Raw genomic sequence first — 72,089 nt, forward strand, 5'->3', positions numbered from 1 at the left:
TTAGCTCAAAATAATCCTTAGGCTAGTGGCATATTTTGCAGTGGTATATTCTGATCTACACAATCCTCCCACCACGTGGAGAATGAGAATGAAGTAATTATATCTCAAAAAAAGACAGGGGAGGGGAGACATCTTGTCACATTTTATAAATCCTGAATCAGCTATTCCTGAAGTCTGATCTACTCCTCAACTTTTTAGTTTTTTATATGTGTGTGTGTGTGTGTGTGTGTGTGTGTGTGTGTGTATATATATTTATAGTCTAATAAATTTTCCTTTTTTTTGCTTAAACCATGTGAATTTTGGTTTTCACTGTTTGCAGACAAGAATTCTAACCATAATTTATTAATGTAACAGTAAACATAGCAATAAAAGAGAAATAAAAATAATAGCTGGTACTCTTAAGTGAACTTTATATGCCAGACACAGGATCCTCTTAATTATTTTAATATCCAGTACATATTATTATTCCCATTTTATCAGCATAGAAATTAGTATTAAAGAGGTGTACAATTTTCTGTAGGGTAATAGAGATGAAATTAGGACCCAAGATTTCCTTTGGAACCCCATGTTCTCAAAATCCACTGCAATGGCAAAAAAAAAAAAAGAACAGAATGGGTCAAAATCTCAATTAACTTCCTATATTCATCAGTGAATAAGTGGAGAAAAATGTCCTGCCTGTTTTCTTCATTTTTCTTGGGATATCTCTAAACATACCTGATAAATTCCTTTAGCCTTTTTCATCATACCTCTTTCTTCACATATGCTATCACAGATTCGCAGATGTTTTTCTTAAGCACAATTCCACAACAGAAGCACACTGCAGAAACTGAAACACTTGTCAAGATTCAGGTTCTCAACCACCCAAACAGATGTGTACAAGCAGAGGTCACAGTCCCAGAGAGAGAGCCATAGTATTTTAGAGGCTGCTCAATAGAAGGAGAAAAATTGGTCATTACAGTGTATAAAAGTTATCAGAAACTAACCATGCGAAGTCAGAAGAGAGCGCTATATTCTGGGTCAGGTACCATAACCAGTGCTAAAGAGTCATTCTAATTCTATTACTACAGTCTGAAGGTACCAGGGGGTTCCTAAGCTTTCTTTACTGACTTACGGTAACCATCTGTAAATCTGAACTTATACCTAATTCCAAATCTACATCACTATAGCTCACCACCATTTAGGGTTGCTGTGAGGTGGGCTTTACCCAGTTTACTGCCAACAGAAGTACTGATGACACTTGTGTGATCTAGTTCCCTGACCGGGGATCAAACCCAGGCCCCCTGCATTGGGAGTGCAGAGTGTTAACCACTGGACCAGCAGAGAAATCCCTCACAACATTCTAATGGATAATAAACAGTACTTTTTAAAAGAAAATGCCAGATCTGAATATAACATATTCATTCAATGAATATGAACAAAATTAAAATACATATATAAAATAGAAACATTCTATAACATGAAGAAAAGGGAATATGCACTCAAAAGGCAGAGGCAAAGTATGTGTTTGAAAAATATTCATCACAGGAAGCATAAATAAAACTTAGCCTTATTTTATGCTTGTAATAAAATATGTATAAAATATGTATACTCTATGAAACAAAAGATAAAAGATTAATATCATCAACAGAGAAGAAAATGGAGCTGAATGAGAGGCAGGAAGTAATAAAAATGAGAGCCAGATGAGATAAAATAGAATATTGACAAAATGAAAATTATAGTATAATTTGAAATCTATTAGAAATAGTAAGCTGACACTACAGAAAATCAGCAAAATAGAAGACAAATTTGCTTGCCCAAATGAAAAGAGAAAAGCACAAAGAAGTAAAAAGGACAAGAAAGATGATGATAGCTTTGGGCAGAGAACAAAGATGCAACTAAGAATTCACTGGAGAAAAGAACTTTACTGAAAGAAAATAAAAAATCAAAAATATCATGGGACAAAACTTTCCTGAGATGAAAGATCTGAATCTTCAAATTCACCAGATATCAGATAACACTGATGAAAGGAGACCAAAATCTAAATATATCCCATGAAACTCCTAAATTTCAAGCATAAAGAAAAAAAAATCCAATAGCATTCAGCACTGGAGTGAAATGTTGACCATCAAGAAACCAAGATCAAATTGTCCTCAGACCTCTCCTTCACAAGATAAAATGCCATAAACACAGGCAGGTGGGCCATGAAGTTAATAAAGTTTAAGCTTCAAGACCCCACATTTGCATGGTGCCTTTCTAAATAAATCTTAACTTTCATAACTAGCTTTATGTTGCTGGTTTTGTATTCTTTTTCTGAAAGAGTTTCCCTCAACTTGTGTATGCTTCAGACTCCACAAAACCTAGATCTGCCCCTGGTCAAAGTACAAGAGGACAACATCTATAACGTTTTGTTGACAATAGATTGTGACCCAAGAATTAAAACCACACAAAGTTATAATTCTTGTATGAAAAGTAAGGGATAAAGGAAGGTAGGAAAGGAGTGAAGATGTTTTAAAATTTGCAGTGCCTAACAAAGATTAAGACCTATGATCACACTTGTATTTCAAAAGATTTACCAATTTAAGAGATTTACAAAAATAAAGATTTCAAAATTTTTTAACTGTCATTTTAAAAAGCAGGAGGTAAGGTTGCTGATGACTGGCACTGAAACCATTAATGTATGAAATTAAATCTACATAATTGCTACAAATGTGGGATAAAGACAATATAAGACAAATGTCATAAATGCTTAAAAGAACATATAATCAGTATTCTAATATAATTATAAGAAAGTAGAAAGATTTGACACAGGTTGAGATGAAAGCTTTCAGATTCAGCAGGTGGTTTTAAAAATGAATTCCGGCCATTTTTCTTCCCAGCTTCAACCTAAATATAGCCTATCTCTCTTTAGAAAAACAACAGCTAAGGTGTTTGATCATAGAAAGAAGATGATTGATCATAGAAAGAGGATTAGTGGGGGGACCTTCAAGATGACAGAGGAGTAAGACGTGGAGATCACCTTCCTCCCCACAAATACATCAAAAATACATCTACAGGTGGAACAACTCCTACAGAACACCTACTGAACACTGGCAGAAGACCTCAGACTTCCCAAAAGGAAAGAAACTCCCCACATAGCTGGAGTCTTGGTACTCCAGCTGGGTGTCAGGCCTGAGCCTCTGAGGTGGGAGAGCCGAGTTCAGGACATTGGATCACCAGAGACCTCCCAGCCCCAAGAACATCAAATGGCAAAAGCACTCACAGAGATCTCCATCTCAACACTAAGACCCAGCTCCACTCAACGACCGGCAAGCTACAGCGCTGGACACCCTATGCCAAACAACTAGCAAGACATGAACACAAACCAATACATAAGTAGAGAGGCTGCCTAAAATCATAATAAGTTCACAGACACCCAAAAACACACCACTAGACGTGGACCTGCCCACCAGAAAGACAAGACCCAGCATCATCCACCACAACACAGGCATCAGTACCCTCCACCAGGAAGGCTACACAACCCACTGAATCAACCTTATCCACTGAGGGCAGACACCAAAAACAACAGGAACTATGAACCTGCAGCCTGTAAAACAGAGACCCCAAACACAGTAAGTTAAGCAAAATGAGAAGAAAGAGAAATGCACAGCAGATGAAAGAGCAAGGTAAAAACAAATGAAGAGGAAATAGGCAGTCTACCTGAAAAATAATTAAGAGTAATGACAGTAAAGATATCCAAAATCTTGGAAATAGAATGGAGAAAATACAAGAAACGTTTAACATGGACCTAGAAGAACAAAAGAGCAAACAAACAATGATGAACAACATATTAAATGAAATTAAATATTCTCTAGAAAGAATCAATAGCAGAACAATTGAGGCAGAAGAACGGATAAGTGACCTGGAAGAACAAAAGTGTGGAAATAACTACTTCAGAGCAGAAAAAAGAAAAAAGAATGAAAAGATTTGAGAACAGTCTTGGAGACCTCTGGGGCAACATTAAATGAACCACCATTTGAATTATAGGGGTCCCAGAAGAAGAAGAGAAAAAGAAAGGGACTGAGAAAATATTTGAAGAGATTATAGTTGAAAACTTCCCTAATATAGGAAGGGAAACAGTCAATCAAGTCCAGGAAACAGAAAAAGTCCTATACAGGATAAATCCGAGGAGAAACACTCCAAGACACATATTAATCAAACTGTCAAAAATTAAATACAAAGAAAAAATATTAAAAGCAGCAAGGGAAAAACAACAAATAACACATAAGGAAACCCCCTTAAGGTTAACAGCTGACCTTTCAGCAGAAACTCTGCAAGCCAAAAGGGAGTGGCAGGACATATTTGAAGTGATGAAGGACAAAATCCTACAACCAAGATTACTCTACCCAGCAAGGATCCCTTTCACATTCGACAGAGAAATTAAAACCTTTACACACAAGCTAAACCTAAGAGAATTCAGAACCACCAAACCAGCTTTACAACAAATGCTAAAGGAACTTCTCTAGGCAGGAAACACAAGACAAGGAAAAGACCTACAGTAATAAACCCAAAACAATTAAGAAAATGGTAACAGGAACATACATATCGATAACTACATTAAATTTAAATGGATTAAATGCTCCAATCAAAAGACACAGATTGGCTGAATGGATACAAAAATAAGACCCATATATACGCTGTCTACAAGAGACCCACTTCAGACCCAGGGACACATACAGTCTGAAAGTGAGGGAATGGAAAAAGATATTCCATGCAAATGGAAATCAAAAGAAGGCTGGAGTAGCAATTCTCATAGCACACAAAATGGACTTTAAAACAAAGACTATTAAAAGAGACAAAGAAGGACACTACATGATGATCAAGGGATCGAACCAAGAAGAAGATATAACAATTGTAAATATTTATGTAACCAACATAGGAGCACCTCAATACATAAGGCAAATACTAACAGCAATAAAAGGGGAAATCAACAGTAACACAATAATAGTGGGGGACTTTAACACACCACTTTCACCAATGGACAGATCATCCAAAATGAAAATCAATAAGGAAACACAAGCTTTAAATGATATATTAAACAAGATGGATTTAATAGATATTTATAGGACATTCCATCCCAAAACAACAAAATACACATTCTTCTCAAGTGCTCATGGAACATTCTCCAAGATAGATCATATCTTGGGTCACAAATCAAGCCTTGGTAAATTTAAGAAAATTGATATTGTATCAAGTATCTTTTCCGATCACAATGCTATGAGACTAGATATCAATTACAGGAAAAAATCTGTAAGAAATACAAATACATGGAGGCTAAACAATACACTACTTAATAACCAAGAGATCACTGAAGAAATCAAAAAGGAAATCAAAAAATACCTAGAAACAAATGACAATGAAAACATGATGACCCAAAACCTATGGGATGCGGCAAGAGCAGTTCTAAGAGGGAAGTTTATAGCAATACAATCTTACCTCAAGAAATAAGAAACATCTCAAATAAACAACCTAAGCTTACATCTAAAGCAATTAGAGAAAGAAGAACAAAAATACCCCAAAGTTGGCAAAAGGAAAGAACTCATTAAGATCAGGTCAGAAATAAATGAAAAAGAAATGAAGGAAACAATAGCAAAGGTCAATAAAACTATAAGCTTGTTCTTTGAGAAGATAAACAAAATTGATAAACCATTAGCCAGATTTACCAAGAAAAAAAGGGAGAAGACTCAAATCAGTAGAATTAGAAATGAAAAAGGAGAAGCAACAAATGACACTGCAGAAATACAAAGGATGATGAGAGATTACTACAAGCAACTCTATGCCAATCAAAGAGACAACCTGGAAGAAATGGACAAATTCTAGAAATGCACAACCTTCCAAGATGGAACCAGGAAGAAACAGAAAATATGAACAGACCAATCACAAGCACTGAAATTAAGACTGTGATTAAAAATCTTCCAACAAACAAAAGCCCAGGACCAGATGGCTTCACAGCCGAATTCTATCAAACATTTAGAGAAGAGCTAACACCTATCCTTCTTAAACTCTTCCAAAATATAGCAGAGGAAGGAACACTCCCAAACTCATTCTACGAGGACACCATCACTCTGATACCAAAACCAGACAAAAATGTCACAAAGAAAGAAAACTACAGGCTAATATCACTGATGAACATAGATGCAAAAATCCTCAACAAAATACTAGCAAACAGAATCCAACAGCACATTAAAAGGATCATACACCATGATCAAGTGGGGTTTATTCCAGGAATACAAGGATTCTTCAATATATGCAAATCTATCAATGTGATGCACCATATTAACAAATTGAAGGAGAAAAACCATATGTTCATCTCAATAAATGCAGAGAAAGCTTTTAACAAAATTCAACACCCATTTATGATAAAAACCCTCCAGAGAGTAGGCATAGAGGGAACTTTCCTCAATATCATAAAGGCCATATATGACAAACCCACAGCCAACATCATCCTCAATGGTGAAAAACCGAAACCATTTCCACTAAGATCAGGAACAAGACAAGGTTGCCCACTCTCACCACTATTATTCAACATAGTTTTGGAATTTTTAGCCACAGAAATCAGAGAAGAAAATGAAATAAAAGGAATCCAAATCGGAAAAGAAGAAGTAAAGCTGTCACTCTTTGCAGATGACATGATACTATACATAGAGAATCCTAAAGATGCCACCAGAAAACTACTAGAACTAATCAATGAATTTGGTAAAGTAGCAGGATACAAAATTAATGCACAGAAATCTCTGGCATTCCTATACACTAATGATGAAAAATCTGAAAGTGACATCAAGAAAACACTCCCATTTACCACTGCAACAAAAATAAAAAAATATCTAGGAATAAACCTACCTAAGGAGGCAAAAGACCCATATGCAGAAAATTATAAGACACTGATGAAAGAAATTAAAGATGATACAAATAGATGGAGAGATATACCAAGTTCTTGGATTGGAAGAATCAACATTGTGAAAATGACTCTACTACCCAAAGCAATCTATAGATTCAATGCAATCCCTGTCAAACTACCACTGGCATTTTTCACAGAACTAGAACAAAAAATTTCACAATTTGTATGGAAACACAAAAGACCCCGAATAGCCATAGCAATCTTGAGAACGATAAACGGAGCTGGAGGAATCAGGCTCCCTGACTTCAGCCTATATTACAAAGCTACAGTAATCAAGACAGTATGGTACTGGCACAAAAACAGAAATATACGGAACAGGATATAAAGCCCAGAGATAAACCCACACACATATGGTCACCTTATCTTTGATAAAGGAGGCAAGAATATACAGTGGAGAAATGACAGCCTCTTCAATAAGTGGTGCTGAGAAAACTGGACAGCTACATGTAAAAGAATAAAATTAGAACACTCCCTAACACCATACACAAAAATAAACTCAAAATGGATTAAAGACCTAAATGTAAGGCCAGACACCATCAAACTCTTAGAGGAAAACATAGGCAGAACACTATGACATAAATCACAACCAGATCCTTTTTGACCCACCTCCTAGAGAAATGGAAATAAAAACAAAAATAAACAAATGGGACCTAATGGAATTTAAAAGCTTTTGCGCAGCAAAGGAAGCCATAAACAAGACGAAAAGACAACCCTGAGAACGGGAGAAAATATTTGCAAATGAAGCAACTGACAAAGGATTAATCTCCAAAATTTCCAACCAGCTCATGCAGCTCAATATTAAAAAAACAAACAACCCAAACCAGAAATGGGCAGAAGCTCTAAATAGACATTTCTCCAAAGAAAATATACAGATTGCCAAAAGACACATGAAAGAATGCTCCACATCATTAATCATTAGAGAAATGCAAATCAAAACTACACTGAGATATCATCTCACACTGGTCAGAATGGCCATCATCAAAAAATCTACAAACAATAAATGCTGGAGAGGGTGTGGAGAAAAGGGAACCCTCTTGCACTGCTGGTGGGAATGTAAATTGATATAGCCACTATGGAGAACAGTATGGAGGTTCCTTAAAAAACTACAAATAGAACTACCATTTGGGGGAGCCAGCAATCCCACTACTGGGCATATACCCTGAGAAATCCATAATTCAAAAAGAGTCATGTACCAAAATGTTCATTGCAGCTCTATTTACAACAGCCAGGACACGGAAGCAACCTAAGTGTCCATCGACAGAGGAATGGATAAAGAAGATGTGGCACATATATACAATGGAATATTACTCAGCCATAAAAAGAAACGAAACTGAGTTATTTGTAGTGAGGTGGATGGACCTAGAGACTGTCATACAGAGTGAATAAGTCAGAAAGAGAAAAACAAATATCGTATGCTAACAGATATATATGGAATCTAAAAAAGAAAGAAAGAAAAAAAAGTTCAGAAGAACCTAGGGGCAAGACGGGAATAAAGACGCAGACCTACTAGAGAATGTACTTGAGGATACAGGGAGGGGGAAGGGTAAATTGTGACAAAGTGAGAGAGTGGCATGGACATATATACACTACCAAACGTAAAACAGATAGCTAGTAGGAAGCAGCCACATAGCACAGGGAGATCAGCTCGGTGCTTTGTGACCATCTAGAGGGGTGGGATAGGGAGGGTTGGAGGGAGGGAGACGCAAGAGGTAAGAGATATGGGGGCATATGTATATGTATAACTGATTCACTTTGTTATAAAGCAGAAACTAACACACCCTTGTAAAGCAATTATACTCCAATAAAGATGTTAAAAAAAGCAAAAGAAAGAGGATTTGAAGCCTGGGGTTCCGATGAGGTCTCCAAAGAGAGCAGAGGTACAGGACAATTTCCCGCATGATTCCAAGGGAATCCTGCAAACCTGAAGCCAAGAGACCTGGAGCAAGTTTCTGGACCTCATGTTCCTTGCCAGAGCATGAACTGAAGAAATCCATAGAATCCAAAGGAAAAAGGGGGTTCCAACCCCTGTATGTGGTCTTGGGGAAATCTGTGGATTTCCCTGTTCCATGAAGAGCTGTAGAGGCACTACATAGGTGGACTGTGTTCCTTCTTGACTCTGAGACTTGCAATGGTTGTAACCCATGAAATCAGAGAGCAAAGGAGCTTTCTCCTGGTTTTTGCCAGAGGACTAACAGCTTATCACTTGCTACACCCTTGACCCACGGGGAAGGGACAGGTGCTGCCGTGCCAACCATCATCCATGGGCTTGCCACCACTCAAAGTCCTCATTAGAAAGCAAAGCAGAGCATAGTCAAAGGAAGTTAACAATGCACCAAAGGAAACCCAGCAACCCAAAAGCAGAAGAAAACAAGTTCTTAATTATGTACCTTCAAGGGAGATATGATTCCTGGATGACATGACTTTCATATTTATAAAGTGAATATGTTGATCTAAGAAAAGGATTGTCATTATTGAAAACTAGATTAGTGACCTGGAAGGTCAGTTGGAAGAAATATCTCACAACCTAGAGGAAATATACTTAGAGATAGAAATAATAAAGGAAAGGTAAGATTTTTAAAAGATGACCAAGTAATGGGAGTTTCAGAAAGAGAAAAAGGAATAGCTAGAAGACAGGCAAAAACAGCAAAGGAAGTATTCCTGATGGGAACACTTGATACTGCAGATTAAAAGGGCTACGTTCCAGAGTGATGAGGAAAGGAAAGAGGGAAAGAAAGAGGAAGAGATGGAGGCAAAGGCAATGGTTGGGGGGGGGGGGGAGCGGGGAGAGAGAGAACTTTACAAAAGGAAAAGAATAAAATTGTTATGGTCTGAATTTTGTTACCCCGTAATTCATATGGTGGAATTATAACCCCCAGTACCTACAATGTGACTACATGTAAAAAGGTAATTAAGTTAAGTGGCATTATTAGGTAGGCCCTAATCCAATATGACTGGTTGCCTTATATGAAGAAAAGATTAGGACACAGACATATACAGAGAGAAAATCATGTGAAATCATAGGGAGAAGACAGCGATCTATAAGCCAAGGAAAGAGGCCTCAGAGTCAACCCTGCCAACATCTTGGAGTTCTAGCCCCTGAGACCATAAGAAAATACATTTCTATTATGTAAGCCACCCAGTCTGTGGTACTTTGTTGAAGCAGCCCTAGCAAATTAATATAAAAATTAACATCAAATTTTTCATCTGTTACATGCACTCCAATGTTCACTGCAGCACTATTTACAATAGCCAAGACATGGAAACAACTTAAATGTCCATCAACAGATTAATGGATAAAGTAGATGTGGAATATATATACAATATATATAACTCAGCCATAAAAAAGTATGAAATAATGCCATTTGCAGCAACATGGATGGACCTAGAGATTATCATACTGAGTGAAGTTAAGCCAGACAGAGAAAGACAAGTATCATCTGATATCGCTTCTACGAGGAATCCGAAAATTTTTAAAAAGATACAAATGAACCTATTTACAAAACAGAAAGAGACTCACAGACATAGAAAACAAACTTATGGTTACCAAAGGGGAAGCTGGAGGAGGGATAAATGAGGAGGTTGGGATTAACATACACAACACTACTATATATAAAATGGATAACCAACAAGGACCTACTGTATAGCACAGGAAACTATATTCAATATTTTATCAGAACCTATAAAGGAAAAGAAGCTGAAAAAGAATATATATATATATATATATGTTATGTATGTATAACTGAATCACTGTGTTGTACACCTGAAACTAACATGACATTGTAAATCGACTGTACTTCAATTTAAAAAATTTTTTTCATCTGTAATTTTAGATTCTAGGAAACAGGAGAATAATATTTACTGGTTAATGAGAGGAAAGGATTACAACAAAATAATCTTAGAGGAAAGAAGTCTATTTACAGATATATAAAGGATTCTGAGAGCATATCACCCACAGAACCCAACTGAGGAAAATACTTAGGAAATGACTCTAATCAAATAAGTGAACAGAACAGATGGCAAGATAAGGACAATGACAAGGAGAGAAAACAGTGGTAGGCAAGAAACTTTGGATAATAACAGAGTCATTAGGAATTTGTAACATTAAGAATTCTTGAACCAGAGGAGTCACATAGCAAAGCTGAAACTAACAATAGTGTGGAACTAAAAGTTGTAAACTATCTCAGCAGAACCTGTGACTTGAGAGAGAGCAGGGAATCAGAAGCAACATTTTTAGAGTACATTAATAAGAATGGCATAGGCACTGCTCCAGGCATTTCATTTAATTAAATCGTCACAACAACCCTATGAATAAAGTCATGTTATTATCATCTTTTTACAGATGAGGAAACTGAGGCAAAGAGAACAGCTTGCCCAAGATTACAAAGCTAGTAAGTCACTCCAGAGTCTGTTCTTAACTACTGCACTAGGCGGCCAAAAGAAGAGAATTCAAGGCATTCTAGTGGATGCGTACATAAAAGGGTCATGTGGAGGACAAAATAATCTAACATGTTTAATTGACTGCACACATTTGATTATACATGTGTAATTTACTGAACAAACTGGGGCAGTTTTAGATTAAAGGGGCACAATTACTAATTATGCCAGGAAAATAGAAATAAACCAGGACTTGCATGAGCAAATCAGGACATATAATCATCCTGTATTTTTAGGTCTCAACTTAATGATTGGAAGCAGTAAATAACCTTGATTGAGAGATATGGTTAATTTCTTTATTTCATATAATAATAGAGAAATATAGGGCTTCCCTGGTGGCGCAGTGGTTGAGAGTCCGCCTGCTGATGCAGGGGACACGGGTTTGTGCCCCGGTCCGGAAAGATCCCACATGCTGCGGAGCGGCTAGGCCCGTGAGCCATGGCCGCTGAGTCTGTGCGTCCGGAGCCTGTGCTCCACAACGGGAGAGGCCACAACAGTGAGAGGCCCGCGTACTGCAAAAAAAAAAAAAAAAATAGTAGAGAAATATATATTCAATTATGCATGTCAGGTACAGCAAGATTGCAAAGATTGTAGAAGAGAAAAGTACCAAGAAACTACTAAACTAACATGGAAAGAAAAGGAAATGATTAGTAACTTGATCAAACACACAAAAACAAAGAATAAGAGAAAAAAGGGAAGAACAAAGTAAGATGGAGGGAATAAAACTAAGAGTTTTCAATTCTTAAATGTAAACCACTTAAATTTTCTTACTACAAGAGACTGTGAAATTAAGTTAAAGAACAATAAATGAAAATATGCTAGATATTTTTATAAGAAGAAAACACATAAAACAAAGCAAAAAAGAAATTTTAAAATAAAGGCATAGCACTGACCAAGAAAGAAAAAATTTATAGAATAGAATCTGCCAAAATTAAAGACTTCTGCTCATCAAAAGACACCATTGAGAAATTAACAGGCAAGCCACCAACTGGGAGAAAATATTACCAATACATATATCTGACAAACGACTAACATACAGAATAAACACTTCCTACAACAATATTAAAAGACAAAAGTACAATTTTAATAAGGGGCCAAAGAATTGGCATTCCACAAAAGAGGATATACAACTTAGTAATAAGCACATGAAAAAGTGCTCGTTATTATCAGTCATCAGAAAAATCTAAATTAAGCCCATAGGAGATAATGCAACACACCTACTAGAATGCCTAAAATCAAGAAGATTTTTTTTTTGCGGTACGTGGGCCCCCCACCGTTGTGGCCTCTCCCGTTGCGGAGCACAGGCTCTGGACCCACAGGCTCAGTGGCCATGGCTCACGGGCCCAGCCGCTCCGCGGCACGTGGGATCCTCCCGGACCGCGGACCGGGGCACGAACCCGCGTCCCCTGCATCGGCAGGCGGACTCTCAACCACTGCGCCACCAGGGAAGCCCCAATCAAGAAGATTTTAATGTTAGGATGTGGAGCAATCAGACTCTCATACATTGGGGGGACAGCTGGTATAACCACTTTGGGAATCATTCTAGAATTTCCCATAAAGTTAAACATACAGATACCCTATGATGCAGCATTTCCACCCTTGGGTGTTTACCCAAGAAAAAAATGAAACCATATGTCTACAAAAAGACTTGAACATGAATGTTCATAGCAGCTTTATTTATAATTGCCAAAAACTAGTAATATACCAAATGTCCCTCAAATGAAGAATTGACAAATTGTGGCTTAGTCACACATGGAATACTACTCAGCAAAGGAAAGCAATGATTTACTGATACATACAACATGGATGAACTTTCTTTTGGAGAGAAAGAAGCCAGACACATATTCTAATTAAGTCTACAGACAAAACTAATCTATGATTAAAGAAATCAGAACACTGGTTGTCTTTGGAAGAAGGGGTAGGGATTGATGGGAAAGAAGCACAAAATATCTTTATGAGATGATGTTCTGTAGCTTGTTAAGAACATATGCACTTAACTGTTCTAGCTCTAATGTTTCATGAGTCCATGGAGCATGGTGTAGATGAGGAAGAAGTTATAAGACCAGACTACCAGCCTGGCTACCACTACATGCAACATCCAGGCCATAATGAATCCATTTCATATTTTAGGAAGAGGGATTCTGTGAGCCCTCCAGGAGCTTGCTCGGTAAGGAGAAAGGACAAATCACTCACATCCAACAGCAAGTAGCCCTCAAGATACCTTGATAGCCAATGGCAAGTAGCTGTAGGGAAGAAAGACTGTTTACTGAGGTCTGGTGCCCAATGAAAGTCATGACTCAGCTATGGAGTTTTTGATGTGGGGGGAATCAGAAGAGGGGGAAGGTGGACAAGATAGGCAAGCTCTAGGCTTGTCTAAGCAATGAAAAATGAAACAAAGGATAAATACAAATTAGAACAAAGAAATGATTTATAAAAGAGAATACTTTTTTCATAGAGTTTTATGTCAGCACCCACCTCCTTCATCTTGTGTCAGATAGCCAAAGCCCAGAGACGGATGTGGGAGAAGAAAAGACTGGCTAGAGAGCCAGGTTAACAAGCCCTCTCCCCTACCATGTCATTATGGCTTTTAGTCCAAAGAGGAACTTCTCTATCCCTGGCTAAAGGAAATGAGAGCCACGGGGGAAGAGACAGAAAAAGAAAAGCAGTGGATTCCATAAAGAGGATCCCAGGCCCCCCTTCCCCGGCACAGCTGTTTACATTCAACAGGAGTCCCCTGGGGTGCAGGGGGGTGGTCAAATGAGTATGGGGATACTGTCTTAGATCACCTCATGCACCAGCTGGTCTCAGAGGTAGCAGAATAATTACAGACACCAAGCATGGCACAGAGCAGAAAGCTGGTAACAGTGAGGGGCCCTGCCTACCAGATCAAGAGCATCTCCACAGCTTCTTATGTTGACCAACAATCAAGGGTCAAACCTGGCAATGTATGTCTAAGCAGATTCCTGTGTACAGGAATCTATAAGCCACCCTCTCCTCAAGACAAACAAACAAAGCCACAGCAACACATAATCCTCCTAAACTTGCACCTGATGGAGAACCCAGCTGAAGGAGGGTTTGAAAAAACATTAAGTCATATTATAGAAGAATAAAGAAGTAATATTCCTTACAGACCTGTTCTTATGTTACTCAGGTTTTTCTCTCAGCTTCTTGTCAATGCATTCTGCTTACATAAGTTTGTTTTAGACAATATTATTTCTGTTTAATCTAACTCTGTTGCCAACATGAGCTTAAAGGTCCATGAAATCAAAACATTTAATACTGCTTCTCCACTCCTCCACACCCCATCCACCAAGAATTGTTTGTGTAGAACTGGAGAGAGACAGAGGGAGGGAGACAGGGGAAGGAGAGGAGGGGGGAGTGCTTGGTCTGAGGACTCAGGTCTGCCTAAGGGACAGAAATATGCATATTTTAAAATTAATAAGTCTGTACTGTTGCTCCAGTTGGCTTCTACTCCTTAAAGCCACAAGTAGGCCACCAGTCCTTGTTATTTTAAGTCCAAGTGTCAAATTAATACCAAGCCAAAAGTTGACTCATTACTTAATTAATATAATTAATACAGAATGGAATGTAAATATCCAGTTGATCAAATCTACAAAAAGTCCAGCAAAATGTTCATACTTCATGTATAGATATAATTGTGCTTTGTATTAAAGGTATATATTTTAGAAGTGAAAACACAGACTTTAATGATGTAAAATATTTTTCACCATTCACCATCTGTGGATCTAGCTCCTAGACACAGCTGACAGCGATGCAGATTGCCGCTTGGTTTTCTGTTTCAAATTCACCTTAAGGGTTTTTTTTTAACATCTTTATTGGAGAATAATTATTTTACAATGTTTTGTTAGTTTCTGCTGTATAACAAAGTGAATCAGCTATATGTATACATATATCCCCATATCCCCTCCATCTTGCATCTCCCTCCCAACCGCCCTATCCCACCCCTCCAGGTGGTGACAAAGCACCGAGCTGATCTCCCTGTGCTAGGTGGATGCTTCCCACTAGCCATCTATTTTACATTTGGTAGTGTATATATGTCCATGCCACTCTCTCACTTCGTCCCAGCTTACCCTTCCCGCTCCCCGTGTCCTCAAGTCCATTCTCTACATCTGCGTCTTTATTCCTGCTCAGCCATTAGGTTCATCAGTACCATTTTATTTTATTTTTTTTTTAGATTCCATATATATGTGTTAGCATACGGTATTTGTTTTTCACTTTCTGACTTACTTCACTCTGTATGACAGACTCTAGGTCCATCCACCTCACTACAAATAACTCAATTTCGTTTCTTCCTATGGCTGCGTAATATTCCAGTGTATATATGTGCCACATCTTCTTTATCCATTCACCTGTCAGTGGACACTTAGGTTGCTTCCATGGCCTGGCTATTGTAAATAGTGCTGCAATGAACATTGGGGTACATGACGCTTTCTGAATTATGGTTTTCTCAGGGTACCTTAAGGGTTTTTATAACTACACTGTGGTAAACAATTCATCACAGGACTAATCTATTTTCTGCCCCACTACCTCTAAGTGATACATTTTTTTAATGAAGCAAATTTCTTTGAAACACAGGACCGCAAGTAAATAAAAATGTTTCCCTGGGAAAGTTGAAAAAATAATAATAATACAGGCTGACTTACATGCCTCCAACCATTGTGCTAGGCCAAGATCCAGAATATAACTTGATTCTTAAAGTAAGTACTGGGTCAAGGTTATGGTTACCAATTCCAGGCACCACCTTTGAAAAGCAGATTAGAAAACCTGGCAGTGATGGAAGAAGGAGACTAAGAGGCTTAATTTAGACACTTAAAGGGGGTTGGGGGACAGGTTAGGACAATCACTATTCTGGGTTGGCATCAGAAAGGCAGAGAACTGGCCTAGAAAATAAAGCTTTATTTAATAAGGAAATTTTGCTAAAGGGGATTCTGAAGATAACCTTCATTAGAATTTCAACCAAAGAACAATAAAAGGAGACTATGTGGAAAAGCAAAGGAGGAATCAAAGAAAACACTATCAACTTACTTTCCATAAATATACCTATAAGGGAGTATATTTTTTTGTACCATAGAACACCAAAACCACAACAGAAAGCCACCAAATAGAGATCCATCCTTATCTGACCCAGAGCTCTCCGTAAATATTAATTCTGAGTAGTTGAACAGCCCCCAGGGGCCTAAGATATGAAGGAGACAAATAAGCAAAAAGCAACAACTCACTTGCTCACTAGCTCAATGCATTCACTTCATGATAAAGAGAGGTTGCTTTAGGACAAGAAGTAATGATTCCCCCATCCAGAAAATCCACACAGACCTAAGGTGATTACTGGTCTAGAGTTGTTGGCAAAAACTCTCAAATTATTGTCCTTACACACGTGAACATGGAGAAGCCACTCAAGGCACAGCTACTTCCCCTTTATTCCAAATGAACGTCCTGGAATCCTAGGATTTGCAGTTGATTCAATACTAAGTTAAAAGCTGGGAGACCCTTGTTATAATTTACCATCACCCACTTTGGTATGCATGACCTGGATTATTTGAAAATATTATGATGAGAGTTGAATATATATATATATATATATATAGTCCCTGAAAAATCCAGATTAGTAATCTACAAAGGGTACAATATCCTGGTTCCAGACTAGATATTTCGAATATGGCTCTAGTAATAACAAGAAAATAACAAGAAATAACAAGAAATAACAAGAAATAACAAGAAAATCTCAATGCAATATTTCACCATTATCTCAACATCATAGCAATATCATAGCAAAAAAAAAAAAAGGAGAAAGAAAAAGAATACAAAAAGAGTTACCTGTTACCATCTTCATCTTCTTTAAAGAGACAGGCATTTATTCTGGGAGGTTTCCATATCCTGTTCTTGCAGCACAACATCTGGGGATCCCTAGAATTCTGCATCAAAAGGCCAGATGAATATGGAAATTGTATAACCTTACTAGAATGTAAATTCTAAGAAGGCAGAGAGCATTTCTGTATCTCCCCACTAAATTCCCAAACCTAACACATGTCAAGTGCTCAATAAATATTTATTAATTGCATGAATAATCAATCAGCAAAGGGAAGTGTGAAGGCAAAATGTACCAAAGCTAAATATTTTCATGTTGTCGCTTGACATATCTAACTGATAAACCTGCAGTATGTCAAAGGAAGAGCTGTGCCGTTGCTCAGTCTTGAAGCATAACAGGGATGGAATTTGATCTGAATAGTTAAGACTTTGAAACACTGATGCTCAGAAAGCTCCCCTGATTCAGATTCAACTCATCCTAAACATATGAAAATAAATATCTAGAAAATGCTGGTACTGAGCAGGCAAAAATAACCTGGTCCCTAGAGCTTCCTTGGACATTTTCAGAGATGTTTTGATAGATTCCAAACCAAGAGTGTCTTAGGCAATAAAGACTTTTCACTGTCTCACATGACAAGAAGTCTGGAGATAGGTGGTCTAGATGTGGAGAAACTGTTTAGGAACATTATCAAAAACCTAGATTCCAGGCTTCCCTGGTGGCGCAGTGGTTGAGAGTCCGCCTGCCGACGCAGGGGACACGGGTTCGTGCCCCGGTCCGGGAAGATCCCCCATGCCGCGGAGCGGCTGGGCCCGTGAGCCATGGCCGCTGAGCCTGCGCATCCGGAGCCTGTGCTCTGCAACGGGAGAGGCCACAAAAGGGAGAGGCCCGTGTACCGCAAAAAAAAAAAAAAAAAAAAAAAAAAACCTAGATTCCTTTCTATCCTTCTGCAAGATCCTCCTCAGCATATTGGTTTTTCATCTCTACGCTTTTAGCCTTCAAGAGGGCTGCCATAGCACCAATCACAAAATCTATGCACACACTTCATGGCAGAAAAACTGAACCAGCCTCATCACCACCTCTTGTCTTCCCAGAGAGCAAAATCTTTCTCAAATTACCACAACAGATTTTCTTCCATGCCTCACTGCCTAGATCCTGTTCTCATGCTTGCCCTTAGAGCAACCACTAGCAAAGGGAATTGGATTATGCTGCCTGCTTTAGACAAAATATGATTCATTCTGAGGCTGGGAAGTAGTCCACCTTTCCTAGAAAAAAAAGAATGAAGCTTTTCAAATAAAGAAGAATGGTGGAATGGGAATGAAGACTAGATAGACAACTAAGAGTAACCACCTAGATCCTGAATTACTTTTAGAGTATAGCATAGCACGGATTTATACCTTGGCTCCTTTTTCTCCCATCTCTCTTATTCTCACATTTGTCCCTGAGATAGACAGAGTGAGCCTCAGACTCTCACTGTAATCAAAGAACCTAATCTATACATAAGGGAAAGGGAAAGAAGTCATATTTTAAAGCATATATATATTTTAATGTATGTGTATATACATATGTGTATATATGTATATATGAGGGCACATGCATACACATATGGGGATGTATGTGTACCTATACACACATACAAATAAGATTTACATCCACATCTATCTTTATGGCTGAACTTATAACATTACACTGAACTCTAACAGAAAATGCTCCCCTTGTTATGTACCTACTCAACTATGTGACGGATAGCGTGATGACTTCAGTCTATCTACCCAGGGATTTCCCATCAGTCAGCACCACTGAAAATAATTACAATTTCATATAAATAAATGCTAATTACTCCGAAGCTAACAAAGGGTAGAATTAAATCCAATTCTGACTTCCTCTCCTTTAGTTTGCAAAGAGCTGTTTCCACTGGTGTCCGCCACCCTGGAAGCTCTCATTTGCTCTGAAAGTCATTAGACTACAGCCATCAGCTAATGAGGCAGTAAGTGTTTGGAAGCAGTCTGGACTACTTCAGCATATCCAAGTTAAAATAAGGCAAATTGGTAGTGAAATCAAATTGGTTTAAACTGTGAAGTGAGTGTGAAAACTATTCCACTGAAAAGTAGTATTGGGTCAAATTGCTGCACTGGGACATTGGGGATGATTTCAACTTGAAAGAGAAAAGTGTTACTTTTAATGAATTTCATTCTTTAGTAGGCAGTATATCTTAATTATCCTGAAAGTCCAAAGGTGTTATTCATAGAAGAAAAAAAAAACACACAGAGAGGTATCATTCCCCCATCGAAGAGACAAAATTCATTATCTACACTGGGACATGTCGGGGAGAGAAAAGGGGAGAATATTAATAATTACACTGGGATAACACATGTAAATAGGGTGTTTGCTCACCCTTAGTATCTGACACCTTTAGGAAGAGTATCAAAAACATGATGGGAGAGGGGAATCTCTACCCCTAATACCCATGAAATCCACTAGAAATCTACTTCTTCAGCACATCTTGAAGGGAGGGAGGGAGGGAAAAGGAAAGGGGAAATCATGTTAAGTACTTAGTTACATGGTACTGAGGTCAAAGAAAACTAAGCTTCCCCCACTCTCCCCTCTCCCACTCATGCACAATTCTTCTTTTAAGCAAATGGTGAACCAATATTAACAAAGAAACAAAATTTAAAATATCCAACTTCAGATGCAGGGCTTAGATGAGTCAAACCCATGGTCCATTAACTGAATCTGGCCCACAGATATGTTTTGTTTCAGAGGTGTTTTTTTCTTGGATTTGAATTATTTGTCAATATAGAAAGATTGGAATACTGCACTTACACATTTGCATTTCCATCTTCCCTTGAACAACACATGACAATGGGTCTACATTTCCGTGCATGGCAGTGAATGGTAGAGCTCACTAGTTGCTACCCCCTTGTCTTGATTGTCTTAGAATGAGAGGAGGAGTTGTGTGCAAAGGGTTTATTGGAAGTACTCTTGGGAGATACACCGTGAGAAAGTGAAAAAGGTAGAATTTGGCAGAGGAAAAAGCCAGCCTGAAATGCATTTGTCTTTGAGGTCTCAGGCAATCCTATGAGGAGCTCTGGACTGGAGATGGGCCTTCAGGACTGTCTCACATCGAGGCACAGTGTCACTCAGCCCTTGAAAGGTCAGCCTGATCTGGTCACTATTCATAAATTTCTCCTGTTAATTGACCTGGCCTCATACACCAAGAGCGCAATTATCCAGTCGTTTGGGACCAAGTCATAGGTTCCATCTCTCACACTCTCTACCTGATAGGGGAAGAAAATAGATGTTCTCCAGGTAACTAAAAGCAGGTTTCTCCAATATTCCAGGTATTTGTTTGTTCCAGACTTATGGGATTACTGCATGAGTGGACTACAAAACATGGATTGTATTAATTATCTACTGCTGTGTAACAAATTAATCCAAAAATCAGCAGCATAAAACAGCAAACATTTATTATCTCACAGTTTCTGTTCATCAGAAATCCAAGCATAGCTTCCCTGGGTGCTTCTGCCTCGAGGACTCTCACAAGATTGCAGTTAAGGTGTCTACCAGGGCTGCATTCTCATGCAAAGGCTCGACTGACGGAAAAGCCACTTACTAGCTCACTCACGTGGTTGTTGTCAAGATTCAATTCCCCATAAACTGGGAGGCTGAGGGCCTCAGTTTCTTTCCGGCTGTTAGTCAGAGGCTTTCCTCAGTTCCCTGCCACAAGGTAGCTCACAACATGGCAACTGGCTTCCACCACATCAAGCAAGCAAGAGGGAGCCAGAGTGCTACCAGGACAGGAGTCATGGACTTGTTGTAGCCCAATCTTGGAAGTGACATCCTAACACTTTTGCCTTATTCTATTCATTAAAATCAAGTGACCAGGTCCATCAGACAGCTGGGGGGAAGGGATTACCCAAGGGCATGAATACCTGGATAGGAGGATCATTGCACGTCATCTCAGAGGCTACCCACCACCTGGACCTTAACAAGAAGTTTATGGTCTAACCGGAGAGATAAAAACAGACATACATATTAAATGATGAATAGCCATGTATATGTTAATAATAAAACTAGATGAAAATAAAAGTTTTTTATTTAGGAGGCAAAGTATATAGAACGCCAAATGAGAGGTAAGGGTAACTAGTGCTATTCGAGTAGTTCATGAAGAACTCGCTGTGAGCTGGAGTAATCAGGGAAGGCTGTGTGGAGGTGATGTGCCTGGAGGTGAGCCATCTGAATGGATGATTACAGTCACAGGGTTCCATAACTAGACAGGTTTTAATCAAGGATTCTTTAATGACATTAGGAAAGATAAGATATACAAATGTGACACAGACATGTGGCATGCGGTTGAATGCCAACAGTTAGCTTAGATATGCTTCTAATTGTATCCCTCCCCATTCTTGATATAAAGCCTATTAAGACTCCTTTAGATGCTTCCCTTAAACAAAAGACTAAGGAGTAACGCAAAGAGAAAATGTTAGGATAGGGAGAGGATAGAGAAAATGGAACAGGAATAATTTTCAATTGATTTTATGTGCAAGGCACTATAGCTTCAGAGCAGGAAGGTTCAGTCCTGAACCTGCCATAACCATAAATAAGAATAATTAATATTAAGAGCATGTTATGTGCCAGACACTGTAAGTGCTTTCCATCTGATTTTGAAAGTGAACAACAACAAATGGACAAAGTTGGCTGGCTGCTCTCCCGTCTTCCCTTTCTGCTCCCTTCTCCTTGTTTATATCTCTTCCTTCCCATTCAAGCCAGAGGCTCTTTCTTCCCTGAACCATTAAATTTACTCTCGAGAGAATCCAGACTCCAGTCATTCACACCTCAGTATGTTCTTAAGTCACACCTAAGGTCCTTTCATTATGAACCTTATTACTGACTTCTAAATGAAAGGCATTTTTCCTATAAAAGACGTTTCAGGCATCAGTGGGCAGGTAGGAGCCATATTTCCCATTTGGAGGATCAAGGGAGTGGTATTTCAGTCCCTGAAATGAAACCATATGAGGAGTTGCCTACTCATCAGGCTAGCCTTCGACCTGACCCATGTAATGGGTATTTGGTTAACAAATAGGGTCTTTCAGCCATATACACATTGACCTCCTGACCTGGCCCAAAGGGGCCACTGTTTTCCATTCACTAATGAGGTAGACTTTGGTTTCTTCCTGCATCAGTTAGAAGTGTGATATTTTGTTTCTCTTTAAATCCCTAAAACCTGAGAGAACAAAGTTGTCAGAAACCCCTGCTGGTGAGTATCGAAGACAATCTGAGCCATCTGAGAAAAATTTGTTTTTCCTCTTCCCAGGGAAGCTGGTGAGGATCATATAACAAGCCAACTGGAGGCCTCGCAGTGGCTGCAGCCGCTGCCATCCTTTCTGCCCGTGGTCTTTCCTGTGAAACATGTGGGCTTGCAGCAGGGCTGACACCAACTTTTCAAAAGCCCCCACTTTTCCTCATTAGGAAGAAGTCCACTCATTTGTGTCCCTATCAGGAGAGTCCAGTTCGCAGCATTTTGGTTTGAAAAAGCTTTTTCTGGAATGGGTTGAAAAGGAAGCAAAATATCTACTTTTGATCTATAGTTATCTTCAGGGCTTTACCTTTACACATCTCACTACCTTTAACAATCTATCATGAACAAGGGGTTTATATTTTGAACATTTGCCGTTGAAGCTTTTTAAAGCATATTCCTGTTTAAAGCCATGCACGTAACTGAAAGAAAGGAGCATTTTTAATTTCTTTTTTTTTTTTGCAGTACGCAGGCCTCTCACTGTTGTGGCCTCTCCCGTTGCAGAGCACAGGCTCCAGACACGCAGGCTCAGTGGCCATGTCTCACGGGCCCAGCTGCTCCATGGCATGTGGGATCTTCCCGGACCAGGGCACGAACCCATGTCCCCTGCATCGGCAGGCGGACTCTCAACCACTGCGCCACCAGGGAAGCCCAGGAGGAGCATTTTTAAACAGGAAGTCTGTCCAACCACAAACTTTTAACCTTATGGGGACCCCCGACTGCACTAAACTTCAATGGACAGGAGCCGCTATTCTGATCCCAAGTTCTTAAAATTCTGTGAGACTCAAGTAATTAAGTCTTGGTCTCTGGTTTGACCAGGTGAGTGGTCATGATCTGTCTGCTCAGCTCACAAAATGTTATTTTAATTGGATTGTGTATTTCCAAGATGGGAATTTTAAAGGATGGCTAACTCCAGCCTACACAGAATGCAAAGGAGGAAAACCATACACTGGGTCGTGAGAGGTGGGTCAAACCATTTTGCTATCTCACACTTTGGATTAATTCCTTTCTTCTCCTTGCCAAAATGGTTCCAGAACCTGGACACACACATTCACACCCTTAAACATACACACATGTATCCATGCTATCATGAGTCGGGAAAAGTCTTCACCTTGGCTTGTCTAACATTTTCTCGGCTTCCACCCAAGAAAAAAAAACCTTACTCCACTGTTTACAGCAGGACTACTTCTTCACACCTCTGCAGAAGCTAAACATCACACAGTTTATAGTATGAGCCTTTAAAAGCAGACTAAAAACCTTGTGCTTTCCTAACTAAAGGGAAAGAAAGGTCAATATAAATATTGAGGGAAGAAATTGCTCCTGGAAGCCAAGCAAAGTGAGAGAAAGAAGTTAGCATTTGCTTAGTGCCTACTGTGTGTTGGGCACTCTGTTTTTGTTTTCTCATTTCAAGAGAGTTTCTCTCTATTTTTTTTGTATGTTATGGTCTCTACCTGATCACACATCAGTATTTTTTTTTCTTAGAGCAACACTGATCTATGCATCCACTCAAACTAATGTTTCTGCCTCGATTGCCTCATTTGCTGGGAAGAACGAATTCAAAATGTTAGTGTAAATAGAAAAGGGAAAGAGACATTGTAGAATTTGTCAGGGTAAGGGATTTGTAAGCACATTTTTAACCAGAAGAAAAAGGAAACTCTTGGTATTCTCTCTCCTGTTAATCATAACACAGTCTTCTTCCAATAGAAGTTCTCATTTCTCGTTCTGCTTTAGCGTAAATCAGATTTCTGACAAAGGAAACTAGGTTATAGACTAAAAATGTGAATGTGTAAGAAGACTGGATATCTATAACAGTTAGTCTCTTTAACTAGTAAAATGTTTATCAAGGAAGACACAACTCAAAGCAATTATTTGTAATAAAAGGAAGGAATCTAAGAGACATTGTAATATGGAGGAAGGCAGTTTTTCTAACTTCTGTATTTTTCAAACATAACATAGTGTCAGACATTGCTTGAAGCATGTCAAAAATATTCTTATTTAATTCTAAGAGTGGTACTAACATTTTATTCCTCATCTCATAGGTGAGGAAACTGAAAACAGGGATTAAGTAAATTGCCCAAAGTCTCACAGCTGCTAAGTATCTGGGCTGAGATTAGAACAAGGCACTTGTGACTAAAGAATAGATACCCTTAATCATAGTGTGATCTGGCCTCTATTTTAAAATGATTGTAAAATACAGAGCAGATCAATCACAAGTCTTTTATGATGAGTACACAAATCTCTAGTTGTATAGATCTGTGTATTTGAATGTGAGGCCAGGGATTGTAGTAGAGACCTGAAAACCAGGACAACTGGCCAGGTGCTTGAGAGACAAGTTTGGCGGTCCTGAAAACAAAGGTCAAGTGTGAGACTCCTTCATGAAACAGCAAAGCATTATGCAAAGCCACAGCAAGCCTGAATTGAGAACATGTTTGCTGTTCTGGTTTTCATGCTTAATGAACAATTATGGACTTGAATAAAGCCTAGAAACAGTTAAGGAGAAAGGTGACTTTATCTATAGATAGGTAAGGAAGATTAAGAATCCCTCAGGGGGCTTCCCTGGTGGCGCAGTGGTTGCGAGTCCGCCTGCCGATGCAGGGGACACGGGTTCGTGCCCCGGTCTGGGAAGATCCCACATGCCACAGAGCGGCTGGGCCCGTGAGCCATGGCCGCTGAGCCTGCGCGTCCGGAGCCTGTGCTCCGCAATGGGAGGGGCCACAGCAGCGCGAGGCCCGCGTACTGCAAAAAAAAAAAAAAAAAAAAAAAAAAAAAAAAGAATCCCTCAGGCTAGAGAAATAGAGGGTGGAAAATCAAACTCAGTGCTATTTGGATGAACACATCAGACAAGTAAATTAAGACGCTCCTTACCCAAGAGTACGAGTTTATTTAATTTGTTGACTCAGGAGATGACATAATCTGAAACTATAACAAAGATATGAAAAACAAATCTAACAAGAGGAGTTAGATTCATAGGTGATACATTAACAGTAAGTTACTAGAAGAAGCTGTTGTGCGTGGCAAATAGCCTCTCTATAGCTCACTTTGCTCTATCCCTTGTAATTCTAGAGTTAAAATATCTGTAATTTCATGAATTCATCTGTTGCCTTGTTTAGAATCTCTCTTGTGTCCCATTAGATCCACATTAGACTGTAAGCATCCTGAGAGCACAGACCACATCATTAACGTCCTCGTATTACCCTTAGCATGCTCAGGCATATTTACATTAAGTGCTCAGACATAATCATAAAAAAATTTTTAAATGGAATGAGAATCTCAACCCAAAGTTAGAACATTGGATCTACATTCAAGAATATGAATTTTGTTTTTGACTCGCTTCCTAATTGGCAGCCCTATAGGTCTCCTCTATGATATTTCCCCGAAATGCATTATCTTACTTCCTACCAAACTACAGATAGTCTTGTGGATAATCTGTACGAGCAGAGACAAGAAAGGTTGGAAATTTCTTCTTTGAGTTCTATAGAAATATCAAGCAGGATTTGAACCTAACTCAGCCCAGTTCTATAATAGAATTCCTGCTTTTTAAGTTTCACCAAACGACCTCTCAGAATCCTCACTACCCTGGACCTACCTTGAGAGTCCAAGTCTTGCCTTTTACTTCTCACCAACCTTTCTGCCCCACTTCTACCCCCTTCCCAGGGGCACCAACAAAGCGCCTCATACCTCCCCTCCAACTCCCTACAGAAGGTGAGGCAGGAAAGAAGAGAGGTTGGAATGATCAGTCCATAAAGCTACTTGTGCAGAGAAGAGTTAACATAACTGATTGGATGGATGTGAGACTGCTATCTTTGGAAAGGCCTGCTGCAAGTTTGGCCCTTGGCTGACATTTAGGAACTGGGATTTGGGGAGTTTTCCCACTATTTCCAGAACTGATAAGAATGGCTCACTGTGTTTGCACAAACAATACCGTTTATTCTGAACACCTGCTTTTATTCTGGGAGTCTGGAATTTTAACGTGTCAGGCAGAGGGTACCTATGTGATCAGTCCTCAATTTAAAAACTTGGATAGTAAGTCTCTAATAAGCTTCTCGGGTAGGTAACATTTCACATATGTTGCCACAAATCGTGGCTGGCCGGAAGAAGAGTGTCCTATATCTCTCTACTGGGAGAGGCTGGAGCCTGGTTTCCTCCAGACTTCACTCCACATGCTTTTTCCCTTTGCTCATTTTGTTTTGTAGCTTTTCACTGTAATAAATCTTAGCTATGTCCACTCTGTGCTGAGTCCTGTGAGTCCTCCCAGCAGATTATTGAAACGGGGGGGTGTTCTTGGGAGACTCCCCCAACACACTACTCATTGCAGCTCTGCTAAAAATTTTCTTGGGGGAAGAGAGAGGATTGAAGAATGAATTGGGGGGCTTCCCTGGTGGTGCAGTGGTTAAGAGTCTGCCTACCAATGCAGGGGACACAGGTTTGAGCCCTGGTTCAGGAAGATCCCACATGCTGCGAAGCAACTGAGCCCGTGTGCCACAACTACTGAGCCTGTGCTCTAGAGCCCATGCACCACAACTACTGAGCCCGCGTGCCACAACTAGTGAAGCCCACGCATCTAGAGCCCGTGCTCCCCAACAAGAGAAGCCACCGCCATGAGAAGCCCTCGCACTGCAACAGAGTAGCCCCTGCTCGCTGCAACTAGAGAAAGCCCTCACATAGCAACGAAGACCCAATGCAGGCAAAAATAAATAAATAAATTTTTTTAAAAAAAGAAGAAGAAGAAGAATGAATTGAAGTTTGGAGACTCTCTGGAGATCCCTAGAGTAATTCCAAGGATTATGCTGGAACTCTATTGTCCACACTATGCTATTTATTGTTTAGGGGGAAAAAATTCCCATTATCCTTAAAGACATTACACATTTTCTTAGCTATAGAATAAGGTTTTGCTGGCACTCCGAAATGGCCAGAAAGTATGGATATAGAGTAGCCTCGGGGATCTGTCCTTAAGGAGATAGGCAATGTGAATGCTCTAAAAACAGCTTCAGAGTGTTTACAAACCATGGCATCCTTCGGGATGGGAAAGCTCTCTATAAACGAAAGGTGATTTGCCTGAGCTCTGTTCTCAAAATAAACATGCTTCTGATGAAAAAATGGCCTTACTTGCTGGTGACAAATTTCAGGAGAGTTTCCTTTTTCTCCACCCCCCCCCATGATTAAAATAAGCACCTATCTGGATTTGTATTTCTAATGACAACGAAATACATAGGGGGCCATCACCATTCTCTCAGTCACTGGAACCTCTCCTGAGAAGCAATGCAGGACAATAAACATGGCTGCGTCAAAGAACACTGGGGAGAATAAAATGACCTTCGCAAGGAACAGGGAACTCTAGAAACTTTTTCACTATCAATATGAGATTGGAAGAAGTAAACAGACAAAAGAAAAGTCTATAAGCTGAGTTCAATTTTCTTGATGAGCACTGTTGAATTAGTTGTTTTGTGGAGGCAGTTTTTTTTTTTTAATCGTTTTTCTGCAATGCATGGATTTTATCCAAACCAGGCTAGGGAACTAGGGCTTTCTGTGTCTATTGCCAGATTAGATCCTTGCCTAACAAATGAGTTTTGTGAATCTTGACTGCAGCAATTGACTCCAGAGAGTTTCCTTCTGTCAGTTTCTCTGGAGTAGGGAGACTGGGCTGGCGGGAGAGGGAGGGAGGGGCAGGGATGGGTTTATTACTCCCAATATGCTCTGTGCTGTTGTGACTGGCTGTGCATATGCCTGGAACCCATGGCATATGGCCCAGGGGCTGCCAGTGACCCGCTTAGCAGCTGTCTCCAGTACATTTTGACATAAAAGCCATTATATTTTTGGCTGGCTAATTGCTTTTTATTAAACAATTGTTGGAAGTTGGCTGATAACTTTTATGAATTTAACATGAAAGCCTCACTGAGAACTTCTGAAAGCAACCACTGCTTGGTCCACCTGGGAACATTTGAAAGGGCTGGCATCCCATCTGACAAAGAGGACCTATATCAGGCACAGCAGCTGAGAACTAGACAATGACAGTTTCCACTTCTTGAAGTACTGGGTTCTCCTGAAAAGCCAATGCATGGTTACCCTCTTTAAGATCTGATGGGGAAATGTAAGTTAAAAAACAAACAAAAAAATAACCCAACACCTCTTCTCCCAACCTAGAAATCCTCTCTACAAAGGTAGCAGAGAATAAAATCACTTTTTTTATTGAAAAAGCATTAAACCAGAGTGTGATGCACATCACAGGCAATCTACTAAGAGTCTGCAAAGACAGAAAGAAAGCATATTTGCAAGATAAACCGTAACTACTCCTCAAGTAAGAAGACTGGACAGCACCACTTGTCACACATAATTCATCCTAACTTTACCCAGTAATTGGGGTGACCATCTCTGTTAACTAGGTGACTTTATCCAAAAGGGAGGAGAGAGGGATGTTTATGACAAGAGGTAGTTTTACAATTTGGAACAAGGTACCCACTGAAGTTAGTCCGCGATCCCCCCAGAGAAACTGGGAGGTAGGGTACCATCTCCTTTGATGTTTCTGTTTCAAAGAGAAGGCTCCCAGGTCCTTGGGAAAAGATGTTCCTGTGTCATAAAGTTGACAAAAAGGCTTATTCTGTTTCTAAAAAGATGCATTTCAAAGAGACAGAGAAAGTACTTACTTACATGTACAAGTTTTTTAAGGGTAAATGTTCTGACAAGAAGGGACAGGAGGGAAAGGTCTTCCCTTATTTCAACAGGGAGAATTGAGTCTCTTATTTTTCAATCGTATTTGTCCTTACAGGTCTTATTTTCCAATGATAGGTATTAGGGTTTCAGCTTAGGGACCAAGCTGTACCTCAGACTCCCAAACCACTGAAGATAAAATTAAGTGCAATGAGTTATTTTGCTCATTTTTATACCTAAGTCCTTCTTAAGAAAGAAAAAGAAAGGCAAGGAGGGATTAAAGAGGAAAATATATAAAGAAGATAAAAGGGAAATTACACAGCAGCTCATGGATTTTTTTTCAAGTTATTTAGCAGTTTTTAAATGGATCTCTAATGTAGAGAGGAGAATGGCCTTAAAAAAGGAAAAATGGAGAAGAAACACAGATTTTCTCTCCATCAGTTCCATTCTATTCTTAGGCTATACACAGATTCTACCCTTAACTCCAGTCTGAGATCCCCTAAATGTTGGCCACAAGGGGAAGCAGGAAAGAAAGTGTAAAAGACTTTGGAGCGGGCTTCTCTGGTGGCGCAGTGGTTGAGAGTCCGCCTGCCGATGCAGGGGACACGGGTTCGTGCCCTGGTCCGGGAAGATCCCACGTGCCGCGGAGCGGCTGGGCCCGTGAGCCATGGCCGCTGAGCCTGCGCGTCCGGAGCCTGTGCTCCGCAACTGAGAGGCCACAACAGTGAGAGGCCCGCGTACCGCAAAAAAAAAACAAAAACAAAAACAGACTTTGGAGCAATTCACCACCAAACCAAGAAAAATTCTTCAAACTGCAGATGCTCTGGGCCTATCACTCCAGACATGCTGAAGTTTGCATTCCTATAAGACACCAAGTCCTCCTGTTCTGGGGCCTTTTCCAAGGGCCCCTCTACCTGAAACACTTTCACCTCTGTGCCCATCCCCTCTCCATCCATCTCTTCACCTAGTTAACTCCTTCGCATCCTTCAGGTCTTAGCCTCAATGCCATTTCCTCTGAAGCCCCACAGATTAGCACCCCCTCTTACAGGCTCCCACGATCCCTCGCGCAACCCCTAATGTAACACGTCACACTTGCACTAACAAGTAAGGCAATTTCAAGTGCAAACAGAGGCCAGGCAGTAACACAGATGAGTGAGCCAGTGGGGGTCTGAGAGCACAGCAGCATATGCCCGACGTAAAGACATTCAACTCACTTTCTTCTATAACATGCGCTGGCCACAACACGTATCTACTGATCAAACATAACTTAGTGGCTGTGGAGCTGCAGCAAAGGGAGGAGGGGCAAATTACAAATCACGTAGCAGGAGTTAAGGGGTGGACTCTATCTATCGGGGAAACTTGCAAACCGGGGCTCATCCAAGAGAAGTCTACTGTCCCACATTCTCTCATCATCCCTCAGAGAGCCTGTGGGGCAAGGGAGAAGCTTGTGGACACAGAAGGTTTCTGTCCTGGGAGGGATACGGGACGCTGCCCTCCTGCTCTTCCACCTTCTTATGGTACAAGCAGGAAAGCAACCTTATCGGTGGGAAAACAGGGAGAGAGTATCAGCCCTGCAAAGAATTGTCAGAGTACCAGCCGCCAGCACCTGGCAACCTTGCAAGAAGGTAGAAGCAGGCTGCTGGAGGGTGGAGACCCTAGTCCCATAAGAAGTTGTGTTTGAGTACAGTGCCTCCCACTAGGGAGGGCGAAGCCTTCTCCCAAGCACTCTGAGCTTCTGGGATCATTCGTCAATTTTTCTTCTCTCTCTTCCAAGGGGCGTCACTAGCCCATAACTCTGATGGCTCTGTCTTTCCTGCCTACAAGATTGTATCATTTCTGTCTTTTCCTAGTTGTATTCTTGGAGCCTGACTCAGGGCCTGGCATGTAGTAGGAGCAAGAAAAATGTATGTGTTGAATAAATGAAGAATCATCTTCATAGCTTAAACAGGTAGCCTAGGATTGCCATCTAGAGGTTTTACTGTCTCTCAAAAAAATTGTCCTGTGAAAACTGCAATGTGGGAAGCAGGAAGGAAAGCGTTCCTTGTGTCTGGCTGTTATCATTTCCTCCTATCCTCCTCCTTTCAGTGAAGCCTCCTTTATTCTCCAGGGCTTTGCTCTATCTCATTAATGTTAATATCTTATCTAACCTTTCCTTGGCTCTCTGCAGTGATGGGGCTTCTATTCCACTACCTAATTGCTCTTACTCTTCATCTTTCAAAATGTCCACCCTAAACTTTTTCCTCTATAGCTTCAGGCTATTTCATGCCTCTTCTGAGACTTAATCATCTTTCTCTTTGCCTGGGTTAGCTCAGAGAAGTAGACTGAAAAATGCAGAAGGACTTTAGAAAAACAAAGGAGAAATCCTGTATTGGGTACATTCTTTTTTTTTTTTTTAAATATACATTCACTTATTTATTTTTGGCTGTGTTGGGTCTTCGTTGCTGTGCACAGTGTCTTTTCTCTAGTTGCGCTGTGCGGGTTTCTCATTGTGGTGGTTTCTCTTGTTGCACAGCACAGGCTCTAGGCGTGCAGGCTTCAGTAGTTGTGGCACGTGGGCTCAGTAGTTGTGGCTTGCAGGCTATAGAGTGCAGCCTCAGTAGTTGTGGTGCACGGGCTTAGTTGCTCTGCTGCATGTGGGATCTTCCCGCACCAGGGCTCGAACCCGTGTCCCCTGCATTGGCAGGCGGATTCTTAACCACTGTGCCACCAGGGAAGTCCTGGGTACATTCTTACAACCAGTAAAAGGTTCATTCATCACTCATCCCCCCTGTCCATTGGGAGTTGAGGTCCTCCTGGTGGAGGATTTGATGTCAAGTCATGGGCAGGGGAATGAACAGATCTGCCTGCCAACCTGATCCCAGAATAAAAGTAGAGCTGAGAGCCTGCAATTTCTTCTAAGTACCTACACTGCTTGCAAAAGACCAGAAGTTTTCTATCAAGGTCACGCTCTCTTCAGATCAATGAGCAAAGGAGATCACAGATTTTAAGGGCTCTTTTTGGTCTAGTTAAGACCACAAGGCAAGCATAAGGAGGTGAGAGGGTTAAGACCTGGAATTCACAGGCATTTAGATCTCAAGTGTTTCTAGATATAATAAAGGAGCATTTAGCTTCCTCAGACTGCACCTGTATTCAGGCTATTTGAGACTGGGAAAAACTATAAAGCAAACCATCAAAACAGGACCATGACCATTACCACAACCCAGGTGCTGCCATTACCGAACTGTTTGAAGCACCCGGAGGCAGCTGACAATGGAGCTGAGTAGAAAAGCTATCAAATGCGAACATTTCAGTCAGGGAACAACTTCAGATTGCTCACCCTCTGATTAACTGCTTTAAAAAAATAGAGTTCTAACTTTATATTCCATTCCTCACTCTGAGTCATGATTGCCCTGTAAAATGTCCTTATCAAGAGGGGCGAAAATTAATAAGCTCCAAGAATGACGGGGATTGCTCCAGCCAAACAAAGAAGGCAAGAAAACAGTTTCTCAGATATAACTATTAAGGTCAAGGCAGGGATTGGAGAGCAGATATTGACATTCTTAATGATACTCAAAATGCGTAGCCTCGAGAAGAAAGACCAGGCTAGCAAGAAGCAACAGAGGGAAGAAGCAGAGAGAAGCAATATAATCAGAAAATAAACCGTTACTCTCATTTTTGTCTAAAAACTCTATGTCAATAATCTTGATAAACTGAGAACAGGAAGAAATCATGGGCATATGCTGTGACTACTATATTTATTCTTGCTTTGCTCTCTCCCAAGAGAACACTAAAGGCTGCACTCTGAGCTCACCTTCGAGAAACGCAACATAAAAAGGCAATTTCAGAACAGCAGGGCATGGCTTCTAACATCTGATAGACAGCCTAAATGCATTTTATCTCATCAGCTACTCTCGCTCTCACTCTCCTCATTTTTCTTTATTCCCAATGCAGCCATATTTTGCTCTTCCTCAACTCCCTGATTCCCACCTCGCTCATGGAAGATTTTAAAAGAAAAACATGTTTTTTATTAAAGTCATATACAAAGCATCCCTGTGTCCCAGAACCCTCAGGCATGTGTACATACTGGTTTGCTTTGTTTAGGAAAAGAAATTGGTGGCATATTTTGTTTCCTATCTTGACGCCAAGAAAATTAAACTGGGATCTTCCTGTCAGTTGCTACACAAGAACCATGACAATCAGCATGGCTTGTTTTTATTCTTTGGGCCCTTTGAAGGAAAAGAGTTCCAAAAGTGTGTTTCATGCATGTTATCTAGATGGATAGAAAGATATTCTGAGCACCAAATTTTTCCAAAAGAAAATCAGAAAATAATGAAATTATCCAAATTATTCAGAACAGCCAGAAAGATAGGGATACCTTGTATAGGGGCAAGTTAGAAGATAATGCTTCATGAATTATCTGATTTAGCTATACACATCCATCAAATTCAAGAGAAGAAAAGGGAGAGGGAGGGGAGAGAGAAAGAGAGAGAAGTAACTGACCATTATCAAATCAATAAACTGTGCCTAGAGATATATGTATTTTCCTACTCTCTTCTCAAACTAAGGGTTAGTTTAATAGAGCTCTGACACTGTCATGACTGAATGACAGCAAAGTAAAGCTATATTTTATTCAGTGTGATGAAAACAGATACTGTGCTATTGTTTACTGCTTTATTTCTGGAGATGATGGGAGAAAGAGGAAGCGTACAGCATGAATGCTAAAGTGCAGGTTTTGGGTTCAGACCACAAAGACTCAGATCCCAGCTCTGTCATTTACTGGATTTGTAAACTTGGACTTTGTACACTTACCTCTGCAAGTCTCAATTCCCCATGTATAAGATTAGATATCCTACTTTCTCAAGTGTGGTGAGAATTAAATAACAATCCATGAAAGCTTTTTGCAGAGTTCCTGGGGCACGTACATGCATGCACATACACATACATATGAAGGGCAATAACTTTTTGCAGAGTTCCTGGGGCCATGTACACACATACATGTACATATCAAGGACTAGATCATCATAAAAAGAGCAGAAATATCTGCCCATCTTTACAAAGTGTGCACATTTACTAAAGGTGAATAGCATTTTTTAGAATTTAAGGTATGGGTATGTACATATCACTATGAGCATTTTTTTTCTCCATAAATTTGTTGAGCAAAGAATTACTTCTAACGTCTACTCTGTGTACAAAAACATACCATTTTAGCGACATTATCAGGTATCGAGCATTTGTTGCATAAGTGAATTTTTTCAATGTGAAGAGGTGAAACTGTTAGGTAGAGAGCCAAAGATAGAAATGCAGATTTAGTTGGGGGGAGGGGGAGGGAAGGAAGCTGGAAAGTTTTAATAGAAATCATTGTTGAAGGCAATAAATATTCACAGAGGTTCTACAATGTAACCTTTTCTGAATCATACACCACTGATAGCAACGTGAGCTATTGCTTCATGCTGGCTCCTATTTTCCCTAAATAGAAATGTTCTCAATGCACAGTACAGCGTAGTAGAAAGAACTCTGCCTAATCGCAGAGTACCCTATAAGTGTTACCTTTTTAAAATTCTTCTTTCAACATCATGTGGTTCTTCTATGTCCCTTCAGCCTCTTAGTCACATGTTTGCTTGTTTAGACAGTGTTTACTGAATATCATGCGTCAGGGACTGTGTGGAGAACACAGATGAACAGGACACGGTTAACTGTACCGAAGGAGATTGCAGTCTAAAGGAATATACAAACGTTGGTTATTATACCTTCCTCTACACAAGGTGTGTGATTCTTCCTCATGTCTCTCCCTACCACCCCTACCTCTCTCTCTCTTCCTTCTGCTGAAAGCAAGGAAACCAATTAGCCCAGCTGGTTAAAATGATATTTTTAATGAAAGCAAGCACATGTTGAGTCAGGGGTTCTCCTTTTAGTGAAATACATGAAATTTATTTTTAATGACCTTGATACATCTAATTCAGCTGTTTAGAAACCACTTGTTTTACTTTATTATTTTCTCTAATGTTCCAAGTAGAAGAGGCTGCCAGAGTAATGACCTCTGTGTAAGTGAGGAATTCATGTATTATAGTAAATAAAAACCTATGCAGTTAGCCAACACTTCCAAATACGATTGTATAATAAAGGCTGAATATTTATGCAATGTTTGTGGTATTTCTGTAATAGCTTTGGCAACAAAGACTGTCCTTCAGATTCCCATTTTACAAATTGGTATCTAAGTTTAGAACAGTCATTTGTCCCAGATCACACACACATTTTTAAACATTAGCATTTGAGAGAAAATTAAAGGAAATATTACTTCAAACAACAAGTACATCATATTAACTCATCACCCCTAAGAGGTTACATGGGCTGCACATATGAATAGATTAGAAAATGACTTGGGGATAGACGGCAAGATGGTAGTGCAGCTATAGTTCTGAATCTCTTCAAAACAGACAAAAACATGGACAATGCAATTAAAATGTCAAACAAACCAAAAAAAAAAAAAGCTCCATAGTTATAAAAGAGACTTTTTCTTATTTCAAAACTCTTTAAAATATAACTGGGTGTTTAAAGCAAAAGTAGTGATAATAAATTGTAGGGTTTATAACTTGGGTAGAAGTAAAATATATGATAGCGGTAGTACAAAGACAAAAAGGAAAAAATAGAAGTAAACTGCTGTAATATTTTGGACATAAACTGCCAGAATATTATTTGAAGGTAGATTACATTGTAATAAGTCGAAGATGTATATTGTAAATCCCAGAGCAATCACTAAAAACTAAAGCAAAGAGGAATACCCGAAATGCCAAGAGTGGAGATAAAATGGAAGCACAGAAAATATTCAGTGAATCTATCAAAGACAGGAAAAGAAGTCAAATGGAACAACAAGCAGTGAGACAAATAGCAAACATATAGCAAGATGTTAGATTTAGGCCCAGCCGTATCAATAAACAGCCTAAGAAAATCAAGAACCAGCTAAATTGCTGTATATAAAATATCCACTTTAAATATAAAGACACAGATAGCTTAAAGGCAAAAGGATGAAAAACATGCCATTCAAGCAGTGATAAAAAGAAGCTGGTATGGCTATAATAATATCAGACAAAGTAGACTTTTGAACAAGTAATATACCAGGGATAAAGAGGAACATTTTGTAATGATGAAAAAAGAAACCCACAAGAATCTTAAAATCTCACATTTTTAATCTACTGAATAACAGAGTTTTAAAACATATGGAAAAAAAAACCTTAAAGAACTGAAAAGAGATATAGACAAATAATTATACTGGATCAATACTCCTCTTTCTATAACTCATAAAAGAAGAAGACCAAAAAAAAAAAAAGAATCAGTAGGTATACAGATGATTTTAACAACACTATGAACCAAGTTAACCTAATTGCCATTTATAGAAACTCAACCCAAGAAGAGTAAAATATGTATTCATCTCAAATACACAAGGGATAGTCACCGTGAAAGACTCTATTTTGGGCCAAGTCTCAAATAAACTGGAAAACTGAAATCATTCAGAGTAGGTTATCTGGGCCCAATAGAACTGAACTAGAATTTAACAACAAAAAGGTATCTGGAAAACCTCCAAGTATTTGTAATCCAAATATGTGGACTCTAAAAAATAAAACAAACAAATGTATATAACAAACTAGTGGTACCCAGTGGGGAGAAAGAAGGGAGAGAGGCAAGATAGGGGTAGGGGATTAAGAGGTACAAACTACTATATATAAAATAAATAAGCAACAAGGATATACTGTACAGCACAGGGAAATAGAGCCATTATTTTGTAATAACATTAAATGACATATAATCTATAAAAATACTGAATCACTTTGTTGTACACCTGAAACTAATATTGTAAATCAGCTATACTTCACTAAAAGTATTAATAATAATAATAATAAAAGAAGGAAAAAAGAAATCATATGGAAATTAAAAATTACTTAGAACTGAATGAAAATTAAAACAGTGTATTGAAATTTCAGGGATGCAACTAAAACAGTTGTTATAGGAAAACATATGGCATGAGAGGTTTATATTAGAAAAGATAATGGTCTAAAACCAATAATCCAAACTTCAAACATAGGAAACTAGAATAAGAGCAACTTAAATCCAAATTAAACAAAGTATGGAAATAATGAGTGGAAATCAATGAGATAGAAATGGATTAAAAAACATAGAGAAAATCAATTAATCCAAAAGCTCCTTCTTTGAAATGTTCAAAGATTGGTAAATTTTTAGAATGACAGAACAAGGAAAAAAAAGAGAGAGGTAGAGACAGAGAGAGAGAGAGAAGACACAAGAAACATTCCCTACCCCCAGGACAGGCATCCTCAAAATGTATATCCAGCAATATTTTACAATTGCTAAGGGCCAGTGACAGCTGTGTGCCTCTCACTTTTTCTCTTGCCAAATGGGAATATTTATTGAAATTATCCTGTCTCTACTCCATGAAAATATGCTGAAGGATGGAGTTACTGATAACTCATCTTTTTTGATGGTGGTTTGGGATTGTTTTGTTTGGTTCTTGCTTTTGTTTATAATTTTCTCAGTCAAGAATCACATCTGGAGCTGATGTAACATGTTCAGAAAATCCTGGACTCTGAGTCAATGCTGTGATTGGATGGGACTTTTGTGGTGTTTATTTTGGGAAAGGGTAAATGCATTTCCATGTAGTAAGAAAACAGAGTGCAACTCTTTGAGTTGTATTATTTTCCTCAAGGATTTACTGCTAGGTGTCTCAGTGTATAACCCTCTTCAGGAAAATATTTCCACAGAGGATTATATATAATAACCTACTGCCATGACTTGCAAAGCCTCCTAAGACAGGAGTATATTTCCTTCCAGAACCCAGTCTATAATTGCCTGGTTCATTATTGAAAGTCAGTGGATATATCACCCCAACAGCTAAGGAAATAGGAGTTATGTATGGTCTGAAGCCTATGAAATTTGGGGAGCCATATTTAAGACAAGAACATAAAATTATAAAGTTAGAAATAAATATTCAGGGGGGCGCATTCAAGATGGCAGAGGAGTAAGACGTGGAGATCACCTTTCTCCCCACAAATACATCAAAACTACATCTATATGTGGAAAAACTCCTACAGAACACCTACTGAAAGCTGGCAGAAGACATCAGACTTCCCCAAAAGCAAGAAACTCCCCACATACCTGGATAGGGCAAAGGAAAAACAGAGACAAAAGAATAGGGACAGGACTTGTACCTCAGGGAGGGAGCTGTGAAGGAGGAAAAGTTTCCACACACTAGGGAGCCCCTTCACTGGCAGAGATGGGGGGTGGGGGGTGGAAGCTTCAGAGCCACAGAGGACAGTGCAGCAACAGGGGTGCAGAGGGCAAAGCGGAGAGATTCCCGCACAGAGGATCGGTGCCGACCAGCACTCACCAGCCCGAGGCTTGTCTGCTCACCCTTTGGGGCGGGTGGAGGCTGGGATCTGAGGCTCGGGCTTCGTAGGTCAGACCCCAGGGAGAGGACTGGGGTTGGCTGTATTAACACAGCCTGAAGGGGGATAGTGCGCCACATCTAGCCTGGAGGGAGTCCGGGAAAAACTCTGGACCTGCCTAAGAGGCAAGAGACCATTGTTTTTGGGTGCATGAGGAGAAGGGATTCAGAGCACTGCCTAAATGAGTTCCAGAGACGGGCACGAGCCGTGGGTAACAGCGCGGACACCAGAGACGGGCATGTAACGCTAAGGCTCCTGCTGAAGCCACCAAGAAGCCTGTGTAGCCCGCCAGAGCTAGGGTCCCGTGATCCAGGGACAACTTCCCCGGGAGAACGCACGGCATGCCTCAGGACATTACAACGTCATGCCGGCCTCTGCCACCACATGTTTGCCCCAATTCCATACCGCTTCCTCCCCCCAGCCTGAGTGAGCCAGAGCCCCCTAATCAGCCGCTCCTTTAACCCTGTCCTGTCTGGGTGGGGAACAGATGCCCTCAGGTGACCTACATGCAGAGGCAGGACCAAACCCAAAGCTGAACCCCAGGAGCTGTGTGAACAAAGAAGAGAAAGGGAAATCTCTCCCAGCAGCCTCAGGAGCAGCAGATTAAATCTCCACAATCAACTTGATGTACCTGCATCTGTGGAATGCCTGAATAGACAATGAATCATCCCAAAATGGAGGCGGTGGACTTTGGGAGCAACTGTACACTTTGGGTTTGCTTTTAGCATCTAATTTGTTTCTGGTTTTATGTTTCACTTAGCTTAGTATTTAGAGCTTATTATCACTAGTAGACTTGTTTATTGATTTGGCTGCTCTCTTCCTTTTTTTATTTTATTTTTTCCTTTCTTTTTTCTCTTTTTGTGAGTGTGTATGTGTATGCTTCTTTGTGTGATTGTCTGTATAGCTTTGCTTTTGCCATTTATCCTAAGGTTCTGACTATGCCTTTGGGGGGGATTTATGTTGTTTTTAAAATTTTTTTTTAGTATAGTTTTTAGTGCTTGTTATCATTGATGGATTTGTTTTTTTGGCTTGGTTGCTCTCTTCTTTCATTCTCTCTTTCCTTTTTTTCATTACTTTTTTATTTTTGTATTCTTAATAATTTTTTTCTATTCTAATAACTTTATTTTATTTTCTTCCTTCCTTCCTTCCTTCCTTCCTTCCTTCCTTCCTTCCTTTCTTCCTTTCTTTTTTCCTCCCTTTTATTCTAAGCCATGTGACTGACAGGGTCTTGATGCTCTGACCAAGTGTCAGGCCTGACTGAGCCTCTGAGGTAGGAGAGCCCAGTTCAGGACATTGGTCCACCAGAGACCTCCCGACTACACATAATATCAAAAGGAGAAAGCTCTCCCAGAGGTCTCCATCTCAATGCTAAGACCCATCTCCACTCAATGACCAGCAAGCTACACTGATGGACACCCTATGCCAAACAACTAGAAAGTCAGGAACACAAACCCACCAGTTAGCACAGAGGCTGCCTAAAATCATAATAAGTTCACAGACACCACAAAACACACCATCGGACGTGGCCCTGCCCACAAGAAAGACAAGATCCAGCCTCATTCACCAGAACACAGGAACCAGTCCCCTCCACCAGGAAGCCGACACAACCCACTGAACCAACCGTACCCACTGGGAGCAGAAACCAAAAACAACGGGAACTACAAACCTGCAGCCTGCGAAACGGAGACCCCAAACACATTAAGTTAAGTAAAATGAGGAGACAGAGAAATACACAGCAGATGAAGGAGTGAGGTAAAAACCCACCAGACCAAACAAATGAAGAGGAAATAGGCAGTCTACCTGGAAAACATTCAGAGTAATAAGAGTAAAGATGATCCCAAATCTTGGAAACAGAATGGAGAAAATACAAGAAACATCTAACAAGGACCTAGAAGAACTAAAGGGCAATCAAACAATGATGAACAACACAATAAATGAAATTAAAAATTCTCTAGAAGGAATCAAGAACAGAATAACTGAGGCAGAGGAACGGATAAGTGACCTGGAAGATAAAATAGTGGTACTAACTACTGCAGAGCAGAATACAGAAAAAAAAATGAAAAGAATTGAGGACAATCTCAGAGACCTCTGCGACAACATTACACGCACCTACATTCGAATTATAGGGGACCCAGAAGAAGAAGGGAAAAAAAAAGGGACTGAAAAAAATAATTGAAGAGATTATAGTTGAAAACTTACCTAATATGGGTAAGAAATAGTCAGTCAAGTCCAGGAAGCACAGAGAGTCCCATACAGGATAAATCCAAGGAGAAACATGCCAAGACACATATTAATCAAACTACCAAACATTAAATACAAAGTATTAAAAGCAGCAAGGGAAAAGCAACAAATAACATACAATGGAATCCCCATAAGGTTAACAGCTGATCTTTCAGCAGAAACTCTGCAAGCCAAAATGGAGTGGCAGGACATATTTAAACTGATGAAATAGAAAAACCTACAACCAATATTCCTCTACCCAGCAAGGAACTCATTCAGATTCGATGGAGAAATTAAAAACTTTACAGGTAAGCAAAAGCTAAGAGAATTCAGCACCACCAAACCAGCTCTACAGCAAATGCTAAAGGAACTTCTCTAGGCAAGAAACACAACAGAAGGAAAAGACCTACAATAACAAACCCAAAACAATCAAGACAATGGTAATAGGAACATTATATCGATAACTACCTTAAATGTAAATGGATTAAATGTTCCAACCAAAAGACACAGACTGGCTGAATGGATACAAAAACAAGACCCATACATATGCTGTCTACAAGAGACCCACTTCAGATGTAGGGACAAATACAGACTGAAAGTGAGGGGATGGAAAAAGATATTCCATGCAAATGGAAAACAAAAGAAAGCTGGAGAAGCAATTCTCATATCAGACAAAATAGACTTTAAAATAAAGACCATTACAAGAGACAAAGAAGGACACTACATAATGATCAAGGGATCAATCCAAGAAGAAGATATAACAACTGTAAATATTTATTCACCCAACATAGGAGCACCTCAATACATAAGGCAAACACTAAGAGCCATAAAAGGGGAAATCAACAGTAACACAGTCATACTAGGAGACTTTAACACCCCACTTTCACCAATAGACAGATCATCCAAAATGAAAATAAATAAGGAAACACAAGCTTTAAATGATACATTAAACAAGATGGAATTAATTGATATTTATAGGACATTCCATCCAAAAACAACACAATACACTTTCTTCTCAAGGGCTCATTGAACATTCTCCAGGATATATCATATAATAAGTCACAAATCAAGCCTTGGTAAATTTAAGAAAATTGAAATCATATCAAGTATCTTTTCCGACCACAACGTTATGAGACTAGATATCAATTACAGGAGAAAATCGGTAAAAAATACAAACACATTCAGGCTAAACAATATACTACTAAACAGGGAAGAGATCACTGAAGAAATCAAAGAGGAACTCAAAAAATACCTAGAAACAAATGACAATGAATATACGACAACCCAAAACCTATGGGATGCAGCAAAAGCAGTTCTAAGAGGGAAGTTTATAGCAATAGAATCCTACCTCAAGAAACAAGAGACATCTCAAATAAACAACCTAAACATACACCTAAAACAATTAGAAAAAGAAGAACAAAAAAAACCAAAATTAGCAGAAGGAAAGAAATCATAAAGATCATATCAGAAATAAATGAAAACAAATGAAGGAAACAATACCAAAGGTCAATAAAACTAAAAGCTGGTTCATTGATAAAACTGATAAACCATTAGCCAGACTCATCAAGAAAAAAAGGGAGAAGACGCAAATCAACAGAATTAGAAATGAAAAAGGAGAAGTAACAACTGACACTGCAGAAATACAAAGGATCATGAAAGATTACTACAAGCAACTCTATGGCAATAAAATGGACAACCTGGAAGAAATGGACAAATTCTTAGAAAAGCATAACCTTCCGAGACTGTACCAGGAAGAAATAGAAAATATGAACAGACCAAGTACAAGCAATGAAATTGTGACTGTGATTAAAAATCTTCCAACAAACAAAAGCCCAGGACCAGATGGCTTCACAGGCAAATTCTATCAAACATTTAGAGAAAAGTTAACACCTATCCTTCTCAAACTTCCAAAATAGAGCAGAGGGAGGAACACTCCCAAACTCATTCTATGAGGCCACCATCACCCTGATGTACCAAAACCAGACAAAGGTGTCACAAAGAAAGAAAACTACAGGGCAATATCACTGATGAACACAGATGCAAAAATCCTCAACAAAATACTAGCAAACAGAATCCAACAGCACATTAAAAGGATCATACACTGAAAAAAAGAAAAAAAAATTAAAAAAAGGATCATACACAATGATTAACTGGGCTTTATCCCAGGAATGCAAGGATTCTTCAATATATATAAATCAATCAATGTGATAAACCATATTAAAAAATTGGAGAAAAACCATATGGTCATCTCAATAGATGCAGAAAAAGCTTTCAATAAAATTCAACACTCATTTATCATAAAAACCCTCCAGAAAGTAGGCACAGAGGGAACTTACCTCAACATAATAAATGCCATATATGACAAACCCACAGCCAACATCATCCTCAATGGTGAAAAAGTGAAACCATTTCCAGTAAGATCAGGAACAAGACAAGGTTGCCCACTCTCACCACTCTTATTCAACATAGTTTTGGAAGTTTTAGCCACAGTAATCAGAGAAGAAAAAGAAATAAAATGAACACAAATCGGAAAAGAAAAAGTAAAACTGTCACTGTTTGCAGATGACATGATACTATACATAGAGAATCCTAAAGATGCCACCAGAAAACTACTAGAGCTAATCAATGAATTTCATAAAGTAGCAGCTTACAAAATTAACGCACAGAAACCTCTTGCATTCCTCTACACTAATGATGAAATATCTGAAAGAGAAATTAAGGAAACAATCCCATTTACCACTGCAACAAAAAGAATAAAATACCTAGGAATAAACCTACCTAGGGAGACAAAAGACCTGTATGCAGAAAACTATAAGACACTGATGAAAGAAATTAAAGATGTTACAAATAGATGGAGAGATACACCATGTTCTTCGATTGGAAGAATCAACACTGTGAAAATGACTCTACTACCCAAAGCAATCTACAGATTCAATGCAATCCCTATCAAACTACCAATAGCATTTTTCACAGAACTAGAAGGAAACATTTCACAATTTGTATGGAGACATAAAACACCCTGAATAGCCAAAGCAATCTTGAGAAAGAAAAACGGAGCTGGAGGAATCAGGCTCCATGACTTCAGACTATACTACAAAGCTACAGTAATCAAGACATTATGGCACTGGCACAAAAACAGAAATATAGATCAATGGAATAGGATAGAAAGCCCAGAGATAAACCCACACACATATGGTCACCTTATAAAGGAGGCAAGAATATACAATGGAGAAGAGACAGCCTCTTCAATAAGTGGTGCGGGGAAAACTGGACAGCTACATGTAAAAGAGTGTAATTAGAACACTCCCTAACACCATACACAAAAATAAACTCAAAATGGATTAAAGAGCTAAATTTAAAGCCAGACCCTATCAAACTCTTAGAGGAAATCTTAGGGAGAACACTCTATGACATAAATCACAGCAAGATCCTTTTTGACCCACCTCCTAGAGAAATGGAAATAAAAACAAAAATAAACAAATGGGACCTAATGAAACTTCAAAGCTTTTGCACGGCAAAGGAAACTATAAACAAGACGAAAAGGCAACCCTCAGAATGGGAGAAAATATTTGCAAAAGAAGCAACAGACTAAGGATTAATCTCCAAAAAATAAAAACAGTTCATGCAGCTCAATATCAAAAACAACAAACAACTCAATCCAAAAATGAGCAGAAGACCTAAACAGACATTTCTCCAAAGAAGCTATACAGATTGCCAACAAACACATGAAAGGATGCTCAACACCACTAATCATTAGAGAAATGGAAATCAAAACTACAATGAGGTATCACCTCACACCAGTCAGAATGGCCATCATCAAAAAATCTACAAACAATAAATGCTGGAGAGGGTGTGGAGAAAAGGGAACTCTCTTGCACCATTGGTGGGAATGTAAATTGATACAGTCACTATGGAGAACAGTATGGAGGTTCCTTAAATACTACAAATAGAACTACCATTTGGGGGAGCCAGCAATCCCACTACTGAGCATATACCCTGAGAAATCCATAATTCAAAAAGAATCATGTACCAAAATGTTCATTGCAGCTCTATTTACAATAGCCAGGAGGTGGAAGCAACCTAAGTGTCCATCATCGGATGAATGGATAAAGAAGATGTGGCACATATATACAATGGAATATTACTCAGCCATAGAAAGAAACGAAACTGAGTTATTTGTAGTGAGGTGGATGGACCTAGAGACTGTCATACCGAGTGAAGTAAGTTAGAAAGAGAAAAACAAATATCGTATGCTAACACATATATATGGAATCCGCCCCCCCCAAAAAAAAAATGGTTCTGAAGAACCTAGGGGCAGGACAGGAATAAAGATGCAGACACAGAGAATGGACTTGAGGACACAGGGAGGGGAAGAATCAACACTGTGAGGAGGGGCAAGGGTAAGCTGGGACAAAGTGAGAGAGTTGCATGGACGTCTGTACACTACCAAATGTAAAATAGGTATCTAGTGGGAAGCAGCCACATAGCACAGGGAGATCAGCTCGGTGCTTTGTGTCCACCTAGAGGGGTGGGATAGGGAGGGTGGGAGGGAGATGCAAGAGGGAGGAGATATGGGGATATATGTATATGTATAGCTGATTCACTTTGTTATAAATCAGAAACTAACACACCATTGTAAAGCAATTATACTCCAATAAAGATGTTTTTAAAAAAAGTTTTAAAAAGAGAAATAAATAAATATATATTTATTTAAAATTAAAAGGGTAGTGATAAGTCACAAATATTAAAATGCTCACAAATTCATCAAACAGAACAAAATTTTTAAGATGCTTAGTATTTTTATTAATTTATTGGCCTGACACACATCTATAACAATTTTTCCTACATTTTTTGCCTGCACAATCTTTACCTATTTTGTTTAAAAAAAGTAATAATTTTGTTTAAATAATAATTTAAATAATTTTTGTTTAAAAAATAATTTTGTTTAAAAAAAAGTTTCTTCCTAAAGTGAGAAAAAATAACTTCAGCTTTCCTTTAACATGGTTGATCAAAATTTGTGTTTTGACAACAGATAGTTTAGAAAATTTTCTTTCAACCTCACGACCCTTCATTAGTAACTTTTTACAGTGACTAGTCATAAATACTTTGGATTTTTAATATTAACTAATTTGTCAATGATATTGTTACTGCCTAATGAGGGTATTGTACTGGTTCCTGAAACTTGGTGCCATGGTACAGGCGAGTTGGCACATTAGGTAGGGGGATCCTCCTGGAAGGCAATCTGACACTGGGACAGCTAGCAGTAATTTAACTACACACAAAATGAGGGAAACCTACATAAACATATCATACTAAACTCAAATTAAATGTATATTAAATTCAAATTCCTCTTGACAAAAATGTTCTTAGTGATATACCTTTTGAACTAGTAATTCCAATTCTAAATAACTATCCCCAAAATAATGTGGCAAAATTATTAAATAATTTGTGTGCAAGACTATTATTTGTAACAGAAAAAGACTGTAAACAACTCAAATGTCACTAATACAAGACTGGTTTAATAATATAAGGTATATCCACAAATAGAATACTATGCAACTGTAATAAGGAATGAAGAAATCTCTATATACTGCCATGTAGTGGTCTCTAGGATATGTTAAGAGAAAGGTGCGACTTGTAGAGTAGTGTGAATGGTACGCTCTATTTTATCTAAGAAAAGAGGTGGTAGTAAAAGGGAGATTCCATAACTCTTAGAGATACATGCTAAAGTTTTTACAGATAACACGATAGCAAGTCTGGGGTTGTCTTTACAATATTCTTATATGGGTGTAGTGGGTATACTGAAAGAGGATCCATGGGCTTTTGCCTCCTAGTCCTTTCTACATGACTTTGGGGAAATTTTCCAACTACTCTGAGCCTCAGTTTTCTTACACATAAAGAGGGTAAAAGCTCCCAACCTCACAGAATTATTGTAAAGATTCAGAGAACTAATATTTGTAAACCTAACACAGAGCAGTTACTCAATAAATAGCATTTATTATCATTAATTGTATTCTAGCTAAAGCCAGGCAAATAGCACAGCAGTCATTTTCACAATGCTATCTTAATTACTATACTTTCCACAAAGACTAGCAGGCATGGGAACTAGCTCTGGCCTTCTAACCTCTGGAATTCAGTAGTGAAATTCCATCTAAAATCTGGAATAAAATTAAACTTGATGAGTTTTGTCTCTATTCTGTTTCCTTTATATCAACCACTGCCAAAAGTTATAATGTACAAAACATTTCAGGACTGACCAAGCAAACTCCTGCTGCCATGAGGGTGAGGGTTCCAGGTACCTGGAGTTCAAACACAGGATTTGTGGTATACCGGAGAGACCCCCCCAGGCATATAATCACAACTGTCAAAAGTACAGGAATCAATCACTGAGGGAGCAAAGAGGTGTGTTTCGCTTCATGTACTTCTCTTTTCACTAGAGACTGACAAAGAGAAAAGGACCACTTTGCCTACCAAGCAGAGTTTTTGCTAAACAGCACACTTCACTGTGGCTACCTGCAAGTCTCTCTCATGCCCTGCACAACTAGGGCAAAAACATTTAGATGGTGGGGCTGGGTGGGGAGAGAGGAGTGCAAGGCGGACAGGGGTGGGAATTAAATTCTTTTTTTTTTTTTTTTTTTTTTTTGCGGTACGCGGGCCTCTCACTGTTGTGGCCTCTCCCGTTGCGGAGCACAGGCTCCGGACGCGCAGGCTCAGCGGCCATGGCTCACAGGCCCAGCCGCTCCGCGGCATGTGGGATCCTCCCGGATCGGAGCACGAACCCGTGTCCCCTGCATCGGCAGGCGGACTCTCAACCACTGCGCCACCAGGGAAGCCCGGGAATTAAATTCTTTAGCCTAGTGTTTTACTCCCTGCTGAGAATAAATAGAAGACTGAGTTTCCATCAGAGTTGTTGATCCAGGACCCCTTGATACTGAGATTCTTTTCCATTTAACAAAGTATTTTGAAACAAAATTCAGTTAACAAACACTTGGAAGTAAGAAAGGGGAGGACTATTTGGGTAGTTTTATTTTCAAGTAGAGTCCTTTCTTTTCTGAAGGTGACAGACTCACCAACAATAACTGCCTGTGGAATAAATTGAATGAATTGATGTCTTCCTTATTCTTCTCTAACAAACCTAGAATCTTACGCTCCAACTGATGAAAGCATCTCTTCCTTTGCACGGCAAACCCTTAACATATAGACATGGTCATGAGCACAGCTCCACCTCTATTATTAAAGAGGTGGGATCACACTTCCCACAGTGTGATTCTTTGCTAGAAACTTTGAGGCTAAATGTGGAAATCATACAGGGGGCAGACATTTGAGTTCCAGGGATTTTGGAGAGGGTATGGGGTAGAGAATAGAGAGGGAGGGGTCAGCTGTTGATAACATAATAAAGTCTAGAAAACAGCCTTTCAAATCAGGAAAGCATGTGTTGAAGTCTCAGCTCTTCCAATTAATGCCTCTTTGACAGAAATAATCTAAGTGATTTAACCTCTCTAACCTCTATATCCTCATCTGTAAAATGGAGGGAAGAACAGTTATGGATAGTTTTGTGGTGATGATTAAATATATAAAAAGACACTACAGACATGCTCAATAAAAGGAGGTATATATATATATATATATGTGTGTGTGTGTGTGTGTGTGTGTGTGTGTGTATGTGTATACACACACATACACAAAATGGAATATGGAATATTACTCAACCGTAAGAAGGAATGAAATAACGCCATTTGCAGCAACATGGATGGATAGACTCAGAGATTATCATACTAAGTGAAGTAAGCCAGGCAGAGAAAGACAAATATGTGATATCACTTATATGTGGAATCTAAATTAAAAAAAAAAAGAACTTATTTACAAAACAGAAATAGACCTACAGATAAAGAAAACAAACTTCTGGTCACCAAAGGGGAAAGGTAGGGGGGAGGGATAAATTAGGAGTTTGGCATTAACATATACACACTACTATATATAAAATAGATAACCAACAAGGACTCACTGTGTAGCACAGGGAACTATACTCAATATTTTGTAATAAACTATAAGGGAAAAGAATCTGAAAGAGTAGATAGATAGATAGATAGACAGACAGATAGATATAAAACCAAATCACTGCTGTACACCTGAAAATAACACAACACTGTAAATCAACTATACTTCAGTAAAAAATAAAAAGGTCGCCAGAATTAACACTGTTATTATTATTAAATTTTTAAATTAAATACTATTTAAAATCAAAAGGGTCTATAAACATTAAAACACATATTTAACAATCTTACAGATAAAGGAAAAAAGATTCAATGAAGGATGGAAGGAAAGAAGAAAGCAGGGGAGGAAGGGAGGGGAGGTGGGAGGGAGGAGACAACAGGTTTGGTGATGCAAGAAGGGAGCCTCTCTGGGAGTTCTCTACTTGGGCACCATTACTCCGGGTCTTGGGGAAAAAACGTCAAAAAACGCACATTTCCTCCAATAATGTCTAGAAACGTTAACTCCTGCCTCTATCTCCAGATTTATCTATGGCTACTCATGCCAACTCTTTCCCTTCCACCAATCTGACCACTCAACTTCATATAATTTCCTCAATTTAGGGGGCCCACGTTTTCTTCCTTTGGGAGAATATTTAAGCCCTAAACAATCAATATTTTCACAACACCCCACTCCTGCTTCACAACCTTTACTCACAACTATTGGTTCTCAACTACTGCCCCTACTTGCCAAGGAAGTTGTGAGGAAAAGGACAGAAATCACTTTTCCCAGCCCTTTCTCACCATAGGAGAAGGTTGCCGTCAGAAAGAAATATGGGAGAAAAAATTAAAAGTCCATGCAGAGCTGAGCTATACAGGGGGGACCTTGCAAGGAAGAAGGAGTCAAGCGACTCAAAAATATCTGAAAGGTACTGTGGACTTTTTGAAGATTAGCGTTATTTAAATTCAGCGTTACTGTTATAGGACTAAAGGAAAGAGACTGTGTTGTTCTGTAAGAAATTTCCACCTCCAAAATCATATGTATAAACCTGGAAAGAAGAAAGGATACGTTTTAAGTGTAAAAACACCGAGCCTTTCCAATCCTCCTTCCTTTGTTAACGACATTGCATTTCTTTGTTCTGGAGACTCCCAGAATGATACGGGAAAATTTTTCCAACTTAGCTTTGACAGTCATTTTCTGCTCTTGTGTCAAACCCCTTTTCTTTACATTTGCATGCCTTGGAATAAACTTTCTTGTTAGATATATTTCCACCAAAAGCGAGAAGCTGGGAAGTTGTTTTATTCTTGAGCAGTTTTATCCTCTCCCGATTGCCTCCTTATTATCCCTACCGAGAATTTTAGCGTTCTCTCTATTAAAACTCAATCTGCCACTTTAGAGGTTAATGATTAACTTTAATAAGTCTGTGTCTTTAATTGTAATCTAGACTCTAGAATTAAATCAAATGTAAGGGAAAGAATAGAATTAAGACAACTGGGCTCTAAGTCCCAGTACTACCGATAACTAGCTGTCTGACCTGAGGAAAGACTTCAACTTCTCTGGAACTTCATCTATAAAACAAGGTGGTTGGAAAAGACAATCTCTAAATATCTTGCGGCTTTAAAATTCTACGCTCATATTGAGATAGGCTGGGACCTGGGACCCTTTATTGCAGTGCTTGCACCTGGACAAACCTCTCCTCCAGCAACAGAATAGAAAGAAACTATCAGGGACTAATAATAACTGCATGCATGCACAGTTGGGGCAAATTATGAACAATAAGATACAAAAAGACCAAAACACGAACTGCCACTTCTGAGGTGCCAGGAGCAAAAGCAGAGCACTGTGCATGATCCCTGCACACAGCACCACCAAAGGGGTGGGCAGACCACCTATGCTGCCCCTCTGGCGCAACCCCCCCTTCCACCCCTACCCTCACCCCATTTAAGCAGCCAGCTTGCTCCCCACCACCTCCCCTGTCAGGAACCGAGCAAGGGAACCTGTTACTTGTTTTCGCACCCTCGTGCTGCAGCACAAGTCCCAATAAAGCCTTGCCTGAATTTCTCATCTGGCCTCTTAACAATTTCTATTGATTAGAGTCCAAAAACCTGGGTCGGTAACAGTATGAATAAGGAATCTCAGATCTAAAAGCTAACTGATTGCGAGCAGCAGTTTTCTTAGCTGGTTAATTCAATTCTAACCAACCAGAACCTAATACAATATTTTCTTCAACACACAACTATCCTTTGAAAGAGCAACAGCAAGAAAGAGAAGTCCACTCTTGTGAGCAGGCAGCCCCGGAAGAGCCAGCTATAGGAGAAAAGGGGACAGTAATGAGGAAAAAGGACCAAAATTGTTTTCCCCATCCCCTTCTCTCCATAAGAAAAGTAAGAAAGGAATATGGGAAAAATAACAAAGTCATGCAGAGCTGAGCTACTCAGGGATATCCTTCAGGGTGGAAGTGATCAACTCAAGGGATCAATCTATTTCCTTTCCTTTTTTAAAAAATATACTTTACCCTCTCTTTGTCCCTGCCTCATTGTGAAGAAAAAGAGCATTAGCACTTCCCATTTTCTCTTTCTCAGAGCAGGCAAAGGATTCTTCTGCAAAAACAAAAAGGAAATCAAACAGAAAATAAGCTTCCATTTGGGGAAAAGAAATGATTAGGGTGGGTGAGTTGTCTAAAAATGACGGTATGGATGATACACTGATTAAAAACTGCCAACTTGCAAATGTTCAAATCTAAAAAAGAACTACTTTGAGCTTAGCAAGCAGCAAAAAGGTGGTGAAAAACTGAGACATACACTGAGCTCTGGGTTTTCGTTTTGTTTTTGTTTTTTGAGTCCCCTAGTAGAGCCTGTAAAAGAAGCAGAAAAAAAAAAAAGAAGCTGAACTTTCAGATTCAATAGTTCACATCATTTAGAAGAAAAAAAATCTCTCCCTTTCTTTGCCAGATATACTTATGGAGGCAGAGGTGACACTAAAAGGCTGGATAGGAAATTGACTCATCTAAGGGCTCAAGTAGGAGTGATTGTGTGAGAACCAATCAAGTGATTTTTTATTTGGAAAACCAAAATGATTGTATAAAATGAGATGGGCTCAAGAATGTGGGCTCGTTATCTATAGGCAGGATCAGAGTGAATAATTTTACTGGTCTCAAAGCTCACATGTAACATAGATATAAGGTGGAGTTTCTTTTCCCTTAAAAAAGACAAAGGATTGATGTGAATGCTCAATGCATGGATGGAGAAAGGCCAACCATTCTATATATACAAGATTTCTGCAAATGATAGGGTGGGTATGGGGTAACTTCCATAGTCCTGGTCACCTGGCTTTGCGTTCCTACTCAAAGGATCTTCTGTGTCATGTCATCCTGATTTATATTGAGGCAACATGATTTGCAATTCACTCTTTCCCTTATTTTATTAATAAATAAGTAAACAAAGAAATAAGCAAATAGAAACCCTACCTCAGGGCATTGTACATCTGTGGTGACCATGTACATAGAAGGCTTTCTTGAAGACTGAAGGTTCCTGGCCCCCCAAATAAAAGCCACAGGAACAGACCTGCAGCCTGGAGCATAGTTACTGGAGCCAACCCCACAGATCCATGAACAAAAAACAGAAATTTTTTGTTGTAAGTGTCTGAGGTTTGGGGACGTTTGCTGTGCAACATGATTTTGGCAAAAGTCGACTTATACAAAGAACTCTCTGGGAAAGGGGGGTTATATCACAATAATACAAACAACTTCAAATTAAGAATTCGACATCCTTGTTCTAAAAGACCCTTGGATAACCCACCACTAGGAGTCTGTCAAGAGCCACAACAACCTATGAAATTCCCCTCCTGGGTCAACCTGAGGACTTGAATGCTCTCCTTCCACTTCCACTCCCTTCCACACGTTGTCTCTCCAAGATCCTGTTCTCCACTCCCAGCTCTAAAATCTCCTCCATGTATTTTAGAGAGCAAGTCAGTGTTCTTCAACCCCTGCCCTCATAGTGCTGGGCTACCTTTTAATATTCAAACCCACCAAGGATCCAGCAGAACAAAGAGGCTTCTCCTACAAAGAGAAACATCCTTATGAAGGCAGCAGTGGGTTTTTTTTCCCCACAAGGATTTTTCTCCCTGTTATATATTTATACATGAAAGAGATAAGTAGTAAGTTCTTACTAAAACTAGGAAGGATCTCAAAGGATTCCAGACAGGAAGTCCACTTATATTCTTCTCTACTGTCTCTCCTTTCCCTTTCCTCTTTCCATACTCTCTGACCTCTCTTTTCTGCCAAGCTAATATCTTCTTCTACAGATGTGGAGAAGACAATGTGTATTACCAATTAGCATAGGAAAATGCCCTCTCGTTCCCCCTTAAAGTTGAACTTCCATTAAGTAATGAGAAGTTAGCCATCAATAATTAAGACTATCCCTGGAAAACACTCCCACAGAAGCGAACGGCAGGGCTTTCTGAATAATAAAGCAGATTTTCTAGCTACAACGATTTTCTTTTTACATTTTCACAATCCCCAAGGAGAACACATTTACAAAGACCCAGCAGCAATTCTGGCGGCCCAGGTAGCACGATTAACCCAAAATACTCCAAGAGGCTGGCCAAGTTTAGGCCAAGTACTAAATAACACATCACTCTTGAAATAAATGACATAGTATCTTTTGAAATTTAAAAACCACTTGATCCTTTTTTTATGTCAATCCCAATCTCCCAATTCATACCACCACCACCACCCCTCCTGCCACTTTCCCCCCTTAGTGTCCATACGTTTGTTCTTTACATCTGTGTCTCTATTTCTATCCTGCAAACCGGTTCTTCTGTACCATTTTTCTAGGTTCCACATATATGAATTAATATACGATATTTGTTTTCCTCTTTCTGACTTACTTCACCCTGTATGACAGTCTCTAGGTCCATCCACGTCTCTACAAATGACCCAATTTCGTTCCTTTTTATGGCTGAGTAATATTCCATTGTATGTATGTACCACATCTTCTTTATCCATTTGTCTGTCGATGGGCACTTAGGTTGCTTCCATGACCTGGCTATTGTAAATAGTGCTGCACTGAACATTGGGGTGCATGTGCCTTTTTGAATTATGGTTTTCTCTGGGTATATGCCCAGTAGTGGGATTGCTGGGTCATTTGGTAGTCCTATTTTTCGTTTTTTAAGGAACCTCCATACTGTTCTCCATAGTGGCTGTATCAATTTACATTCCCACCAACAGTGCAAGCGGGTCCCCTTTTCTCCACACCCTCTCCAGCATTTGTTGTTTGTAGATTTTCTGATGATGCCAATTCTAAATGGTGTGAGGTGATACCTCACTGTAGTTTTGATTTGAATTTCTCTAATAATTAGTGATGTTGAGCAGCTTTCCATGTGCTTCTCGGCCATCTGTATGTCTTCTTTGGAGAAATGTCTATTTAGGTCTTCTGCCCATTTTTGGATCGGGTTGTTTTTTTTTTTAATATTGAGCTACATGACCTGTTTATGTATTTTGGAGATTAATCCTTTGCCCATTGATTCATTTGCAAATACTATCTCCCATTCTGAGGGTTGTCTTTTCATCTTGTTTGTAGTGTCCTTTGCTGTGCAAAAGCTTTTAAGTTTCATTAGGTCCCATTTGTTTACTTTTGTTTTTATTTCCATTACTCTAGGAGGCAGATCAAAAAAGATCTTGCTGTGATTTATGTCAAAGACTGTTCTGCCTATGTTTTCCTCTAACAGTTTTATAGTGTCTTGTCTTACACTTAGGTCTGTAATCCATTTTGAGTTTATTTTTATGTATGGTGTCAGGGAGTGCTCTAATTTCATTCTTTTACATGTAGCTGTCCAATTTTCCCAGCACCACTTATTGAAGAGACTGTCTTTTCTTCACTGTATATCCTTGCCTCCTTTGTCATAGATTAGTTGACCATAGGTACGTGGGTTTATCTCTGGGTTTTCTATCCTGTTCCATTGATCTATATTTCTGTTTTTGTGCAAGTACCATACTGTCTTCATTACTGTAGCTTTGTAGTATAGTCTGAAGTCAGGGAGTCTGATTCCTCCAGCTCTGTTTTTTTCCCTCAAGACTGCTTTGGCTATTCAGGGTCTTTTGTGTCTCCACACAAATTTTAAGATTTTCTGTTCTAGTTCTATAAAAAATGCCATTGGTAATCTGAAAGGGATTGCATTGAATCTGTAGATTGCTTTGGGTAGTAGAGTCATTTTCACAATGTTGATTCTTCCAATCCAAGAACATGATATACCTCTCCATCTGTTTGGATCATCTTTAATTTCTTTTATCAGTGTCTTATAGTTTTCTGCATACAGGTCTTTTGTCTCCCTAGGTAGGTTTATTCCTAGGTATTTTATTCTTTTTGTTGCAGTGGTAAATGGGAGTGTTTCCTTAATTTCTCTTTCAGATTTTTCATCATTAGTGTATAGGAATGCAAGAGCTTTCTGTGCATTAATTTTATATCCTGCAACTTTATGAAATTCACTGATTAGCTCTAGTAGTTTTCTGGTGGCATCTTTAGGATTCTCTATGTATAGTATCATGTCATCTGCAAACAGTGACAGTTTTACTTCTTCTTTTCCCATTTGTATTCCTTTTATTTATTTTTCTTCTCTGATTGCCATGGCTAGGCCTTCCAAAACTATGGTGAATAATAGTGGCGAGAGTGGACATCCTTGTCTTGTTCCTGATCTAAGAGAAAATGCTTTCAGTTTTTCACCATTGAGAATGATGTTTGCTGTGGGTTTGTCATACATGGTCTTTATTATGTTGAGGTAGTTTCCCTCTATGCCCACTTTCTGGAGAGCTTTTATCATAAATGGGTGTTGAATTTTGTCAAATGCTTTTTTTGCATCTATTGAGATGATCATATGGTTTTTATTCTTCAATTTGTTAATATGGTGTATCACATTGATTGATTTGCGTATACTGAAGAATCCTTGCATCCCTGGGATAAATCCCACTTGATCATGGTGTATGATCCTTTTAATGTGTTGTTGGATTCTGCTTGCTAGTATCTTGTTGAGGATTTTTGCATCTATGTTCATCAGTGATATTGGTCTATAATTTTCTTTTTTTGTAGTACCTTTGTCTGGTTTTGGTATCAGGGTGATGGTGGCCTTGTAGAATGAGTTAGGGAGTGTTCCTTCCTCTGCAATTTTTTGGAAGAGTTTGAGAAGGATGGGTGTTAGTTCTTCTCTAAATGTCTGATAGAATTCACCTGTGAAGCCATCTGGTCCTGGGCTTTTGTTTGTTGGAAGATTTTTAATCACAGTTTCAATTTCATTACTTGTGATTGGTCTGTTCAAATTTTCTATTTCTTCCTGGTTCAGTCTTGGAAGGTTATACCTCTCTAAGAATTTGTCCATTTCTTCCAGGTTGTCCATTTTACTGGCATAGAGTTGCTTGTAGTAGTCTCAGAATGCTTTGTATTTCTGTAGTGCCTGTTGTAACTTCTCCTTTTTCATTTCTAATTTTCTTGATTTGAGTCCTCTCCCTCTTTTTCTTGATGAGTCTGGCTAATGGTTTATCAATTTTGTTTATCTTCTCAAAGAACCAGGTTTTAGTTTTATTGATCTTTGCTATTGTTTTGTTTCTATTTCATTTATTTCTGCTCTCATCTTTATGATTTCTTTCCTTCTGCTAACTTTGGGTTTTGTTTGTTCTTCTTTCTCTAGTTCCTTTAGGTGTAAGGTTAGATTCTTAAAAGCCACTTGATTTTGAGTCTAAAATTAGAAAGTTGAGTTTGACTGTCATTTTCTCATCAGTGGGTCGGTTGTGGTTCAGCCAGGAATCACTAGCCCATCACCCTCACCAAATAGGGAAAAGGGTATAGCAGGCAGAGGAGGTAAAGTCTTGACTCCCCTGCTGCTCAAAAAAATTTACAGAAATATGGGAGGGAAGAAATTTCTTCCTCCCTCTGATAGTACTAGGAAACTTGAGTCTATTCTTTCATCAGATTTCTAAAGACCACCTTACTCCTAAGAACAGAGAGCATTTTTCAAATCACAATATAGACAGTCATCTCAAGCATCAAAATGGAGCTGCAAAGAAGGGGAGCTGGTTGAAGCTAGGAAAAGATGTATGAAGAAGGCTGAAACAATTTAAGAGTCCTTACACCAGCCAATGTGAAAAAGGCAACCGACTATGGATAAAGCTGGGGGCAGGGCAGTGGGAAGGGAAAGAATCTTGGAGAAGAGAAAGAAGCTCAGAATCCTTCAGGAGCCTGAAAGAATGAGATTTCTTGCAATGTGTTTCAATACTGCACCACTGTAGTAGTGAATGACTATTGCTCTCCAAGGTCCAAAGTATGTGAGTGTACCAGATGAGCCAGCTTAATCATAAACCAGGACTGTGCCTCTAAATTGCTAAACAGCCTTTTTGCTTCTAAAGAGACATAGAAACATAAGGTATATAGAATAGATCCAGCTATTTCCTTGTCCTGACAACCTAGAAGATTAAAGAATACAGATACCATCATCATAGCTTCTTTCCAGAGCTGTTAAAATAGAAGAGAGAGAGATGGAAAGGAACAGCTTTCCCACCAGGATATGGGAAATTGGAAACAATGGTTTGGGAAACTGTCATGCTAGGGGAGCAAGGCCTCTGTGGATCTGAATAATTAGAGGGGGCAGCAAGGAGGTAAGAAAAGTTCTAGAGTTGTAGACAAGTGAAAAAATCTCCACTGTGACTGCCAGGGAAACCCCCTGTACTCCTATACCCAAAGGCAATATGAGCTGGATGGAGACATTGTCTGTACTTCTACCTCTCCTCACTCCTCCTTCCTTGTCCTCTCAGATTCTAGGAATGGCTTGGAGCTCCCTCTATTTCTCTCTTTCTTCAGTATGCACTTTCTTCCTCCTATTGATCAAGACTAATACCAATTAACTGACTCATCCTTTCATTCAACAAGCATGCAGCATACATTGAGAAAGTAAGATGTGTCTGGTTCTGTTCTGGGTATATGGAATAAAGAGAAATAAAACAAGGGGCCTCCCCTTTAAAGGAGGAATATCTAAACTTAGGGAATCAGGGAAGACTTTCTGGAGGAGGTGATACCAACCAGTGTCTTAAAGGAGGATCAGAAGTTCGCCAGGCACAGAAGGTGCATGTGCAAAGACACTGAGGTAGAAAACAGTAACGGGCAGTGTGAAGACACTGACATTTGCTAGATGACCCCAAAAGAGGGTATTCTTAGTACCAATTTTCAATAAATTTTGTCCCAAAGAAAAGAGTGATAAAAGGAAAATCAATAACTAAGGGTTACATTTTTATGAACTTACACTGTAGCTGATTCACTAAATCACCATTTAATCAACCTCATTTACTGCCTTAATGAACAATTAATTCTATCACTTATGGAACAAGGCCTACGCACAGACAAGCTGGAGTTCTCGTCTCAAAACAACCATAATAATACTGAAAATTCAGAATGGACTACGAATGTCCCAGGAGAAGCTAACCAAACAGTGGAAGAGGTGACCACGGCAACTGAAATAGGCAAAGGGAGATTCCCCCAATTCAAAAACATTTTTGCCATACATTTTACCAATTAGAGTCAACTGTGTCAACACACTTCCCTTCTTAAGAGCAGAAGACAGAGTAAAAATAGAGTAATGCTATAAACCATTCACCCCTCACCTCGGTGTCTTCCTTATTTCAGTCAATGGAGGCGCCATTCTCTAAGTCAATCAAGCTTTTAGAATCATCTTTAACTCCTGCTTCACTCCATGTTTGATTGTATTAGGTGCCAATCTTCGGATTATCAGACAGGGTTCTCTGTGGAAAACAACAGAGACTGACTCTGGTTGACTGAAACAACAGAAACAATAAAAAGAGTTTTTAAAGGACATTTCACAGCTCACTGTGTCAGACAGTGTAGACTGTCTGTGCATTTTCTCAACTTATTTCTCCATTTCCCACTTCTGTGATAGAGGTTGGACACTCCAAATATTCACTGAGTACTCGTTTCCCTCCTTTTCCACATTCCCATGTAGTTAGTTGAACATATTACTCAGCTCTGGCCAATAAGATGTAAGCTTAAGTCTGCTGGGGGTTCTGGGGAAGCTTTGGCTCCCCTGGTAAAATGGCAAGGTATACCTGGTGCCAACCTGTCTCCCCTTCCTCCTGTCTTGAACAGAGACAGCAGCCCAAGGGAAAGGCCAAGAGGCCAACAGAGAGTCTTGACACCAACAACCAACGTCAGGAGCTACTTAATTCCAGACTTGTTATTTTATGGGGACGGAGGGAAACCTAATGGCCTAAGCCACCACCAGCTGTGTTTTCTGTTTTGGCAGCTGAAATAATGCCAAGCTGACATGTTTCCTGGCTTACTGGGAAGGCTCAAGTCTAAGTGGGCAGCACCAATGCCCAAAAGCACACACCTACCTCTTATTAAAAACCGTTAGCAGGGGGGCTTCCCTGGTGGCGCAGTGGTTGAGAGTCCGCCTGCCGATGCAGGGGACACGGGTTCGTGCCCTGGTCCGGGAAGATCCCACATGCCGCGGAGCGGCTAAGTCCGTGAGCCATGGCCGCTGAGCCTGCGCGTCCGGAGCCTGTGCTCCGCAACGGGAGAGGCCGCAACAGTGAGAGGCCCCCATACCACAAAAAAAAATTTTTAAAAAAAGCTGTTAGCAGTTCCCCATTACCTAAAAGGTAAAGTTCCCTCCCTGGATAAGACATGAGGGCACTCTAGAATCTTTCCATCTCCAGCCCCATTTCCCATTGCTTGGAGCTTCCAAAATATGCTGACCTGCATGGAGAACGCGCCCATCACAGTATTGACTGCACCTTACATACAATTTTTAATAAGGATACTGGATTTTTCACCAATAAACAACATATTACATATCAGAAAGGGATAATCTTTTCTAAAACCTACACTATGAAAATATTAAACGCAGCTTGCAAAATTGACATTTGCGTTCATATTAATATAGTACTGAGGAAGGCAATTTAGACAGAGGCAATGTGTTTCTTCCCAATGTGCGAATGTGCTCAGAATCATTTAAGAAAGAACTTTGTGGGCTTCCCTGGTGGCGCAGTGGTTGAGAGTCCGCCTGCCGATGCAGGGGACACGGGTTCGTGCCCCGGTTTGGGAAGATCCCACATGCCGCGGAGCGGCTGAGCCCGTGAGCCATGGCCGCTGAGCCTGCGCGTCCGGAGCCTGTGCTCCGCAACAGGAGAGGCCACAACAGTGAGAGGCCCGTGTACCGCAAAAAAAAAAAAAAAAAAGAAAGAACTTTGTGATCCCAATAACGAGGTCCTTCATGACTGCCCTAGATCTCCCTCATTTATCATCCTTCTCCAAGGCTTAGCAATAAGCCCAGGGATGCCCGCTTCTTTTCGTTGCTGTTTGTACAGCTCTTCTTCTCAGCAAGGGTTCTAGACAGCTGGTTCAAAAGTGCAGCGATCTATACAGAACCTTTCTCCAAAGATCAGGAGCCAGCGGTCAGCCTAAACCAACTCATCCTCTGCGAGACAATGGGAGGTAGAAAGCTAAGCGCTTGAACTGGAGGTTATGAGAAAAGAATGCAAAGGTTAAGCCACTAGAATCAAAGACTTCGGGCTCCTATCAGCAGGGGCAGCTTGTTGTGATGCTGCTGCAGAGAAATACCAATCCCAGGGTTATTCTGTGCACTGTATTGAAACCTCTCGCTGCCGTGTGAGACAAAACCAATGCAACAAATACTGATTGAACGTTGTGCGCTGCTGTGAAATGTGAGATTGCTTCTGTCCTCAAAAATCTGAATTACAGCATTGTTAGTATTGTTATTTAACTGTTTTCAACTTGTGTTGAGCACTTGCCATTGGACAGGTTAAAACATTCAGTCCTCACAGCAATCCTACGAGAGTCTATCACTACCCCCATTGGCAGATAGGGAAACTGAGGCTAGGTTTAATAACCTACCTGCCCAAAGTCACAAAAACGGTAAACGGCCGCACTTAACATCTCCTTCAAGAGATGGACCAAAAATTGTCAAGATGCCAAATAGCTTCAAACAATAACAAATGTCTTGGAATGAGTAAAGGAATGAGGGAAAATCCTAAAGTATGAAAAATGCTATAGAAAGTGCCAGAAGGAAGAGGCTACTTCAATCTGGGGTAAGAAGGAGACTATTACTTGAGATCGTATTCACTTTCTGTGACTGGGAGGACAGGAATCTTTTAGACCATTATACTTAAGATGATACTTTATGCACTGGACTACAATTCAACCCACACCCAAGGTGAAGATTCTAAACAGAACTTTTCTTCCCTAGGGACAAAAAGCACTAAATAGAAAATCTCTAAATAGAAACCAACAGTGTGACAGTGGGGGTGAGAAACTAGGATACAAAAATCTCAGATGATTTTTTTAAACTGACTATGTGGTAAACAATATCAAGTTGAATTGAGAAACTCATTCATTTATTCACCAAATATGTATGTACCAGAGTCTTACTATGTACCAGAGTCCATGCTAGGTACTAGGGAAATACAGGGGAAATAATCAACACTGGTTACTTACAAAGAACCTATAATCATATAATTTTCTTACATGTATATAACTGTAGCTTTTTACATTCATGAGTAATTTTGAAACTTAACCAGGTTGTTAATCTAAAGAGTTGTACCAAAAGATAATAGAAAAGTTACCAAAGGGCAAATGCCTGGCAGGCATCTTTGAAAGAAATCTCCAGATGCCTCAAACAGCAGCTTGAGGGCTTCCCTGGTGGCGCAGTGGTTGAGAGTCCACCTGCCGATGCAGGGCACAGGGTTCGTGCCCCGGTCCGGGAAGATCCCACATGCCGCGGAGCGGCTGGGCCTGTGAGCCATGGCAGCTGAGCCTGCGCATCCAGAGCCTATGTTCCGCAACGGGAGAGGCCACAACAGTGAGAGGCCCACATACCGCAAAACAACAACAACAACAAAAACAGCAGCTTGAGAAATGTTTCCCGAGGCAGAGACGCAGAGAATATTCCTCTTGCTAAGGTCACGAGCCGATTTCATCTTAGATATAACACACTGGTTGCCTCCACGATTATTTCCTTCCTCAAATTAGAAAGCTCTCAGAACCTGATAAAACAAGATCACTCCCTCTAGCTCGAATAATTTCTGGAAAGTTTAGCTGTTCTCAGCACATTGGTAAAAGTGCATTTCTAATTAGCATCTCTGAATTGGCCTGTTGTAATTCCAAACCCTCCCTGGTCTTAAAAGACATGACCCCTGTGAACAGAGTACAGGGGCCATCTTTCATATTATATTCCTAATTATGCGCCTACCAAAGGTTAAGAAAAGAGTTTTGTTTTCCTATAAAGTGTTATACTGGTCTTTCATAATTAGGAAAGACTCCAGGCAAAAATTAGCGTCTGCAACAAAAAGCTGCTTGGTGTTGAGAGCTATTATTTTTTCTTAATTGTGGGTTTGTTTTGTGTGTGTATGTATAACTGATTTTCTTTGCATTTTACCCTGTCCCTGGGTGATGCATTTCTGGGAGATAATGATTGGATAAGGTTAGAGGTCCTCAACTTCTCCAGCTGCTAATTATTTGCCAGATGCAGTTCTTAGGTGCAACTGTTATTGTTAGTATTGCTTATTGTTTAGGTCACAGTTTCCTTTGAAAAATGTATCTCTCTCACCTCAGGGAAAGTGGAACCCCTTAGAACAAGTGGGGACTGGTCTCACGACTTCCTTTAAGAATCAAGATGGCCTGAAGAAGTCGATTTAAACTGTGGCATGTCACTCAGAAACAAAGGCAAAACCTCAGTGGGGTATTTAACTCGGAAATGAGATTTGGACCATTTTTTACAAATACTACCAAGCTTAGCAGCCGTTAAGAGGCCACCTCATAGCACTCAGTCCTCCAGCAATTTCCTACTCACGCATCCTCGAGCGTTCTCAGTGCGGGACCCCTGCCCCTGCCCCTGCCCCTGCCCCTGACCACAGCTGCCTCTACAAGGAGATCCAGGCAGTCACACTATCTCCTCTCCTAACCACAGGGCGACTTTTCATGAATGCTCACTTTGGAGGATGCCATGAGGTCTTTTACAATGGGGGCTGCAGAGAGGTGGGGATCAAGTAGGACTTTGGCATATTTGGAGCACAACAGCAGGCACACTGGAGATGCAGAATAATTATCTAATGCAGGGGTCAGCAAATTTCCTGTCAAGGGCCAGATAGAATCAGGCCAGCAGGCCATGTAGTCTTGGTTGCAACTACTCAACTATTCTACTACTCTTCACTGTAGCCCCAAAGCAGCCACAGGCAATGGATGAACAAATGGGTGCTGACCAATTTGGTCCGCAGGCCAGATGTTGCCCACCCCTGATCTACTGAATGAATAAATCGTCAGAGAATTCACTTTACTATATAAATGAATGTTCCAGATAAATGGAAGTCTATTCTTTAAATCAATAAAGGTTTTACTTTTGCTTTACCTAGTTTGAGATTTTCATAAAGTGTATTTCTATACCAGCCTACCTTTTTAAAAAGCATATTCAAAGCATAACTTTTTTTCCCCACATAACTCAGGGTGATCATAAAAGCAATTATATTACAATGCTGCAATTCATTACTGTCTTCTGAGAGTTTGGTGCACTGGGTTATTTAACCCAACTCCAGAAAGCCCCAAACCTCTATTGTTTTTAATCATAGCATCCACTTGTGATTTTTCTGTCTCCTCCCTGTCTAGTGGGCTCTGAGCACTTTCTTTTCCATTCTGCCAGTGTGCCCTTTAGGGGCATTACTCTGGCTTTTCACAACATAAGTCCAAGGAATATCCAGTGCCCAACTCAGGCTCCAATATTCCCTACTTCTTCCTCCCACAGAGGCCTGGGACTCAGCCTGCTCGCTCCTTATCCTGCCTTACCAACTTTATCCATCTATGATTCTCCCCTTCCCCTGATCTCAGAGTTGGCCAAAGAGTAGGATACGGTCTCCCCAGACCCCATTCCCCTTTTTAAAGTTCTCTAGGGACCCAACCAATCCTAGCATTGAGCTCGAAGTTCAGGACACTGGTAGCTTTCAGTAGTCTCTTCATCAGAAGGGAGGTAGGGAGGGAGGGATAACATTAGTCTTTACATCAGATCCTGGCACATGGCTCCCATTGGGCCAGATACCTGGGAACTAAAAAAGTTAAGCTGACTGAACCACCACCCCATCTTCCCATCACCACCATCACCACAGACACACACTCAACATACAATGGTGAAACAAGGACTAGGTAATCTCAGTAATTGTTCCCATTCAGAAAGGGGAAGAATGATCAACCCAGATTCAAGGCGTGGAGATATAGTCTCCACCCCACTTCTTGATAGAAGACTCTACAATGTCATCTAGTAAAGCTATGGATGCAAGAAAGGAAGAATTTGTGACCATTTATACAATCTATCATACTCAATATATTAGAAACATAAACAAATAATTTGCTATAACAAATTACTACAAGCTTAGTGGCTTGAGACAACATGAATTTACTATCTCATAATTCTGTAGTTCAAAAATCAACACAGGGCTTCCCTGGTGGCGCAGTGGTTGAGAGTCCACCTGCCGATGCAGGGGACACGGGTTCGTGCCCCGGTCCGGGAAGATCCCACATGCCGCGGAGTGGCTGGGCCCGTGAGCCATGGCCGCTGAGCCTGCGCGTCTGGAGCCTGTGCTCCGCAACGGGAGAGGCCACAACAGTGAGAGGCCCATGTACCGCAAAAAAAAAAAAAAAAAATCAACACAGATCTCACTGGCCTAAAATCAAGATGTAAACAATGCTGCATCCCTTTCTGGAGGTTCTAGGGAAGTGCCTATTTCCTAGCCTCTTCCACATTCTAGAAGCTGCCTGAATCCCTTGGCTTGTGGCTCCCTTCCCGCATCTTCAAAGCATCTATCGGACCATTCTTACAGCATCACATTTCTGTCTGACCATAGCTAGAAAGTTCTCCACTTTAAGGACTCATGATTAGTTTGGGCCTACCCAGATAGTCCTGGATAATCTCCACATCTCAAAGCCCATATCTTAATCACATCAACAAAGTCCCTTTGCCATATAAGGTAATATATACACAGGTTCCAGGGACTATGGCATGGACTTCTTTGGTGGTTCATTATTCTGTTGACCACACTCAGGAACTCAGACTATGGCAGTTCCATCACATAATGATGCTGTTATGTCAAGACAAAGCTTCAGAGTTTATCAAATCAAAAGAGTCAGCTCAGGCTGCCACAACAGAACACCGCAGACTAGGAGGCTCAAGAAACAGAAATTTATTGTCTCACAGTCCTGAAGACTAGAAGTCTGAGATCAGGGTATACAACAGGGCAGATTCTGGTGAGAGCTCTCTTCCTGACTTGCAGACACCCACCTTTTCACCGAGTCCTCACATGGCAGAAAGAGAGACAGAGACTGAGAGAGAAATCTCTTCATCTCCTTATAAAGCCACAGTCCCATTGGATTAGGACCCCACCTCTATGACCTCATTTAACCTTGATTACCTCCTAAAGACCCCATCTCCAGGTAGAGTCACATTAAGGATTAGGGCTTCAACATCTGAATTTTGAGGGGACAGTCCACAGCAGGAGCTTTCACCTGCAGGTGACCCGTGACGGCAAAGCAAATCATATGGCCAGGCCTGGATTCAAGGAGGAAGCAAAACATTTCTCGAATATTCATGCAAGGAGAGAAGAACTGAAAGTATTGGCAAGCATCGGTTATATCTACCCAGAGCCATTGGTGGGTTTTAAGCAGGACTGTGACACAATCAGATACATGTAATAGAAAGATCTCCCTGGCATTGTTGTAAAGGAGGAATCCTTGTAATCAAGGAGACTGCTTGGAAGCTCTTGATATAGCCTAGGGGAAGGAAAAGATCAAAATGGGCTATGGCAGTAAGAATGGAAGGAAGTGGTGCATAGGAACTTACATAGTATATGCCAGCAATGATTTTCTTCTGCAAAACGAATTTTCAAGAATTATACGTTACATGTGCATAACCAAAATTATCGGGGAATGTGCTTTCAGTGACAAATGAGTCTCAGATAACTTAAAGCTTAAATCTTGGAGTTGCAAACATGTTTATTTTAACTGTTTGGGGATAAAAATCTTTGTAAGCTTTTACAGAATATACTGAAATGGTTTTGGATGCTGTCAAGTCATCATTGTGAACATCAGTTTGTGTACTGTGCTTTAAACAGAAAGGCATTCCCATGTTTTCCCCTACACTCTTCTCCTTTTTCCGTATTTTCCATACTCTTTCTCCACCAATAGAAGGTGGCTGAGGGAGGTAAAGCACAAGAAAATTTCCATCAGTACAGGGAAATTCAGTAAAGTGCGTCCCTGAGAAATGTAAACTCAAGATGCAACCAAGATTCATAAGCAGATTTTGAAAATCAAATGGAACCCTCCCTGTAAGTAAGAGAAAGCCACAGCCTGAATACATTCAAGGAAGAAATGCCTTGACAGAGTGGAAGTTACTTGCATGGATGTTAGAAAAAGAGGAGTCCAAGAGCAGAAATATCAGTTTATCACCAACTCTGTCCAGGAGCAGAGTGTGCTCTGTCAAGCAGATATGAGTATTCTGGTCCACTTGATAGTATAGTTGTCTTCATAAATTAATATCTGTCATTGTGGTTTATACATTAGTCTCATGTGAGTTTGGTTATAGTAGTTGCTAAGAGATTGATTCCCTCTGATTGTGCTAAAAATTCTGCTTCAAGTCTACATAGATATCTCAGTTTGGGTCCTTCCAAAAGAAAAGCCTGAGACAAGAACTTGGTGTAATTAGTTTATTGGGAAGGTAATCCCAGGAATCAGAAATGAGAGAGGGGAAAAGGGAGAAAAGGATGGAGAAGCCAATGTAGGGGCACACTATTGAGGTCACTGCTTTAGGTACACTGGGACCCCCTGAGAAATATACAGAAAGCCTAAAATTACCTGCCCAAAGGACTGGAGGCCAGAGCATTTATCCATTGGTTCTCAGCCCCCACTGGTTGGAGGTGACCCCCAAGAGTGTTAAATACACACACACACACACACACACACACACACACACACACACACACACACACACCCTTACATCCCAGCTGTGCTTGTGCATGCTAAGTGGGCTCCTAGTCACTAGGACCAAAAATGGAAACACATGGCAGACGCTTCAAGCAGAACACTGTTAGCACAAGCGAAGCAGATCACATAGAGTGATCCCCTGAAAACACAGCTAAAAGCGAAGGTGGTCTAAGAGGATGCGACACAGGGCACCAAGGGTGTCTGTAGTGCTGGGCAGCCCTGCATGAGTAGCCACCTGTTAGCTTTTCTATCTCACTGCATGCTAACGAAACCATTAAGGGAGCCTTTGCTCCCCAATCACAACTTCAGTGCATACCCATGAGGTCATTTTGTCTTGCTTCTCAAAGTACCATAGTTAATCTTGAATCTAGAGTTTCCTTTTCCATTGTAAAAACTGGCAGTAGACTTATCCAGTTTCAAGCTGACATTAAGCTGCTTTTGTGCTACAGAAGCAAGTCTGCCAAAGAAGCCAAGTCTTGGATATAATTGTTTTTAAAAATCCTTTAAACCACTTTCTCTTTGGGTGGGGAAAAAACTAACAAGTTGTGGGCATGAAAGTAAAAAATAAAATAAATAAAAGCATCAAAAAAGAAAGTGCAAAAGCTCTGAGGGGGCTTCCCTGGTGGCGCAGTGGTTGAGGGTCCGCCTACCGATGCAGGGGATGCGGGTTCGTGCCCCGGTTCGGGGAGACCCCATGTGCCGCGGAGCGGCTGGGCCGGTGAGCCATGGCCACTGAGCCTGCGCGTCCGGAGCCTGTGCTCTGCAACGGGAGGGGCCCCAGCAGTGAGAGGCCCGTGTACCGCAAAAAAAAAAAAGAGAAAAAAAAAGAAAAAAAAGCTCTGAGGACTCATGTGAGAGTCAGGATTTGGTTCCCCGTAAGAGCAACATGGCTACAAGGCATTGCTGAATACCTGTGGTTACAGCAGGATCTAGGCGGCTGGACTCTGCTCCCTCATCAGTCCCTCCAATGGACTGTTTTGTGTTCTTATTAACATGGACTTAGAAATAAAGCAAATCAGAGTTCAAATTTCACCTTCATCACCTGTTGTCTATGTGATCTTGAGCAAGTTATTTAACTTCTTAAACCTCAGAGACCTCGTTGGTAAAATACAGCTAGTAATTGCTCATCTACAGGACTATTGTGAGAATTAAATGAATTATACAGGTAAAGCGCTTTGGGCAGTACCAGACAGACTGTGACTTTCAACGTTGGAAATGCCGAGCTATGGCGGCGGCACCCTAGAAATACCTAACGTGAGGTCAAGCATGGGGTAGAGGCTTCATAAATACTGATTCCCCTTTCAGCTGCGTTTTATAGGAGCTTTACCAAAACTGTGCAAAGTAAGGCATGACTCATTATTCTAAAATAAATGTAGAAGATGGTAACTCAAGGGGTGCTTTAAATTTTCTGGAAAATTTAAGAGTGAATAAGACAAATTGTTTCCATAAGGCCATGTTTAAGACCGAAAACAAAATGCTGGAGTTCACACCATCTGTTCTGCCCTTTTGAGGTCAGCTGACCGCACCTTCCCATCCCCTCTTCCCTTACCCCCTCATGGGAACACAACTCTTTTCCATGATTCTCCATCCCTCCTCATGTGCATTTGACCTCCTAGACTTGACTTCATTTCCCTGATCCAAGATCCTCATCCCTACTCCAGCTCCAGCTCTATTTCTGAATCTTTTGAATATGGCAACTTTCTAGACTCCTCTTTTAACTTCTTTGGACTTCAGATACCACTTGAGTTCACTTGTTCATCATTCAGTCATCCCACAAATATTTATGGAGAGCCTCTATGGACCCCACAATGTTCTGGGCCCTGGGATACACTGAAAAACAAAATACACAAGTCCCCTGCCCTAGATATTTTCTAGTCTAGTGCATAATAAAATGAGCAAATTAATACACAATGTCAAGTGCCCCACATTTTCTCAGTAGAGAAATTCATTCTTGCCTCGCATCCTGTAGACCATACAACAAAAGGACTCTCCCCTGATCCCCAGGATGCAGACCCATATTTATGCCATTCTTACCATTCTATCATGGACCACTTTCAAGAGGATCATTTTCCACAAAGGTAAAGGTGCAAGCATGCCAAAATTTTACCCACTAGTGAAAAAAATTAGAGGAAGGGCTATGGAATTTTATTTCCAAGCCCTCTTACAAGGGTGACAATTGCTTCATCTTCCCTAAAGAGCAATTACAATAGTCCATTCAAGATTCAACAGATGGCTAATACCCTGAAAGATGATGATGGCCACTATGAAGTTTTACCTATGACACCGGATGATTTTCTATCCTTTGCTGGGTTTAGAGAGAAGCACCTGCGATACAGAAAAGCTTCCTATGAGAAATAAGAAAAGAGGTCCATGATATGAAATTGTGGCTCACGGCATTTCCAGTGACACACAGGCCAGTCAGTCTGAGGCTTCCTTTTTTGTGTTATGCCCACACCTTTTAACCTTTGCTATATTTCCCTGCTGCTTCTACCGCCAAGGTTTCCCTGCGCCAGTCAACCCCTGACTGTCCACAATTCTTCCGCAGTCCAACTGTTAACCAATTTGATGCACCCTTCCCTGCTGTCTCCCTCCAGGTGAAGAAGTGACGACTTCTTCCTAGATTAGCAGCCATTTTAAATGATAGCCCCCAAACTCAGCAGATGCTAAAAGAATGCTTTAAAAATGGTTTTGGCACGGTTCAGTTGGAGAACTACATGGACACCTGCCCCCTGGTCCCTCCTCCAACAGCATTCTGGGAGGACGGACAAATCACACCTGTGAGCAGCCACATCATGACGAAATAGTGAGCTAGCCAGGAACACTGCATTGCCCACAGCTGACCACACATATTCCTGGCCTGTCAGATTGAATACATTTATTTGTTTCTGCAAGGCAAAGAGGTTAGGACTGCTACTTTCATTTTAAACAACTGCCAGGCAAGATCAGTCCACGTGGACTAGAGGTAAACCAGACCACAGAACTTGGGTTTCATTCCCTGGCAGACAACCAGACCTCAAATTATAAATCTGAAGGTCAACCTCAATGCTTTTTCCATCCTCTATAACCAATTAATGCCCAAATCCTCTTGACTCTATTTCTCAATGTCTTCCACATCTGCCTTCTTCTCCAACCCCACTGACAGTTCCTTACCTCAGAGCCATTTCACCTTCCACCTGGATCACTAAATGATCCTCTTACCACTACCCTCATTCTCAATCTCTGACTCTCCAATATTTCTTCCACATTGTCACCAGAGCAACCTTTCTAAAATGCAAAATATATTTTATTACTGATCCTCTTAAACGGGTTTGGTGACTCTTCAATCCCTACAGAGTAATGACTAAACTTAATCTTTCAAACAAGCCTATGATCTCACCCCTTGCCATTTATCTGACCCTCCTGGAAAACCATGCTTGTGAACTCCTTGAGATTCTAAACACACTCCCATGTGTCCACTCCTCCAGCCTGAACTGGCTTCCCTCCCAAACCCCATCTCTTACCCGCAAATAGCTTACTCATCACTCACTACTAGACAATAATCTTTAGGGCAAGGGCATTATGTAATTTTTCTCTGTCCCAGCACTTTGCTTGGCATGTAGTAACCACTGAGTAAGTAATATGTGTTGAAAGAATTAATAAGTTGAAAAGAATAAATCAAATGTCTCCTGTCACTAGAGACATGTTAGCTCAAATATCTTCTTTCTCACTACTATCACTTGTTATTTAGTCTCATATGACCGCAACTGAATCATAACCATCGCCACATGATCTCACCCCTTCAGACCCACATCTGACACTGGTCTATCTAGCACACTGTTCCACATTACCAGTGTTCCAAAGGGACAGCTCTGACCATGACATCTGACTGTTAAAACCCCTGTAGCACTCCCCACTGTCAATTCCATGACTTGACATCCTGTGGCCTCCAGGTTCTGGTTTCAACCCACCGATTCAAGTTTATTACCCTCCATTCTTCCACAAGCCTTCTGCTAAACAACCCACCAAAGTCAATGTAACTTCCTAACAAACACATTTTAGTCATGCTGTGTCTTTTGCTAAAAATTCCTTACCAGTTCAATCGTCATCATTTCCCTAGATCTACCTCAAAAAGCATCTCCTTCCAAAACCTTCCATGATCACCCCTGTCAAAAAGGATTCCAATCTTCTGAACTTCTATGGCATTTTTTTCTATAACTCTTCCAGGCACTATCAAATTGTATCTTTATTACAATTATTGATGAATATATTCCCACTCAAATGCAATTTCGCAGTCATTGAAGGCCATAACTCAACCTTATTCATCGTGTCATCAATAGCAGAGTCCAACACATTCTCTTGCAGGTGGTAAACTCTTAAGAAAAAATTTAATTAGTTATTCAGTTATCTAGCCCACTAAGAGCACAGGTCATTCTGGATAATAATATTTCTTACATATATCAGTGCATGAATGTACAAACCCCATGTGCTGTCGTTTTTGCACCTCACTACAACCTCACAAGAGAAAAAAGGAGAACCTTCACCGTTTCAGAGAGAAACCATAGTTCTGTTAAATCTTCAGGGTTGTTCAGTTAGTACATGGCGGAGCTAGAACTTGAACCCAAATGCCCAAGCATTATATTCCACTGGCTTTTCCCCACTATTGGTACCTTGTACAGAAGGCTACTGCCCCCCCAAGGTGTGCTCCTCATGCATGTGAATCCAATAAAAGCAGCACTGCCCCCACCCCAAGCTCCTTTCCGACTTTCCAACTTTCTCCAGGGCTTGACGTGCTTTAAAACAGAAAACAGGGCTTCCCTGGTGGCGCAGTGGTTGAGGGTCCGCCTGCTGATGCAGGGGACACCGCTTCGTGCCCCAGTCCGGGAAGATCCCACATGCCACGGAGCGGCTGGGCCCGTGAGCCATGGCCGCTGAGCCTGTGCGTCCGGAGCCTGTGCTCTGCAACGGGAGGCCACAACAGTGAGAGGCCCGTGTACCGCAAAAAAAAAAAAAAAAAAAAAAACAGAAAACAGTGTTCCTGGCTTTTCCCCTCATCCTCTGCCTGGGTTCGTTGGCCTGTTGATCCAGGTTGATGCCTCACCTGGTATGTAAATCACCCCTTTTTGGGCATCCCTGGTGGCGCAGTGGTTGAGAGTCTGCCTGCCGATGCAGGGGACACGGATTCGTGCCCCGGTCTGGGAGGAACCCACATGCCGTGGAGCGGCTGGGCCCGTGAGCCATGGCCACTGAGCCTGCGTGTCCGGAGCCTGTGCTCCGCAACGGGAGGGGCCACAGCAGTGAGAGGCCCGTGTACCGCAAAAAAAATAAAATAAAATAAATCATCCCT

Source organism: Leucopleurus acutus, assembly GCF_964270905.1.
Source record: "Leucopleurus acutus genome assembly, chromosome: 1".
Taxonomy (NCBI): domain Eukaryota; kingdom Metazoa; phylum Chordata; class Mammalia; order Artiodactyla; family Delphinidae; genus Leucopleurus; species Leucopleurus acutus.